The sequence below is a fragment of the Lottia gigantea genome, assembly GCF_000327385.1.
Source record: "Lottia gigantea unplaced genomic scaffold LOTGIsca_5, whole genome shotgun sequence".
NCBI classification, from domain to species: Eukaryota; Metazoa; Mollusca; class Gastropoda; family Lottiidae; genus Lottia; species Lottia gigantea.
Window position 1 is genome coordinate 2,347,898 of NW_008709715.1, and position 60,948 is coordinate 2,408,845.

General features: G+C 32.6%; 8 protein-coding genes across 8 annotated transcripts in view; 4 read left to right on the top strand and 4 right to left on the bottom strand.

The window, feature by feature from the left end:
* Positions 1-994, top strand: part of LOTGIDRAFT_154157 (hypothetical protein) — a gene marked incomplete at both ends in the record, with an annotated part of 1,572 nt that extends 578 nt beyond the window's left edge. Inside the window, 3 exons of the mRNA XM_009061874.1 lie at positions 205-269; positions 551-619; positions 914-994. Coding sequence (XP_009060122.1) covers positions 205-269; positions 551-619; positions 914-994 — 215 coding nt within the window. The remainder of the gene's footprint in view (positions 1-204; positions 270-550; positions 620-913) is intronic.
* A 5,646-nt stretch (positions 995-6,640) lies between these two features.
* LOTGIDRAFT_229007 (hypothetical protein) lies at positions 6,641-10,103 on the bottom strand. Its single transcript, XM_009061875.1, has 4 exons — positions 9,752-10,103; positions 8,081-8,150; positions 7,454-7,870; positions 6,641-6,941 (listed from the first exon to the last, which is right to left on the bottom strand). The coding sequence occupies exons 2-4, from the start codon at positions 8,100-8,102 to the stop codon at positions 6,730-6,732; spliced, it is 651 nt and encodes a 216-aa protein (XP_009060123.1). The 5' UTR covers positions 8,103-8,150; positions 9,752-10,103; the 3' UTR covers positions 6,641-6,729.
* Positions 10,104-14,048: 3,945 nt separating this feature from the next.
* On the bottom strand, positions 14,049-23,294 carry LOTGIDRAFT_229008 (hypothetical protein; the record flags this gene model as incomplete). The annotated part of the gene is made up of 3 exons (XM_009061876.1): positions 14,049-14,629; positions 19,071-19,394; positions 23,132-23,294. 3 exons carry the CDS (start codon positions 23,292-23,294, stop codon positions 14,427-14,429), a joined length of 690 nt encoding a protein of 229 aa, XP_009060124.1. The 3' UTR covers positions 14,049-14,426.
* A 15,371-nt stretch (positions 23,295-38,665) lies between these two features.
* On the top strand, positions 38,666-45,892 carry LOTGIDRAFT_210041 (hypothetical protein; the record flags this gene model as incomplete). Its single annotated transcript, XM_009061877.1, has 15 exons — positions 38,666-38,762; positions 39,042-39,194; positions 39,489-39,735; positions 40,024-40,089; positions 40,346-40,397; positions 41,856-41,927; positions 42,346-42,481; positions 42,819-42,959; positions 43,492-43,621; positions 43,840-43,928; positions 44,230-44,351; positions 44,612-44,679; positions 44,943-45,029; positions 45,356-45,573; positions 45,772-45,892. Exons 2-15 carry the CDS (start codon positions 39,076-39,078, stop codon positions 45,890-45,892), a joined length of 1,668 nt encoding a protein of 555 aa, XP_009060125.1. The 5' UTR covers positions 38,666-38,762; positions 39,042-39,075.
* A 1,995-nt stretch (positions 45,893-47,887) lies between these two features.
* LOTGIDRAFT_229010 (hypothetical protein) lies at positions 47,888-52,874 on the bottom strand (the record flags this gene model as incomplete). The annotated part of the gene is made up of 13 exons (XM_009061878.1): positions 47,888-48,020; positions 48,481-48,610; positions 48,845-48,976; positions 49,310-49,386; positions 49,665-49,811; positions 49,988-50,104; positions 50,383-50,454; positions 50,632-50,679; positions 50,813-50,883; positions 51,015-51,086; positions 51,323-51,511; positions 51,749-51,842; positions 52,791-52,874. The coding sequence occupies 13 exons, from the start codon at positions 52,872-52,874 to the stop codon at positions 47,916-47,918; spliced, it is 1,338 nt and encodes a 445-aa protein (XP_009060126.1). The 3' UTR covers positions 47,888-47,915.
* Positions 52,875-53,227: 353 nt separating this feature from the next.
* On the top strand, positions 53,228-55,307 carry LOTGIDRAFT_210048 (hypothetical protein; the record flags this gene model as incomplete). The annotated part of the gene is made up of 4 exons (XM_009061879.1): positions 53,228-53,282; positions 53,666-53,689; positions 54,164-54,330; positions 54,551-55,307. The coding sequence occupies 4 exons, from the start codon at positions 53,231-53,233 to the stop codon at positions 54,638-54,640; spliced, it is 333 nt and encodes a 110-aa protein (XP_009060127.1). The 3' UTR covers positions 54,641-55,307.
* A 1,289-nt stretch (positions 55,308-56,596) lies between these two features.
* On the bottom strand, positions 56,597-57,097 carry LOTGIDRAFT_57329 (hypothetical protein; the record flags this gene model as incomplete). The annotated part of the gene is made up of 1 exon (XM_009061680.1): positions 56,597-57,097. A coding segment is annotated over one exon (501 nt), but the record flags the coding sequence as incomplete, so codon positions are not given.
* Positions 57,098-59,056: 1,959 nt separating this feature from the next.
* LOTGIDRAFT_106733 (hypothetical protein) lies at positions 59,057-60,007 on the top strand (the record flags this gene model as incomplete). The annotated part of the gene is made up of 2 exons (XM_009061880.1): positions 59,057-59,231; positions 59,763-60,007. The coding sequence occupies 2 exons, from the start codon at positions 59,057-59,059 to the stop codon at positions 60,005-60,007; spliced, it is 420 nt and encodes a 139-aa protein (XP_009060128.1).
* Between the last annotated feature and the right edge of the window lie 941 nt (positions 60,008-60,948).

Below are 60,948 nucleotides of genomic sequence, written 5' to 3' on the forward strand. Positions count from 1 at the left end.
TATTTTGCTCAATTCAAAGAGACAAATTCAAATAGATAGAAAACTGATGATACAAGAAAAATGTAACAAATGTACACACACTGAAGTCATGAGGCTTTTTGTCACCTTTTGTCAGTTGTTCAATCAATGGTTAAATTAGGGAAAGTTGACTCTCATTTTAGTACAATAATATGTATAAATAAAATATGAATATATATTTTTTAGGGTCTGAAACTCATTTTAAGGTAGTGGTAGTGTCTGACAAATTTGAAAATCTTCCTTTAATTAAGGTAGGTGTGATTGGAATGATTGAATAAGATAGATATAAGTTACAATATTTTTAAAGATGGGTTCCCACATTTTTCAAATCAAGCAATTTAGTTGATGAATTTTTTATTCTTATGTATTATCCATTGAATTATTTTTATTTAAAAAAAAACAAAGGTGGATGTAGAAAGACCTTGTGAATTTGCTTCAAGAGGCTTAATTAAATATGTATAATGACTTACATATAAATTATTTAAAAAATGTCATGTAAATTGTCAAACAGAGGTTCCATTTTGACTTCCAGAGGCACAGGTTAGTAAATGAAACATTAAAAGAAGAATTAGATTCTGGAGTTCATGCCTTATCAATGGTGGTCAGTATAATTCTCTTTTTTTGGGGGGTGGGGTGTGTTCTTTTATTCATCTCGACAAAATTACTTCAGATTCAAAATATTTAAGAATCGATGATTTAATGAGATTCATTTCTTTCTGATCGGCTTTGCAAAAAAGAAATACTTTACACTATAGTAAAAAGTGCACATAAATTTATTCAGATTGGTCTTAGGAATACTTATGCTTTGAATACTTATAAGTATTTCATTTGGCATTTTAATGGCCAGTGTGGCAAATCTTAGCTATTAAAGTCAGAATATTATTTGTAATTTCAGACTAAAACATTAAAACAGTGGGAAGATTCTGGACAGAAAGTTGGAAAATCCCCACCTTGTATGGGAGGTGCTGGCTTATAGTTAGCACTCACATATAGCTGAATGATTGTAACTGAAAAAAAATAACTGTTAAAAAGACTGAAAAGTGAAACAAGACTAGGATGGGTATATGTGAGGTTTGAAGGAAGGGGACAGTGACAATTTTTAATTGTGTAGAAAAAAATCATATTTATATTATATCCTTTGTGTTTTTTGTATGCCGTCATGAAAATGCCATCACCCATTTTTTATCCATTCCTCTGATTTTCAATGAAATAGAAACAAACATATCAACACATACAGATAAACATGTACCTACCTTCTTGTTTTGTGTTTGAGCTTTGAGTTTCAATAAATCAATCTACTCCAAAAGAGTACTATCAGACATTACTTTTTACTAATTGTATGTGAGTTACTCTGCTCTGACAAGCATTCTTCATATTTTTAATAATTGATGATTACTTGAAAAAAATCATGGATCATGTCACAGCCTGCCAACTAGTGTTTATGGTAGGATGCCAAGGACTTATTTCAGATCGATATACGTTATGTGGGTTCGTTCTCAAATATGTGGGTCTAATTATATTGTAAAAATACGGTTTTGTGCCCAATATATGGATAAAAGAGACACATACCTAGAGACACATACCAACCACTGGAAGGGTGCTTTCGAGCTGAACTTCTTCTTTCTCTGGATTTCAATGGCTTATTGACATCTTCTGAGCTCATGGGTTTCCTACGAAAAAATTCCTTTCTGTGCCTTCCACGGAAATCATTTGCCCATGTTTCTCCCCATGGTGGTTCTTGACTTCAAGTTCCTGTGACACCATGGCTTGAATTGTTTCAATATCTTCAAAAATAGTAAGTCTTTCTCACTGGTCACCACTGGTGAACTGACCGATTATTGTAGGCACGAGTTGCGCCCCTTACTTCATTATTGCTGAGTGACATGATTGTGACAGAGAAACAATCGTTATTGCTTATTGTTTTTCGAACAAAAAGAAACAGTGTTTTAATGATATTTAAACCCTTTCCCTCGTTGCTGCTAGTTTTAAATATCATAAAAAACCATGCTTTTCCTTTACATGAAGGTCTCCAAAGAAATAAATTTAAGACAACATTACAGACCTGAAACGTCTTTTAAACCTTGATCAGTATATATATTAGCTATGTTAAAACCATGTAAACCATCAATTTTTAGAATTTCTAAATTGGCTAAATTGAAAGGTAAAGCTAAAAAGCAGAAGAATTTCGTTCATTTATCAAATATTATTCTAATACCATAAGCGAAAATATCGTGCTCAGCGAGCTTAAATGGCAATTTTCTGAGGCCAGGATTGTAAACAAATTTGATTGGATAATTTTGTATAACGTTTAATGAAGTATAGTCGATTATGACGTCACAATAACGATGGCATCACTTACAGCTAACTAGTAAATGAAGATAGTCGCAAGGTAAATGTATTACTGAAATTTCCAAAAATTAACAGTTTAAACTTCTAGTAAATAGTAGAACTAAGGTATTGTTCGTTGCCATTAAATCTCGTAATAGTGGTGAAAAAATTTCGACTTTAATTAAAGATTTAATTCGAAATTAGCAAATTTAAAAATTCCTATCTGACTGTTGACAGGAAAGTTACACCGTATGAATTGTGTTTGTTATTGATGTTTATGTGTGAGTTTATTGTTGTTTCTTTGACTCATAAGTAGCCTAAATTAGGAAAGTGTTTTAGTTTTTCGATCAACCTAAAAATAGAAGAGAAACTAAACGGGTTTTTATTTTGGAAACATGCAACTGGAATTTCCAATCCGAAAACCATAGAACGAAAATATAGACAGAATTGAAATACTAACCGAAACCAGAGAGAGAGAAAATATCATAGCAGAAAGGGAAATACGACATCGGAAAACACGAAATGTGGAAGTATAATGGAAATTGTGCTCATGTTCACTAGAATTTGAGAAGGGGAATGCTCAATAATCATGGGGATGGAAATATCGAATGAAGTAATATAAGAATCTCAAAGTCAGTGAGGACATGGAAAAGAATAAATATTGGTTTTAATTCAATAAAAGAAATAAACATTCAAATATTATGAAGATGATACCATCATACCGAGGTGCATAGTGAGGGCATATTGTTGTGAATGACTCCGTAGCTGGTGTCTCTCTGTAAACTCTCTGTATGACACTGAAGGTCTTTTGAGGGATTCCATAGTGACTGAGGATTTGCCAAATTGTTGCCATGTCAAATACTTTTTTGTCCACGAAGTTGGCATAATAGTGGTGACTGCCAATCCAGAGATTGCTCAATAATGATGCGTTACAATCTGTTAGGCCGGGAATCCTGACTGTGTCTCTTAAAGTTTTGATCTTTTCCATAATCACCATGGTAAAAGTTCTGTTGGGTATTGAGAGAAGCTGTACGCAGTTTTGGCAATCGTTGAAATCACTGTTCTTTGGAAACTTCACAATATAGCTTTTTCTCCATTTCTCAAGTGTTTCTTCATTTTCCCATGCTTCCACTCTTCATCTTCTTAATGACCATTTATTATTTCCTCAATGATTATGGGTTCCAGATTAGATCTTCTTCAAAGACTGGTGATTCAAGACCATCATATCGTGGTATGAAAAGAAGAAATCTCCAGACTATTCAGAAAGTTCTTACGATCTTACACAATTATTAAAAATAACTGACTTGATCTAACAATCTGTGTTTGAAATACAATGGTTTTCAATGTTCTGATTGCTAAAACTAATGGATCTATCTGCTTTGTAAAATATACTGACATTTTTCAATCCGTATCTCATAAACTGCAGCCAAAAATTCGCCATCACAAGTTCGTTATGTTTTTTTCTGAATAAGTAATTTGAATTGGCTATCATCGTGTTATTTATTATGATGAATACTCTATTATGACGTCATAATAACGATGGCATCACTTGCAGTTAACTAGTGGAACATGACAGCCGTACATTTTGTACTTAATTTTTCATAATTAACAACTAGATGACTAGTTTATGCTTTTTAGCAGGGATAAGGAGTCTCCTGTTCATAGTGTAGTACCGTAAAATGAATAGTATTTAAAACATAGTACAATTGTATGTAAGAAGAGAATTTCTACTAAGACAAAAATTTGAGATTTGTTACAAAAGAGAAGAATTGTAAAAAGAGAAGAATTATAACAAAAAAAGAGAAGAATTGTAAAAAAAGAGAAGAATTGTAACAAAAGAAAAGAGTTGTAACAAATAAGAATAATTGTAACAAAAGAGAAGAATTCTAAAAAAGACAAGAATTGTAACAAAAAAGAAGAATTGTAACAAATAAGAAGAATTGCAATAAAAGAGAAGAATTGTAACAAAAGAGAAGAATAATTGTGCAAAAGAGAAGAATTGTAATAAATATGAAGAATTGTAACAAACAAGAAGAATTGTAACAAAAGAGAAGAATAATTGTAACAAAAGAGAAGAATTATATCAAATGAGAAGATTTGTAGAAAAAAAAATTGTAACAAAAGATAAGAATTGTAACAAAAGAAAGGAGTTGTAACAAATAAGAATAATTGTAACAAAAGAGAAGAATTCTAAAAAAGACAAGAATTGTAACAAAAAAGAAAAATTGTAACAAATAAGAAGAATTGCAATAAAAGAGAAGAATTGTAACAAAAGAGAAGAATAATTGTGCAAAAGAGAAGAATTGTAATAAATATGAAGAATTGTAACAAATAAGAAGAATTGTAACAAAAGAGAAGAATAATTGTAACAAAAGAGAAAAATTATATCAAATGAGAAGATTTGTAAAAAAAGAAAAAAAATTGTAACAAAAGAGAAGAATTGTAACAAAAGAGAAGAATTGTAACAAAAGAGAAGAATTGTAACAAAAAAGAAGAATTGTTACTAAGAAAAGAATTCGAGAATTGCAACTTCGAGACAAAAGAACTGTAATAAAGAAGATAATTGTAACTAAGAAAAGAATTGTAAGTAAGAAAAAATTGTAATAAAGAAGACAATTGGAACTGGAGCTGATTGTGTGCATGCAAAGGTTTGTGAGCAAGAAATGAATTTTAACTAAACACAGTATATAGCAGCTAGGTAGCCTTGCATCTATTCAAAGAATTGTAAATTAGCAAAGGATTTCAACGCAGTAGAAAATTGTATAATTATTCAATGGATAACATCTTTTAAACGAGAAAAGGATGGCAAATGAGATACCGATCGCAAATAAGCAAAGGACTGCAACTTAGCAAATAATTTCTGCCATGCAAAGGAATGCCACTAAGCATATAATTACTACCAAGCAAAGAATTACAACAAAACAACAAATTGGAGCTGAGAAAGAATGGCGACTAAAATAATGATTGCAAATAGGCAAAGGACTACAACTTATATCTGCAAAAAAAGTACTATGCTTCCAAACAAAGAACAACAACTAAACAAGAATTGCAAAGAATAAAATACTGATTGCAAATAAGTAAATGACATGGCATAGGAATTCAAGTAAAGAATTGGAGCCAAGCAAAGGATTGAAACTGAGATACTGATTAGCAAACAGAGCTGAGAATTGACGCTCAGCAAAGAATGATAGCTCAGATACTGAAAACTTAATGAGCAAAGGACTGTTACTGAGCAAATCTGCCAATCAAAGGAATGCTATTAAGCATATGATTACTACCAAGCAAAGAGTTCGAGCTAAACAAAGGATAGGCTACTAATTGCACATCAGCAAAGGACTGCTACATCAGCAAATGATATTTGCCAAGCAAAGGAATGCTACTAGACAGTTTATTACTATAAAGCAAAGCACGGCAACTGAAATACTGAATGCAAATAAACAAAGGACTCGATTTTGCAAATGATTTCTGCCAAGTAAAGGACCGCTATTAAGAAAATAATAAAAACGAAGCTGCGAATGGACGCTAAGTAATGATCAGATACTGATTACAAAAAGGCAAAGGATTGCAACTTAGCAAATGCTTTCTATTAAGCAAAGGACCACTGCTAAGCAAATAATAACTATCAAGCACAGAATTGGAGCTAAGTAAAGGATAGCAACTAAGATACTGTTTGCGAATAAGCAAAGGAATGCAAATAATTTCTGCCAAGCAAAGGACTGCTACTTAGCAAATAATTTCTGCCAAGCAAAGGAATGTTACTAATCAAATAATTATTATTAAGCAAAGGATGGCAACTGAGATACTGATTGCAAATAGGCAAAGGATTGCAACTTAGCAAATGATTCCTGCCAAGAAAAGGAATGCTACTAAACAAATGTTTGGGCGTATATTTGGAAAGGGGCTTAGCAAAGGAATACAACGGAGAAAATGATTGCAAATAGGCAAATAATTGTAATTGATCCAAAGCATTACAATCAAGCAAAGGATTAGGGCAAAGCAAAGGATGGTAAAAGAGAATATGATTGGCAAATGAGCAAAGGACTGCAAAAGATTCAGATTCCTTTCAGGTTGTCCTTACCATCTGACTATTTGATCAAAGGCAAATAAAAGCTCAAAGACTGGTGAAATGTAAATAAAATATAGATGGTTGGCCTGATAAACGTTTCACAAGATGTTGGAACAAATGCGACCTTTCAATCAACAGACGTCATTTTCGGCTTCGGTTGTCTCGTAAATGACGAGCTTCATACAATTACAACCAATTTTAACTAGTGAAACAAAACAACCTTCTTTTAAAATTAAAAGATCTAAGTTTATTGCATCAAGTAAGAATAGAATCATTTCGTTTATCATTAATAAGACTTCATACAGTTATGTACAAGATTATAAAGTAGAATCGTTTATGACTAGTTTGACAAGCTCTTTCATTTTTCCATATCTTGTCGTGAAGGGTAATTTTTTAGAATCTTCGTATCCTTTTTGTAATGACTCTAAATGATTACTGAATCGAGTAAATTTTGCGTTCAATTCCTGTAATTCAGATCTCTTCTTGTCATTATTTTCTGTCACTTCCTGTTTGGATAATGTGTTCAGATCTGAAATGAAAAAACGCATATCAGTTACTTTACAGTGATACTCAGTCAAAAGTCATTCAACTGATAACCCACCTACTTATTGAAGTTTTTGCACATAATATCCAAAGTTTAAGGACCAGGAATAGTTCCAATGCCTAAAATGTTTTTATAAAACGCTAAACTTTTGTAATATTTAATATTTTACAAATTATTTTTTATAATTTTTATCGCTTACAAAACATGAACTTGAAAGATTGATATTACAGTCATCAAGGGAGAAATGTTATAAGGTTCACAAAGATAAACAGGTTTAATAAGTAAAACAAGGAATTTTGCATTTTTCTTGATTCAAGATGATCATAACATTATATCAACAGCACTATTTCGCTATCTGTTTTTAATCATTTTTGATCACAGATTTTGCAAAATGTGAATGTCTGTTCCAAACATGTTCATCAATGATGCTGTTTTATGTTAGCCAATCCATCAACATTATTCTAAGAATCAAGCTCATTAATTGAAATTCTGCTTACCTCTTTCTTTTTTAGCTTTTAATTCTATATCGTCTGCATCACCGGCGAATTCTTTGCATCTCTGTAATAATCCACCAATGCCATGACCAATCGTTTGAACTTCCGGTTGACCTTCTTTTGCGTGTGCGTGATCTTTTGGTACCAGAGCTTTAGTACCAGACGCTTGTGCTTCTTGGGAATGATCCGCTAAATCGCGCACTTTTTGTATCACTTTTTTATCAATAAGTTTTTTAATCATGTCTTTTAGTTGGTTGTATCGAACCATTGGCACATTAGCTTTTGACTGGACATATTCCCTGTTCAGAGTTTCTACTAGACTGTAGATTTCCTTATATTGGGCTTGACGGGATTTCAGTTCAGATGTTAGTTTAATGTTTTCATTTTTCAAAGCATCCTTGGTTTGAAAGCCCAAAATTCCTGCAAGAACGAATAAATTCAAGATAATATATTATGAAGTACTTGTATTTTCAAATACTATGAGCAGAATCTGAAAGTTGTGGTTGCTAACTACCGAGGGACCAAAACTGAAATTGGAAACAAATACATGTAATATGAAATATAGTTTTTGTACTTCTTTAAATCTATGGGTAACTCTTAACGTAATTAACGGAAATTGAAATAGATTACCTGGCTTTTTATCTTTACCCATTTTATATCATATCATATCATATCATATCATATCATACAACACGAGTTACTACAAGGAAAAAGTAATTATGAGAAGGCAAATTCAGTACTTGAGAAGCAGTTTGGGGTGGGTCAGAATATCTATTCGAAAAGAATCCATGTAGAATTTAATGGGAACAAAGCCAATTTACCCCAGATAACTTCCCTTTTTGTATGTTCGGCCGCAATTAATTGCATTCTGGTTGGAGAAGTCCAGCTCTTGAAGTAAATAAATTCTTCGACCAAACTATAAAGGGTATAAGCTTATATAAGTAATAGGAGGCTATACTTAAACGAAGTATAATTGTTGACAGTTGACATTAATATTATACATTCCTCCCATACCATGTGATTACTATATCTTTTATTATGCCCAAGCTGTTACTGTTAGTATTCTTCATATCGCATATATACATTATATGTTTATGCCAAAATATATATATATATATATTTATATAAACCCATGTTATGCTGTTACATCATTGACATCCCTTCCCTTTTGCATAAACCCAAGTTACATTGGTATCATAAACCTAGGTTATACTGATATATTGTCGACATCTCTTTACTTTTCATAAACCTAGGTTATACTGATATATTGTCGACATACCTTTACTCTTCATAAACCTAGGCTATACTGATATATTGTCGACATCCCTTTACTTTTCATAAACCTAGGTTTTACTGATATATTGTCGACATTCCTTTACTTTTCATAAACCTAGGCTATACTGATATATTGTCGACATCCCTTTACTTTTCATAAACCTAGGTTTTACTGATATATTGTCGACATTCCTTTACTTTTCATAAATCTAAATTACACTGTTGAATTGTCGACATCTCTTTACTTTTCATAAACCTAGATTATACTGATATAATGTCGACATATCCTACTTTTCATAAACCTAGGTTTTACTGGTATATTGTCGACATTCCTTTACTTTTCATAAATCTAAATTACACTGTTGAATTGTCGACATCTTTATACTTTTCATAAACCTAGATTATACTGATATAATGTCGACGTATCCTACTTTTCATAAACCTAGATTGTACTGTTCAATTGTCGACATGCCTTTATTTTTCATAATCCTATATTATACTAACATAATGTCGACATAGCCCTACTTTTCATAAACCTAGATTATACTGTTAAAATGTCGACATACCTTTACTTTTCATTTACCTAGATTATGTTGTTATATTGTCGACATCCTTATACTTTTCATAAACCTATAGGTTATACCGTGAAACAAAACCAAATCCAGATTTTCCCTCCATTAAGTTACCTGATTCCCTTTATTTACTAAACGAATCCGTTAAAGACTGTCAATGCATGGGAGACTATCGCGCCTTTAAGTCTTTAAGACTTTTAAGTCTCTGAAGTTGATAAAATTTGTCAAAGTTTTCCTTATTTAACTGTCCTGTTATCTCTTTGTGTTTATGTCTAGCAACTTCAATATTTTGACTGTTTTAAACATCATGTGTGTAACACTTTATCCATCTGGTATGGTAGATAAGTATATATAATTACACATGGCCTCGGGGTCAGGATGTCCACTTCTAGATAAATGAAGTGTATATTTGTTGTGGTAAAAAATCTACTAAACTACTAATTTCATTACTCACCTTTCCTTTAGTGCAAGAATTTACATCTATTTATAACATCTGCATACAATTCAACTTCCCACTCAAGTTTCTTGCTCTTAACCACTGTATAATATATTATGGACGATTTGACCTAGAGTTCTACAGACTTCTTCAATTCTCTACTACTGCTGACGAAACACCAGCTTATCATCTGACGTATACCTGATATATTTTCATTATCTTGTGTTATGAAGCTTATCCAATAATTAGTCTAACTGTGTTAAAATCTCCTGGTTATCGTTTTAACTACTGAGGTGCAGTACGGGACAAAGCTACAGTAAATACCTCCACTCATATACTAACACCCGGGTTTTACGAATGCTCATCTAGGTGAAACGTTACTATTTTAAGTAACAAAATAATTCGCCAAGCTCTAATAGCCACTGCGTATGAGAGTGACAGCTTTTCATAATGGTTTGAAATGTGATATAATTGACTGAAATTTTCAATCACAGCATCTTAAATTCTTCATAACCTATATTATGTGCAGATTTATCAAAGAATTTATACTCGATTTTATTAGGCATACATTTGCATGTGATCTTTTAAGACAAGGATATAAGTTGTTTGTTTATCTTGGTGTGATAATCTTCAATTTTAGATTATGACACGAGGAAATATTTGGAAAAAAATGTGAGATTATTTCCTTTACTACAAAATCCGAACGGTAAAATTGTATTTTTAGACTATACGTTGATATATGTCATTTTTGTATTCTGTTTAATTCTATATATTGCTGTTGAAATAATCAATAGAAATTTAACAGCTTGCATTTGTAAACAAGTTTTTAAGGCCGTATTCTTAAAAAAAAAACCTGCTATAGTGGGCCATATGTTGAAAACGAACAAAATTGACATTCTATACGTTTCCCGTTTTTCGGGCAGTTTTCTGTAGCCGATCTCTCCACTACCTGACCTTCACCACTGACAGAGAGAAACAGTGTTTTAGTCCTTTCAAAATGATTGCTGAATAAATGTTAGCCATATGAAATGATCAGACAGCACAAGAGAATTAACACGGGGTGAGACAAGGAATTCTCTTATTTATAGTATCGTTAAAACACTCTTTCTGTTTTGGATTCATTCACCGCCACTATACTTTATAGATATTAAGACTTAGTGTCAACCGACAGCATTATAAAATTTTGGTAATTGTTCATCCCAATAGCTACTTCCATACTGTAAGCTTCGGGTCAGGTATAAGCATTTTGTTCTCTTAGAAAATTAGAAGTATTGCATACTGTTAACTTACGAATGACTCCAGACGGCCATATCAAATATTAATTCTAGCTCACTGGTCGGCGTTTGTAGATACGAGTTACACCCCTTTGCCACCTGTCTCTTCTCGGTAAAGTTTTGAACAATAAACAAAAAGGCTACATAGACCATATCGATTAAGAGAACAGTTCATGATGCAAAAAGTATTCGAGCGATGCGTTTTCAGTAACATGTTAAATTGTAAATTAGATTGGATTTAATTGGTTCGAGCCCCATTGTCTACTTCATCATGTGTTGATCCATTAAGGTGCGAATAGACGAGATACGGTGTCCGGTGCGGTATCAACGATACAGAAGAAAAGTTCGTGTCCGCATCAGCATCTTGTGTGTCCAATTGTCTCTTTACGTTTGCATCGGATATTCAGCCGTCATCTAGCGGCTTACCACGTCAGCACAATGTTGTACTGTAATTTAATTATGTACCATGCCATTTCCGTACGAAGTACGCCAAAGTTTCAAATAAGTCTAGCTTACTGGTTGATGAACTTACCGGGTCTTGCCTTTTCTTTTTCCTTGTCTTCTTAGAAGTCAGATAGAACCCTTTCCCTCTTCGGGACAAACCCTTCGTGATTATATTCATCGGAATGCGGTGTTTTTCATGTAATAAAAACCTTCTGCTGTGTTTTATGCTATACCTTCCAAACGTTTGTCGCATGTGAATAAGGGGAAGTAATACTATACCATTGACCATTGCAATCGTCCTTGGAGTAGACATCTTTTGGAAAAATATATAATCCGAGTAAAGAGGTATCTTATGAATCACAACACATTTGACGATTACAATCGGGCATTTCATCAGACCACATTAGTTCCGACGCAAACGACATACAGAAAGGATCCACCAAATTTAGTTTTAAGATTTTTTATATATAATTTTAATATAATCGACATTATTTCTCTCGATTAGTTTCTACCTTCTATTTTCATTTCAGCGAATATGTCTTCATATGCAATGTTTTTAATATTCTTAAAAAGGGACAAGAAAAGCTTACTATTTTATTCTTTCAATTAGGAAGCATTCAATAATACAATTGATATATATTATAAATATAATACAACAGTTACATTGAAAATACAAACATAATACAACTTGATGATTCTATACATGATTTATTGAATAAAAAAAGCACCAGTTATTATATATTAAAACACAAACCATATAATCATATATATTGTAATCAGAAAATACATGATTTTCCCACTCAATTCGTGATAGATTTGAAAATCAATCGAAAGCCGCCACAATTAACCAAATAATAGAAAAAAAATTGAAACTCATAACTGAAAGCATAATATTTCAGCGCCATTTGTTCAATTCTTTATTACCGTGCGTCCTTTATAGTAAAAAGAAAATGGGTGAAATTGAATGAGTTGATATAATCATTTAAAATGTACCTTTCCTCTACCAGCTGAAGTAACCGTTTTCTAAGATATCCATATGACTTTGGAATGAAATTCAGTGAGTTGGCAATAAAGTTTTTGTAAACAAAAGACCCTGGTTCATATACCCCCCTCCCCAGAACCAGAGTTTGATGACTAGAAATGAAGTTTTATTAATTGATTAACCATATTAATATTAAGAAGACTATACTCAAAGTAGATGTTACGCTATCAGATTACAAAGATGGAAATGTTGGTGGGCGAATTATCTCCAACTGGTTAAACGATGACAAAAGCCAAAAGCTAGTAATAAATGACGTATTAATAAACATAACCGCAACACACTCAACATCCTAACGTGGCAGACAGAAAAATAAATATGCTTTCCAGGAAGTGATTGTATGAAATGAAGATCGGATCAGATGAGGATCGCATGTGTTGTATTCTCCAGAGGAAATAGAATTTCCATACTGTCTGACAGTTATAAATCACATACAGTCAAGTAACCTAATTTCGTGGAAACCTATTATTCGTGGATTTTCGGAAATGATTATTAATTTACGTGAGCGACCTTGTTAATAAACATGGGTTTTCTGTACAATATCAGCTAGTAGAATGAATCCAGTAATTTCAAGCAAGGTAAAATGTATTAATGTTTACTTTGACAAATACAAAATGGCGGATTTCACTTATTACCAAACGTCACCATTTTTTATCGGCCGAATTGCATTATAATCCCAAGCGGTAATCGGAATTCCAAGTGTCGTCTGCTAGAATATAATCCAACGAATGAAGTCACGTGATCAACTAGCGGATTCCGTGTCAGCAGAAAATGTCTATGGAACACAAAGTGGACCATATTCTTATGTTGTTTCAGTGACTTTTAGCAATAAATCACGCTACGTATCTTATTTTGTCAGTCAAAATATTTTTTTTTTTAAATCGTGGTTCTTTGAAGGAATTGTCACTAGTTATAATGAATTGATATTGAAGATAAATACTAAGAGAAGTTAATTATACCACCCGGTATCCATACAACTTGTTTTTCTAGACTTATTTATAGATCAAACATTGGACACGAAAATAGGTGACGCATTCTGCCGCCGTTCCCGAGTTGGTTGCTCATGAAATATGGGTCAAAGTGAAGGATTCATGAAGAAAATCGAAATAAACCAATTTCTATTATTTGTAGAATATCTGAGGAAACATCTAAGACATAAATCTTTTTTTCGTTTTTTTAACTTTGACGAAATTCGGTGTTGAATCCTTATATCCACGAACATAGGTTACACCACTGTATAGTTTAATCTTATTACTATCACCTTATATCATTATATTTTTTATATTTACAAATTCTATATTATCTCCAAAACTCACCACAAATTGGACGCTTACACTGAACATAATATCGAGATGAAAGTTAAATGAATGTATTCGGGAAAATAAAGCATCGGAAATTTCTGTATCTTTTATAAACCGTGTAGCTCCGTTTACAGCGCTGGTTACTGGTAGGCATACAAGTACAAAGTGCAAGTGTTGTATAAGTTGCGCGGTTCCGTTGGAATTCCAACACTAAATGGAAGTCAACCTTGATTTGTTTTCTAGAAAGGTGAGGTGGAATGCACATTTATCATACGTATTTCTGTCATTAGAGTCATTATAACAATTTTAGGCAATCTCTAACGATCTTAATTACGCATGTAAAACATAAACAAATCGGAGAAATCTTGAGCGCAGCACAAAACGTGATTACACATTATGTTTGTATCTTGTATTGAATTTTTCCTGCACTTTGACTAAATGCATGTTCTCGAATGCATGCATCTGCCAACAAAATAATGCTGAACAAACTGAAAAAAAAATCAATAACCCTAGCACTCAATACTATACACTATGTGTAACGTCATAATATAGCACAATAAAAGCTCATTTTCACGACTTTCAAGCAAAATCACACAAGCAAGCTTTATGACAATATAATGATATGGATCGTATGATCATATCCATTTATCATGTATCACAGTTTTAATCATAGTTTTCAGCATCCTGTATCTTTGTAATACCACATAACGTTTTGAGGATTCGTATCCCCTTTCTAAATTCTCTACCAATCCTCGTATAATAGAACATTTCCTATTACATTCTTTAATTTGATCACCCATTTTACTATTAGCTATTATAATATCTTCTCTTGATAGTCCTAAAATATAGAAAAATATCATGATAATCACGAATCCACTTCTCATGAATAGTATCTAGATCTAAAATATCTAGATCTGTTAAATATACATCCATTATAGATATTTTAACCATGTATCTATAACATATTATAAATTTTCAATCTAGAACATGGCACTTATTGAGTATTTCAGATATCTATCAAGTTTTACAGATTTTTTCATCTTGAATACGACATTGTTTATATGCAGTCATCGTTCAAATATACTTGTTTTGGATCTAGAACATAATATTGATATTCCAAATATCTATAGACTATGTTGAGCTGGAATCTAAAAAAAGACATTGTATCTCAGACTTCTATATGCTGTATGGCTAAAAGACTTTGAAACTAAAACACGAACATGATTTGATCTCATATCTAAAAATTACATATAGATTTTGACTCTAGAGAACATGGATTGTAGTATTTGTAACTGTTATAGATTCTTATCTAGATTACGATATTGAACCACTGACTTCCATTCACTTTTACAGAGCACGTCATTTTATATCAGTCATTCATGTAGATTTTTAATCCCGAACACAATATTTTACTGTATATAGGAATCTACGTTTGAAACTAGAATATCATTATGTAGCCTATGCCTGATATCTGTAAACTAAAACTAAACAAGAGTTTGAATCTTTATTATCAGATATTTTTGGGTCCAAAAACACATAGTGTTGATCCTTTTCTATAAATTTATATAATTGATGTTTTCCCGTGTATTTGTTTGGTCTGTTTCTCCACAAAGGATGTATATGTATATGTAGGAAGAATAAATATAGTTTACACTCCTGGAGATTTCATCGCATTGCTTTGCTGGTATACGGATGTATAAAATGGAATTAGTTATAACATATTCATGATATTTCCACAATAAATGCCTGTAGTTAAAATGTCGTCTGTACGATTGTATCAGAAGTGATTGGTGCCATAACCTCGATCATTGAATATACATTATGATAGTAATAACCTAAATCCCAACTGAATTTCCTTTTCAATTAATCTAATTATAAAAGTAAGTCTACTAATTATGGCCCTTCCAATTGTGACGCTAGTTTAATGGAAAAGTCTTATGTTAAGTCGTGATCCGATTGGAATCATGTCATCAATCTGTCAAAGAACAATCACCAAAGGAAATTTTTTTCTATCACAGTAATTTCTCTCCAACTGTGTATTGTAATGAAATTTTATATTGAAAAGGTCACTTTCAGATATACCGCTCAAAAACACATGAATGTGCCTTCACATTTCTATCTTCTTGGATGTTTTATGTTAGTTTTGGCATATTTTTACCCTCTTCTTCGTCATATCAAACAATCAATACTTCCTATCTGCCAACTCATCAAAATTTCAATTTGGTCTCATTAGGTAATTACACTTGTAAATTGACTTGAGCTGGAGATAACTTGACATTGAAATAACATAATTATGTAAACAAGTTACGCAAATTCAAATAAAAGTTCATTGTTAGTTTGATTCTCCATTTTCGAAATTAAAAGGCTTTCATACCATAGTTTCTGAAATTACACAACCACTTGGCGTCATTTTAACTTGGCTTTTCCCTAAAGAGGCCATGTGTTGCCATTGTCGGTGGTTGACTGAGAGGGATGGGGGGTCTTGAATATATGTATATAGTGTGTTCAGATTCAAATTTCGATGGTGGGCTCAGGGCTGGGGAAACTAATTAGCTTAGCTCAAACATTTCCGTGTTTGTGACTAAGGTATGATTGGTTAAACGGATGGCGAACCAGTCCCTTTAAGCAATCTTCACACGTTTTCGGAAGATACATGCCAGAGCCAGATTTTGCAAGATTGCATTAATGTAAATTTTAACTCTTGAGAAATCTTGCCTCCAGCAATATTAGTATTAATTATCTGTGCTGTAGTCTATCTGGAATACTAAATCTGCGGATACGTGTATATATTTATGACTGGGATTGAAGATAAGGTTTTCAGTATACAAACAATACTACAAAATAGAATATAATAATGGATACAATCATCCGGTTCTTTGATCCTAATATCTAAAGGTAAAATATTCATTTGATACGGATAGTTCAGGCTTATCAGATGGTTAAGCAAAGAATTATTAAGTCGACTACATCCTTTGGAAGGGTGTCTGCAGTCTCCAGTTAGCAAAACATTTCGGATACGTTTTCGTACTTGTATTCGTTTTAAGTCCCCTTTAACTTAGCTAATGCCTTTCATGGCCATGTAGGTCAAAATTCATAACTAATATAAGTCGAATGTCCTATCACGAAGGTTTTTAACCTATAATTGAAACTAGATTTTGACATGACTTCATTTTTAATAGAAAGGAAATCGAATAAGGTCTCATGAGAGGTGACGCAATCAAACAATGTCTTCTTGAGTGGCATAAATCATTATTCATAGACTTGTCAGGAACCCTTGATAATTCCAGCCAACTAATACTAATTTAATCAACTTCAAGATTTTATAACAAAAGAGAACAGTTTAATCTAACACCTTGTGAAGGAAATAAACAGTTATATTTATACCCGGTCTAATTAGGGCGCAAAGCTCAATAATGAATGCAAATCCAATTACAATACAGCCTTACATACTTTGTTTCGTGAGTTCACGTAATATATGGTGAAGTTAAAATTCAGTGGTATAGTCCATACCACTATGCCAGATGGTGTCTTATGCACAATGCATGTAAGTGTACTACATTTGCTCGGGCATCCACGTGTTTGTTCTTTGAGGAGAGTTGATTAATGAGACTAAATCTCGACTCATAGATGATGGCAACTCAATGGTTAGATAAGAATGTGGATCTCCAAAAACAATGTTTCACAATGGTAAGCTATTACGAACTTATACCTTGACTACAATAGCCGCTATTTTTGTTTCTTGTAATGTTGTTAATCGTATTTCCTTGTCTTTTTTATGTTGGTTGTATGAATGTTTATGTGAGCACAAGAACTTCCCACGTAGTTTTAATGGCTCTGAAAGATATTTTCTTATAGTCCAAGAGCTGTCTACAGTCGATTTCACCCTAAAAAAAACCAGAAGGTTTGATGGTTTCAATGAAACCAGACTATGACAGATATTGAATAAATGTACGTCAGCTGGTACAGACCCGGTTGGTGTGGCCCCAAGGATATTTTCAATGTCTGTCATAGTCTTAATTCAATGAAACCATCAAACCTTCTGGGCTTTTTGGGGGTAAAATCACTCGTAGCTAGTAGCTCTTGGACTATTATGGGAAACTTTCAAAATCACATTATATATAAATTTAGTTCATTTTCAAGCGGGAAACACGACTATTAATTTACTGAGGTGTAACGATAAATTCAAATATTCATTGTAAGAATTTATTTTCTATTATTTATTAACTTAATTTGTTTGGGTCTATATGCATTTCTCTCACGATATAGGTATGCCAACAATAGGTCCATATCTTATAAGGAATTGATAAAACTTATCAAAATGAAGGGTTTGTTGTACACTCGTGAACATTTTTCACAGAGGGAGTATGTCTTCTCTTTCGAAAAACATGTGACCACTCTTGATACAATATAATGATAATGGTACTACACGTCTAAGTATGCTCCAGATTCAAAATATATCAAATTTTATTACAATGATGTATAATCGCTCTTGTATTTTCTTACACAGTGTCCATGTCTTAGGAACCGAATTTGCTAGTAACTATTTTGAAAACGGTTTTATGTTCATCATAACTCAACAGGTGCCTTTGCTAATGAATGGCAATAAACTAAAACGGCAATAAAAATGTAACGTATTATAACTTGTGTGTTTTAACAAAAATAATCTCGAATCTAAAATACTCCGTGAAAGTCTGTTTCCCGACGTTTATTCGTCTGTCAAGGTGCTTTGCTAAATTGACCAGGAGTACTGGTCAGGCTACGGGCCTGTGTACTCGGAATTCCAAGTGACGCCTGCTAAAATATATTCCAGTGAACACGTCACGTGACAATCTAGAGGATTCCATGTCAGCAGAATAATTCTATGGAATACGATGTAGGCCATATTCTAATGTTGTCCTTTGAATTATAGCAATAAATTACTCTTACGTTTTACATATCTTATTTTGAGTCACTATTTTTTGTTCTTTGAAGGAATTGTCATTAGTTATAATGAATTGTATTAAAGATATATACCAAGAAATGATAAGTATACCACTGGATATCCATACAACGTATTTTACTCGACTGAAGAAACATCTAAGACATAAAAAAATTGGACGAAAGTGGTATTGAATCCTTATATGCACGAGTATAGATTACACCACTGTACACCTTCAAGTTTAAATTGTAAGTTAAGACTATTTCACAATCTTTGCCTTGCGATGAACACTCGTGCATAATATAGTATCGTAATATAAATGCGATGCGATTCGATGAAAAAAAATATTGTTAATGCTTACTTGAACAACGCTCTTCCCGCCTTTTGGTACTTTCTAGATGTTGAGCATATTGTTTACAGCCTTGCATCAATCCCACAATACCTTGTGATTGGCTGGCCGACCCTTGTTGATCTGGGTCCAATTTAAAATGAAGAATTGTCCTTTTCACCATATTCTTTAACTTTTCGTATCGCCGAACAGGATCGAATTCTTTAGATTCTTCATATTCTCTTTCTAGTTGATCCACGACCTGTCGTAATTTTTTATAGTTTCTTTGTACAGATTCTAAATCGTTTGACAACTGCTCGTGTTCTCGTCGAATCTCGTCTCGTTCGGAAGTGGAAGCTGTCAAAATAAAAGAGGCAAATCTGAGAAACATTTACAAAGAAGCAACCTGTAGTGAAATTAAAACCATGTCACTGCTCAGCTGGATTAAAAGCATTTCATGTAAAGTTTTAATATTCTATTGTCTCATGGAAATTTAAATTATCGCGTGATCACGTTACTTCCGTTGGAATAAAATAACTAAACACATAAGAAAACAATTGATTAGCAACAAGCTGTAGAACTGTTTCTTCATCTTCAACTATTCAATGGCATGGAAGTTAACTACTGAAATTACTTTCAATAAAATAGATTCACAAAATGTCACACACATTTATACTGTCAATTTGTCTTTAGATTGAGATAGATTAGGATCGTTACAGGCCTTCTTACAATGAAATATGGGGGGCCAAATTGGTATTACTTTTATTTAGCTGAAACACAACCGCCTACAGGGAGACAATTGTATATTTCGCACTACATGGTGATATGTTCACGCCTGGGCTATATAAGACGACTTATTTATATACGCCCACATGAAATTGGGCCGTATATTGCCTTCGCCTATGTCTGTCCGTCCGGCGGTCCGTAAACAATTACTCGTAAACACTCTACAAGACACAATTCTTGACGGATTTTGACAAAACTTGGAATGAGTGTTCGTAATCACCCAAGGATGAACCCTATTGAAAATCAGAAGAATCGAAAAATATTTAGTATGAGTTATTGCCCTTGTTCTTGAAAACGCGTTAAATTTTTAGCTCGTAAACACTCTAGAAGGCACAATTTTTGATGGATTTTGACGAAACTTGGCATGAGTGTTTTTTATCAACCAAGGTTAAACCCTATTGAAAATCAGAAAAATCGAAAAATATTTAGTATGAATTATTCCCATTCCCCTTGAAAACGCGTTCAATTTTTAGTTCGTTATCACTCAAGAAGGCACAATTCTTGACGGATTTTGATGAAACCTGGTGTGAATGTTCGTAATCACTTAAGGATTAACCCTATTGAAAATCAGAGAGTTGAAAAATATTAAGTATGACTTATTGCCCTTGTTCTTGAAAACGCTCTCAAATTTAGCTCTTAAACACTAAAAGGCATGATTATTGTTGGATTTTGACGAAACTTGGTTTTATTATTCAGTCCCGCACTGAAGATTGAATATTTGCCTTCTAGAGTTTTCACGAGCTAAAAATTTAACACGTTTTCAAGAACAAAAGCAATAACTCATACTCAATATTATTCAGTATCGCCCTAAAGAGATCAAAAGAAGTGTATGACTGAAGGTTGAATATTTCATACTGGTGATTGTTACTGTACTGCTAAATATTTTTATTCAAATTAAAGCTGCCAGTGGGCGTATATAACATTGCCTGGCAAGCTATCTTTCTGGAATCCTGTCCTTATTGAAAGTTAATGCCGTAATAAGCAATTAATTTTGTTATTCTTTGTATAATTCAGTTCGATTTCCATGTCCAGTTTTGTTAACTGGAAGAAGAAATTCATTCATTCTATTGAAGTAGGTATTTAACCCATTACATATATTGTTTTAACGAATTCCATAAATAGACGTGGTAATGCTGATCTGGCCAGACAGTCCTGACTGGACTGTGTCATAGATAAGATCTTTTAATCAAGGTTAAGATGGCATTTAACTCATTTGTGACGTGATTTACATTAATTTCGACAGACTTCACATTCGAGTGTTATATACGACTTCTGTTGGTAATTTGTTTCCTTGTCTTTAAGAGGTTTCTCAATACCTTAACGACAATAACGTTTATGACACTTAATCAGGAAGGTATAAATAGTTAACAATTCTACAGATAACAACTACCTAGTTTGCGATATCAGCATCCGCTGGAAGCGAACGTTAACTTGTCATCTACCTACAGATAACAATAAACTTTTAGTCGATCTCTCTTGATTTTATCATTGCTTGTTTTTATTCTCGACAACATTTAATGATTTTGTACCAGAAATAGATTTACTGTCTAGTCGTTTTACATGTCATTACCTACTATATGTCACTCATTATTCAAATAGCCATGCAAATAAACTGTGTTCAATGGCGTCATGTTGTTCGTTTATAATTTATATTAATGAAACGGCAAATATTAAGGTATACAAGCTTTTTCTGAATAAAAATCTGATATTAACCTGTTTTTTGTAGTCGAACATGGATTGTACAATGTTTGAAGAAACAGGTTAGGAATTCGATCGACCAATCGACTAATAAGGCAAGTTTTAGCTGAGCTTATCAGTAATAGTGTTTTCAGCTCACCGTCGAAATTCAAACCTTCAAATTAATGTGTCCCATGGGCGCAGATCGCGGTGGGGACACAGGGACAGGTGGGGGACACGTTATGGTTGGTCCCAAAAATAGATTGTAATAAATGGTTGGTAAAATAGATATCTAATTACTATCGAAATTCTGGCGATCTAGTTTTCTTGATCTCTAAAGAGGAAAAGGAACTACTTTCTGGACAGCTGGTCCCAACCAATTTTATCAATAGATCTGCGCTGGTGTCCATCATTATCTGAGTTCGAAAGTTAAAATGACGACTTATCTTATCTCTATCTTGAGATTCCGTCATATATATAAAAGACATGCTTACATAGAAAAAGAAAGTGAAATTTCTAATTTGAGGTATTTTAAAGGGATAACGCGATTTTTTGCGCAGTTCTAGAACTTCTGGAGACTATTTACATATACATGTATTCAAAACTCTAATCAACAACCGAAAATAGAAAATCGTCATTTAATATTCGTCCAAGGCAGGTCGTAGCTTTATCGGTTTGAGCTTTAAAAAATAATAACGTTATTGGGTTGATATGTCTAAAGCCTTATAAATGCAAAGTTGAAACACTGGTTACATCTGGGAAATTGTGCAAAAGTCTAATGACTTATTTATCATACTCCTGGACTCATCTGTAAATGGGTATGGTCAATTCAAAAGATAACCGTGGAGAGGTTTAGTCAAAGAAATTTATGGAAAAATGCAGTAAACAAATTAAAAATTATAAGCATGCTAGTCATTGTTACGTCTGAAGTAGGCAACATTGCAACCAAAATCAAATATCATTTGTACAACACTTCTACTAATTCAAGGACAAAAAGTCAGAAACCCATTGAAACCGTTATAAAATCCGACCTTCCGAGATCTCATCACCAATTCAAGCTCAGTTAATCAAGTTTATCTTGGTGTACATATACGTTTGTTTGTTTAAAACTGTTTAAATATCATCACAAAATCATCACGAAGCCATAAGTCTCTACTTTGGTTATCATCAAACCCCCTAATCTCTAATCCTGTCCTTATCGAAAAAAAGAAATCTTACCAATCATGGTGCTATGGTCCTATGAAGAATGATTCATGATTGTTGGTTTTATATACTTATGCCACAATGTTACTATAAAGGTGGTAGCTACTGTCTTATTTTAATTATTTAACCCTATTTCAAATCGATAATCAATCAACTTTCTAAATTTATTTTGTCTCAGTCCGTTCAGCTATACAATTGACTGAAGCTGAGAATGAGGAAGGACTATGATGAAAGTTATGGACATTATATACGCCTGACTGTTAGTGTAGGACAGTTGATCACTGGACAAAATGTTCAGTAGACATTTGTTGACCGGACAGTTGCCCACCAAAGAAATGACAAATAAGACATTTGTTCACAAAATATTTTTAAAAATCTAGATATAGATTTTTTGGAACTAAAAGTAAAACTGAAAGAATATTACTTACCAAAACTATTATCCAATTCTTTATTATTACCAGTGGTAGGGGTGGAATCCTGATCATTCCCTTCATTTTGAGTACTGCCAAACTTTTCTAATACACATGCTCGTATATGGCTTATATAACTAAATAAGTCCATTCCAAGTGAAGAAGCTCGTGCAATCGTCATCTGCAATGAATAAAAACTTTTGACTTCCTAAGCATGACTATAATCCTGAAATGTAAAAATTTTTGTAAGAAAAGGAAAAATAAGTGAAAATGATAATATAGCAGAACAGAAAAAAAACATCAAAAGTTTCAATATTTTCTTACCACGATATTCAGAAAGATTTTGATCAAGATTATTATGGTGATTATACATGATTTTGTGTTTGTGTATGTGTTTATGTTCTGATAATGATGTCATTGTATATTGTCATTATGTTAAATAAAAAATGTAAATTATATACCCTAGACAAACATAATGATATATAACATTTATATTTAATATCTGTGTAAGAAAACATCGTAACGTATTCTGTGTTTTTACATTACAGTTTCCGCCTTCAATCGATGATAACAATTTCATAGCAGAATTTTAATGTCAAAAATTATCCTTGGACACATATTTTGAAAACTTTAAAAATGCGAAATTGACCATTTCACAAAGAGGAGACGAATATTTTGTTTTCTAAGCATCGTAAAAGCGACTCGTTTTCATATAATTCCTACACCAGAAGTAACTATAGAACAGATGGAAATACAAACGCACATTTCATTCCCCGTATTGTGCTCTTTGTGAGTATTTTTAAATAACTGAAAAAAGGGAAAGCATCTTTAAAATATTTTTTGCCAATTTTTTTTTCAGCTAAACCGATCAGTAATAGTGTTCACAGCTCACCGTCGAAATTTGAGCCTTCAAATCAATGTATGTCCAGAATTATCCGCGTTTGAATGTATAAAATGACATATAGAAATAGTGAGTTAAATTCATAGTTTGTAAATGTAAGTATTTATAAATATTCAACATTCAAATCAACTCCTCAAAATGGCGCATCGGTCCCTTTAAGTAACAGTTATCTTTTCACCAAATAATGAACATTAGAACTAAACAGAATCAGAATAAATATTTGAATTATAAAGCTGAATAAAATCTAAAAACTACTGTGATAAAAAAATATATTTTTCTCTCTCTCTCCTGCACCGTCTTCATTATGCCTATATGTCATAATATGTGTGTGTTTGTGATAACTGGTGTCATGTTATTCTTTCACTTTCTTGAAACTGTGAAATATTTTTCTGAAATATTCACACACAAATTTTCACCTGACAAAATAACTGTGAAGTAGCATTGCGAACCGAAAACAGTGGCGGAGTCATGGCATATGTCTGTGGTTGCCCGAATTTCTGTCCTAGTTATGAGATTTTTGCCCGGGGCTGCGAGGACGCGCGGTTGCCCCCCCCCCCCCCTCCCTCTTTTGGCGCCGCCACTGAGTACAAACTAACCTTTGTATTAGGTTGACCAATAAATATAGTATAGTATATAGAGTATATAGTTCATACACAGCAACGAAGCTGTGAGATCAGCAGATGACAATACAAGTTCAATGTATCAAACTCGGTATAATAACTCTAGTATAAAACTGTGCTCGCAGATAAAAGTTTAAGGGCCACTGAGTCAGATGAGACACTATACAATTCGGACTAAAAAAAAAGGAGGGGGGGGGGTGTCTTATTTCGAAACATCCAGTAAATAATGCTGAACTTGTGACATCATAGTCCAGCTAACTTCTATATGCGAAAATATTAATATTAAATTATATCTACCATTAATTATACAGACATAGTGTACGGTAACATAGACTAATTTTCGCCATTTTACAGTCCTGACAAGCTAGATCCAAATCAAACAGAATGATTCTTAAACAGCTAAAATACTGATACAATACTTTGAATGAACTCAGGACATCACTTGATATATCCAAGAATATAAAATATTATCCTTCATCTTGACTCAACAAAGATGACTGCGACTTTGATACACGTTCTTTCAGACAACTACAAGAAGTATTCGCAATAGTCTGGTCTAGCTATGAGAAGCTATGAGATACCTTGATATAGAGTCACAGATAGGATTTTATAATTAGTCAAATTATTTTACTAATGATTTATAAATTAGGTAGTCAAATATCGGCCAGTTAAATTTGTTCATTCTCTACACACAATAACTTCAATCACAGCTGTAATTGACAACTCAAGCTTATTTCCGGAAAGAACCTATTTCTTCTTATCATTCTATTCTTCACAATTCATTTCTTCTATAATCAGAAATTATTTTCTAATCTATCATTGTATTCTAATAATACTCCACTAAAACATCAATAAAAAATACTCGTTCTATTCAAGCAAATTATGTTTGCAAAGGACTATTTTCAAAACATTTATACAAGTTGGCATCATTACCTCTACATGTTAAAGCTAACGTAAAGGTATTATTTACATCTGCATGTTAAAGCTAACGTAAAAGTATTTTTTACATCCACATGTTAAAGCTAACTGGAAGGTATCATTTACATCCACACGTTAAAGCTAACGTGAAGGAATTATTTACATTCACATGTTCAAACTAACTCGAAAGTATCATTTACATCCACGTGTTCAAGCTAACATGGAGGTATCATTTACATCCACATGTTAAAGCTAATGTGACTGTAAAAGGATAAAACTGATACCAAAAACCCCCAAAACTACACATAACGGACCAATATAAGTAGGCCTAACATCTCTGATTGCACTATTGATGTCAACATCAATATGGGTATTTTTTCATCTTAAATATTCAGTCTCAAAAAATGCTTTCGGGTTGCTTCTTGTGGGTCACAGCCCAGATGTAAGACCATCATTGAGAGAATGAATAGACACAAGAAAGGAGATGAGATCTTTAAAGATTTCTCATATTAGATCTTCGTTGTTTTAGTAGAAACGAAATTGCTCATTTTATACCTCCATAAACATTGAGAGACTCAGGTTTCTTATCAACTATTCACAGATTCAGACTAACTCAATCTGACATTTTATTGAATAATAAGCTTTACAAGGGTAAATAATTTGATGTAATTGGACGCGTAAAAAGTAATACTTTATGAAATTTCAGCTTGCTACATTTTGTTTCTTTTTATTGTGTAATTGCACACAGATTGGCTAGTCCGAAACATCCATCACTATTCCAGCTTCTGGTAGTTATTTGACAGTTGAAGTAGGGTCAGAAAAACTTGGCCACGTTTTATGGATGTTTTCCTCACCTCCAAAGGTGTGGGAGGTTTAAACCAATTTGAAAAAAAAAAGGAAATACGTTTACTCTTCAGTGATCTAAAAACAGATTTCAAGGGAAGTAACTTGTACAAATATTGAGAAATAATTGTTTATTGCAAATGCAACTCATTATGAAGAACTCTTTGCAGTGACGTTTTTACTCTTTGTAAAATAATATTAAAAATGTTGAAACAAACATTTGTTGCTGCTCATAAAATTTTGGAGGCAAAAGATCAGTAAATCTTATAAGATGCAGGTTGGCTGTATTTGTCAAAGATGCCGACCGTGAACTTCTTTAAAATTAGTCTATCAGTATCAATTTTGTTTGGTTTTTTTTTTGTGACAAACTTATGACAGTTATTATAATCATAAGAGGCTAATGAAAACTCCTGAAAAGTTATTTTAAAACCCGAGTTCATTATTTCTATCTGGTAATACTAAATATGACTTATGAAGTTGTAAATTGTCCACATTTTCACTTATTATAACTAAAACAAGAACCTCTTCTTGACAAAGTATTGTGGAATGGTTAACGGAATCAACATCAGTGATGCCTGTTCTTTATGATGCCCAAGGATTAACTGTGGCAGTTCATTCATGTACAGCTATTATGACATTAAATTCACTGCTCTAGCATGATAGCAAACACCATGAATTAAACTGAGATTTAATCAGACAGAAATTTACAGCTTTTATTAGTATATGGCTATTGAAATGAAAAGCTTGATAATGTCAAACGGCTATAGCTTTAAATTCATTGCCCATAGATAATTCCTAACCTTAGGGTTAAATCTCGATGTTAAAATTCAACATATCTTCACGAATATACATTGTCTCTGATAAATCTGATTAGAATTTTGTATCTTTTTATTCCCCTGGGTTGTCTGGAAGCCTTGTACTTTCTTCATTCGCTTAACAATCTCATTCATGATATTCATTATCATACACAGCTAGTGAATAGGAAATATCAGTTTAATAATAATGGCTTCGGAAGTGGTTATATTGTTCTCAAATGAAAAACCCGAGAACAACAGAGGCCTACCATAGCCATTAAGTCCTTCTATAGCTAGTACAGGCTAACTATAGCCAGTATTGAACTAAAGCCAGTATAGGCTAACTATATGTCGGTCCGTCTGTCCATCTGTCTGTCCGTAAATATATAACTGTCTTAACACAAAGATTTGCCACTTGCTGCCACTTAAAAGATTCAATTCTATATGGATTAAATGATACTTGACATGTTAAATTAATCCCACTTGAATAAAAAAGCTGTAAACAAAACCCATGAAATATGAAATTTCACTCTCAGAAACATTCATTTACTGATAACTCTTGTCAACCTCCCGGACAAATTAGCTGCCATTACAAATGTTAGCGTATTATGATTGCATCGCTAGTTTTTACTAGTAACTGAATCCAACAATATAAATTCCCATCCACTATCGAATTCAGTTTATTCATTTGCTTCATCATTCATAAAATGAACTGTGCCCCATGTGTTTTAAACCTAAACATGTCTAGAGCAAATTAAACTGTTTTAGTCTTATGAATGTTCCAGAAAATTTAAAAATATATAAATAATACTATTTACAATTACCTTAAATATTTTAGAGCAATTTTCAGTAGTATCTTCAAAATCAAACATATTCTCTATCACAAATTACTTTCTACTAAAATGAAGCTCTCTTTCGGTCTGATTGTTCTAAACCATCTGTTGATTCCTTCAGTAAAGGGAACTTTTAATTTGAAACAGTCAAGTTGTGTTCATGAAAATAAAAATATTACTTACGTTGGTTAGTTCAACCTTTAAGACTTTCCATATCCCATTAGATGCATATATACTAATTTTCTCGGTAAAATATAGTTTAATTCACACAAACGTCATTCATTTTCAACACGTTAAACTGATTAACACCATTGAGTGTGTTTTTGATGTTGACCATCCCGTTTCTGTTAATAACAGAACATAGTTGATATCCAAGGATGGACAACAACTGTGTAACTGTGATATATGTTTTCTAGTAGTTGACGTCAACTTCTCATCTACCAACAAACAACCAACAAACTACAGAAAACGCTTTACAGTCACCATTTTCATTGAAACTACCATGATGTAAAAACCTACGTTATTCACTCAACTCTGTATTTCTTTATTGATCTAAAAGATCACTTATACTAGAAAATATTTTCTGTGAAATCATTTCTATCTTTCAGTTACTCGGATTTGAAATATATTTCAGTCTCCTTATCTTTCACATGTATATAAGATTGATAATTTCACTCAAGTTTGAGAATTAACCAGACTAATTCTTAACACTTCAAAGGCAATTCTGTCATTTAATCCCCCTGACTGACACCAAGCAAACTAATCAATTGTAAACATTAAGATATTGATTGGCATTTGTAAATGATAATATAAGCCACAATTTTTATATTTTCTATACAAATTACACATTGTTTCCTATTTTGTATCAGATGACAATTACAGATATCTATTCAATAATACACCTCAATTCACGAGCAAGAAGATCGAAACAATTTATTCACTTGTTCCACACCTTCACAATATGAAGAAACTACAAACTTCGTCTTTTACCTTGACTGCAATAGTCACTATTCTTTTATCAGCGATTTGATTGGATTGTACGTCAGAAAGAATCGAAAGAAAGACTTAAACATTATGGCTTATTGTTTAAAGATTTTCTCTCGAGATCTCTGATTGACTATACATGTATTCGAAAGTTTACAAACTTCCTTGATACAAGAAAGTCAAGGAATAAGACGAGGTCGTAATACCTTGCTATTGTGAAAATGGTAGTTCCATTGTCAAGATCGTTTCTGTTGTGGGAAAATTACCGTCAATCGAAAATTTTCGTGTGGTGGAAAGCACAGTAGATTGTGATCAGATAGTCTGAACAGCTAAATAATGACTTCTTTTAGATATTGCGTAAAAATTGTATGATCTATACAGTTACAAACCAAAATGAACATTAATCACATTTAATAGTGTTAGATGATTATAGGCTACATTCCAGCTTGTACTCCGTTAAAATCCTTCCAAATTATAATTAACAAATCAAGACAGATTTTCGCAATGTAAAGTATAGGCTCGAAAGAAACGTTTATTCTCAAAATATTAACTTAATGTGGATAGATCATGATAGTAAATGTAGCGCAGTTCGTGAGAGAAGATCATACGACTTGTTCGGAACATGATTAAGATACATTAATATACGCGAACGACTTAATAAATTTTGATCTTAATATAGTCCTAGAAAGACACTTATTCGAAACACTCTTATCCATTACCACAATTTGGACTAGAAACACCAATCTGACCTATAGTCACATATTTATAATAGATTCTGTGGATTCTGACACTGTCAGATCTGACCATCCTTAATGGTTTAAAGTGGGTTTTTTTTGCAGTCATCCCCACATTGTTTTTTTTTTAAGTTCCAATGTGTTCTATGTTATACAAATAAAGGGGGTATCGTATTTTAGTAACGTTATCATAATCCGCTGAATTTCAACATTTTGGGAGAACAAAATTGAACTGCAGTCTCATTATTGATACCCACTACACAAACCCAACTAAAAATGGCGGGTAAATGGGCATCGTCACAGAATTGGCATTAAGCTTAATTTACAACCCATTTTTTAATATTTGTTTAGGTAATCTAGCTAATCTGACAAATAGTATGTAATAGCGCATATAACACGTTGAATATAGGATCTAAAGTTCAAAAGAATTTTCAGTTTTCAAACGATTAACAGTATTTTCTATTTGCAGAACGATTTCATGGAATGTGGCGGATATTCGCCAATGACGCTATGTATATTATTTATATAATATAAGGCACGTACTATCACAGTTTGGTAAGAGCGATAGTGGTCTATACGTTATTCCAATAATCGGTGGTTAGGTTACAACTGCTGATGTTGTTCTTAGCAGACCAGACACCTTAAATATATCATACCAAAATATACTTAGCTACAAAACTTTGTATTTTTTTATATGGACCCATTCATTATTGTCAGGAAGATGTCACTGACCAACAAAACCACCACAGCGGTTACGACAGACATGGTTGAAATCACGGAAATGACATGATGGAGTCCCTAACTGGATTTTTGGCAAAGGACATTGAAAGTTCCTAGTCTAACTGCCTCCGCAAATGCTGAGTTATTATCTGTCATAGCGCAAGGACGTTTTTTTATAATCATTATACAATTATAGCTTTTGTACAGTCTTATTGAAACTAGAAGAAACTTTCGTTCCGTAACGAAAACAGGAAAATGTGGGAAAAAAGCAAAAAACTTAGTTATAAAAAAAAACATTTCATAGTACAAACTAAACCTTTAGGATAACAACGGCCAAATAAAAAAATATCAGATTCAAAGACTTTAATGTATTCCAAGTCAAATGCCTCAACATGTGCTATTAACTTCGCCATTACTGACATCCTTTATGAGTCCTGAAGCAATATTCTTTAACAATAAGAGATATTATTCATTGATATTGAACACTTTCATAGCAGCAGCCTTATTTCTATTATCATATAAACATTGACCAATTAGGAAAAGGTATTAGTGCACAAGAAAATATTATAATATTATAGCCCACTCAAATAAGGAAAAGTTAGCCCTATCAGTGCACAATAAATATTGTAGCACACTTAAATCAAAACAAAACTTCATTTAACTGATGTTTGAAAGGTCGGTTTGGGTCCATGTAGATCTTAACACAATGGTTAATTATAATTTGTACTTAAATATATCGAGTCGACGTCGTTTTGTTCAAACAATAGATTATGGTTTAAGTAATTGAATACAAACTAGACTTCTATTATGTCAATTAAAGATTGTTTAATTGAAGGAAATGATGTGATTATATATGCAAACAAAAGCATGTCAGCATTTCCCTTCAAGTTTACAAATTTAATGACGATGCAATCGCTTTCCTTTCATATCGTGATAAACCAAGTCAGACTCTTTAAGTGAATAAGGTTAGTTCTTTTTTATTAAGCCTCCCACGTTGAAATGGATGGTCAATTTGTTATTTCTAATGAAAGATTTTACATACCAAACAAGTCTTAAATTCTTTAATTTGATTATTGTAGTGCTTTTTTGTGTTTTTTAAACTTAATGACGTCTATTTTTTTTAACAAGGGAAATAAAACTAAAACAAAAATTGATCTAATACGAAATCTGTCTGTAGCATATATATCTGTAGGAAGTATTTTAAAATATGACCCAGCCAAATGACGTTGTGTGCCCCGCATAAATAAATGAGGCTTTAAATAATAAAACTTCTGTCAAAATAAACCATTTATTCCTCCAACGTCTCGTGTGTCTAAAACATTCTTCCTTATAGGGGGTCCAAACCAACATCATAGTTTTTTTACAACTGAGATCACCATTAATTATCTTCATATTCAACTATCTTTTTTTATTTGGAATTTCCACCTAAATAAATGTCACAATAACCCAAATTTGAAATCTTTCGGATAGGCCAGGATCTAAAGAGGTTCTCTATGTAATATTTTACATGCCCTTTAGATATTACAATCTATATGCTTTGGTCAGGTATGAAAATGAAATACAATCGAATAGTACATGTATGTATGGACCAAATCATAATACAGGCTAATAATTAATCTCCAATATGATCCAAGTTATTATTTTTGGCTTTCTGTCAAAATTTCAAAGCAAAATCATTATAAAAAAACCTCAACAAATATCGACATTTATGTGTCAGATATGAACAAAATATAGAAGCTTAACCTTATAAAAGAAGTGCGTTATATTACATAATATTGTCTTGTGTTTTGTTATATATATGTGTCAACTGCCATTTTAATTTCTGGATTTTTAACGGTAGCCCAGCTCAAGGACAGTCCCCCAAAAAGTCGAAAATGGGTGAGATTTTTACTCAATGACAATTTTCAATTGCAATAATTACTGATATTACATAAAACATTATCTTACCAGAGAAATCCTGTATCCATAATACCCACAGTCGTATGTTTTTTACTCATATTTTTGGTATTGCTGAAGAATGGTATCATAGTAGATTACCATCTCCTGTACGGTAAGAATGCCACTGGCAATCACTTCCGCAATATCAAGAGAATCAAGTCATAAACCAATAAAGTCGGGTTAATATGAGTCACTGACAAAGATGTAGAAATATAATTACATGTAGAATAAATTATTATTACTTTTATTGTATAGAATAATCTGCTGTAATAAAATAAGTGTTTCATTAAGAACAGGTGTTGAAAGAATTTAAAGTAGGATCAGCTGCAAGTATAACATGTATATTTTGTTCATATACAAAGATGTATGAAAGCCTTGTTTAGTAGCTTCTTTAAGTTGAAGTCTTCTCGCTCAGATTTACAGAATTAACAGGATCAGGTCCCTGCTATACAATCAATTAGATCTTCCTGTCTTGCAGTTGAACCTTCCTGTTTTGCAGTTGAGCCTTCCTATCTGACAGTTGATCCTATACAATTTACATTTGGATCAACTTGAAGATTGAAGTAAGGTTAACTTATTAATGATTGAGATTAAAAACCCACTGTCACAATTTGTTGGATATGTTCAGATTCTAACGCTCTTATCAACTAAGTTACAACTCGACCTAAAAGGAAAGAAAAAGGGGGATTATGGACATTTCCAGTCATTAGTGTTTTAATATTCAGTGTAATCTTGTTTATGTATCATTATATATTTATACTATTATAATTTTTTATCTATCTCATATATAAATATAATAAATCAATAACTAAACAATTATTTTATTATCAAAGTGAATGGCAAATATAAACTTTTTTGACCTCTATATAAACAACTGAGTACTAATTATAATCACAATGTTTGAAACATCTTGAAATGAGGTGTCCTCTGATTTTTATTCGTAGAATATTCAGTCATGTCTTCACCCATAAAGACTTCCTTTTGCGTAGCAAATTGTGGAGTCTGAATTGTTTACCCCATTTCACAATCACCACAGATACAGATGCCCCAGTACTACAATGCTTTTTGTGTGGTTTTACTTCGCTATAACGTAGTCAGCAATACTGATAGAGCTCTAAATTAAGGCAACGTTCAGTAAATAATCCGAATAAAATGTTCAAGAGTAAACATTTGATGTTTTATATCAAAAGAAATTAAAGCTAACTTAATGTCATGAAAACATTGATAAAGTAACTGTATTATTAATGACTTCTTCATTTAATCATTAAAAGACAAAACATCGACAAAATATTGAATACTGGAAGAGTCGCTTATCGATATGTAACAGAAGCCAATAATAACGATTGTGTTTATCTTAAAGGACTTTAGAAAATACTCTGTATGAAATGGACACATCGATGAAAAAAGTTCTAAAAGCGTAAAATTTGTGAAATTAAAGGACACGTTTTCATCAAAAGAACGCCCTTTTCTTCATTAAAAAGACGCTTTTTTCATCAAAAGGACGCTTTTTTCATCAATAAGACGTTTTTCATCAAAAGGGCACTTTTTTCATCAAAAGGGCACATTTTCATCAGAAGAACACACTTTTACCAAAAGGGCACTTCTATTTTTCTGACCAAGGAATTGTAAAAGCAATAAATTTCATATGGCGTTAGTCAATGTCCCGATCCCGAAGATTACCAAGTAAACTAGCACAGAAGAAATACATTTATCATCAGGAGGTTTATTATGACCAAAGATAAAAACAATATCAGATCAGATAAGTGGCAACACAGCCAAAAGATAGCTTGCCAGGCAAGGTAATATACGCCCACTGGCAGATTTGATTTCGAATAAAAATATTTAGCAGTACAGTAACAATCACCAGTATCAAATATTCAACCTTCAGTCATACACTTCTTTTGAACTCTTTTGGACTTTCCTACACCAGATCGGACTAAAAAAAATTGGTGGTGATCGTAGATGTTGTGTACGATGTGACTGGACTTGAGGCATCTCCAACAAGCTATACATTCTAAATAACCCACCCATAGGTTACTCTTGTATAGGTTTAGTTCAGTCTTGGTCTTGCGAAGTTGGGTTTCCCTTTGCAGAAAGTTGCGAACAATTCTTTTCTTTATAAAGTTCATTGTAAAATATCACTCGGGTCTTATGTAGTCATAGTCACGGTTTCAGGTAAAACTATTTGGAACTAGAAACTAAATTCGTTCTCTAATTCCCTCTGAGTAGTACCACCGAGTGTATCTTCAAGTTGGTCGGCGATTAGAAAAAAAAGTGGTTAGAATCTTAAATAAACATTAATTTACAGTGGAAAAGGATGAAAGAAAACTGACCTGACATTGTTGAATATTGAGAAACAAAATATGAATGTTCTGTATTATGTACATATATAGGTGATAATCAATTTTAGACATCGATAAAAGTCATCATAAAACAGCTGCTACCAACTTAAATGTTTTTTACTTCTCTGATTTAAAGAGGAAGTATACGGGGTGTAAGTAGTGAGCCTCAGAGAATAAATTAAATGATATAAAATGTGAAAGGCATTTTATAAGCATTTAATTTTCAACATAATTATTTGGTCAAAGATTCCATCATCCCAAATCACTTGCTATTTTTAAAGAGGCTAAAGGCAGGGCTACTGAAAGCGCCATCGTCACGTTAATGCTTATTTTGACTTAACATCATTGTCTTGTATAATGTAAATATAATTGTATGTCTATAACATGATTTTGCATGTGTATTTTATGATATTTGTAATTGTATATTTTATAATTTGTGTATGTAGTTTATAACTTTTGTATATATACTTTATAATTTTTATATGTGTATATTTTATAATTATTGTATGTGTAGTTTAGGAGGATACCACGGAAGATTTGCCTCTGACAAACTGGTTTTCCTGTCAAATAAAGTATTATTATTAGTAGTAGTATTATAGTTATGATAATAGAATAACAGATTCTATTTCTCGTAAACAGTGGGACAGGTTTCGAAGTTAAGCACCAAAAGCCGACAGAGAGTCTCAATCTATTTCCAAGGATTTAGTGGAGAAGATTTGCAGAACAGAACAGACTTTTGTGCATCCATGAGCTCACAATACCAATTCAACATACTGCACAGGAGTTAATACTTTCCCGACTTTTTGTTACAGGAAGGGATTAAACATTATTTGACTCGCTGCTGTAGATACACTACTCTTTGTCGATGGAAGCTTTTACAATACGGTGAAGTCATATATTGCTTCAGTGGGCTTCATTTGGGTTTGATGTTGCAACCAGGCATTTTTGGTACGGAAAGTGTTTGAAGATAGTGACAAACATGCTGATGGTAGACTTCCCAATACTGCAGACATATTCAGAGAATAATTACTTGTTTGCCTTCTATTTGTAAGAATGGTTATGAAATGTAGTTATTTACAGCTGTTTTTAATCTAGCCCTTTTGGCCTCTTTTGAACGGGGGAATTAGTATGGTCTACGGGTATATCTGTCAAAAACAATTCAATTCAGCATAAAATAAAACCAATCTTTGTCACATATAGCCCTTAACTGCGGCAATGAATTCGTCGTGAATCGTCGATCTTCGATACAGGGACAGGTAGAATAAGGTGAATATTGGAGGATTTTGAACCCAAACGAAACCTTATTGCTGCAGCAGTCTGCATTGCTACTTTCAGTCGTTTCCATTTTGATGATTTTCGTTAATTTCTATATGCACATTCCTCGGGTACATCATGTGTACTTGTTATACACTCACCAACTAGGCCTATATTATGAAAAGGCTCACTGGTGTCACTTTTAATTGATGAAATGTTTTTAATCCTATTACCATTGAAAAGTGAAAAGCTCCAAGACGAAGGTAAAAGATTATGCTTTTTGGACCATGAAAAATATGATTTATTTCTGTTGCTTAGTTACCTTGTCTGGCAAGCCATCCTTAATATTAAATCATTTTGTTCCTTGTATGAACTCAGACCACTAAACATTTTTAAGTAGGCGTGGTATTTTTCGATATCCTATTTTTTACCCCTCCCGTTATTGTTGCATTTTTCGGTCTAGATTTTAATTTTGATGTCTGAAATTGTCATTTATATCAGGTTTTGGGTTATATGAAGATATAAGGTTGCGGCGAAAGTCCTGTACAGACAGATGTTCTTATCCGGCAGTGGATGTTGATAATCAGTAGTGGTCTACTTCCGATTTGCGTAACTAGAAATTTTCGTGGTCATGAGAAAAAGAGTATATTATTTGTCCAGGCTGTTATGGGAAATTGAAAATTTCTGAAGAAATGGCAAATGAATTGGCGGTGCAAGACCGTATGCTATTGACGAGCTTATCTCCCTTAGTATTGTTATAATAAAATTGCAGGATAATTAAGGAATCTTGTTTTTCGAAATATCTCAACGACAATGAAAAAAGTAAACGGGGAAACAAGTTTCTGAAAATCCCAAAAATAAGTCTGGCTCGTCAATGCCCTCCGCCAATCAAATCTGGCTATACGGGCCTGCATTGTTTGCATGAAAAATGTTCCATTTGCAAATGTCATTTAAGGAAGCTAAATATACCCGACGCAATGAAGATCGCATATTCCAAAACTCCTAATCTACAATATTGTCAATAATAAAGCCACGTTTTTTCTGGATCTCACTGGTCAAAACATACATACCATACATCGGATAAGGTTCAGTAGGTTTTGTACCTGTGTTATACATTAGTTGAATATGTCGTTGTCGATTTACATTTTTTAGGACTCGATCATACGAAGCAAATTCGACGTGATGATGCAGATAAATATAGTTGTCCGCCTCTGGTGCAGAACAGTAGGACGTAAAACTCCATTCATTTCATTTCTTTTTGCTCCTATCCAATTACATTTTCATAAATTATTAATCGATCAAAATAGATGCAGGGCACAGTTGAATTCACAATGCTATTGCGAACTTCTTACTTAGACTACAATAGTATACCTTGTTTGTATCATGCAAAGTCATAAAGTATACAGCTGAGAGCCCTGATTACGCTTCCGTGCAAACCATTCCATGATACAAGAAAGGTGACAATTTCAGTCAAGGTATAAGATAAGTAATAGCTAGACTCATCACGGCCATCTACATGTGGCAGTTATTTTCATCTGTTCTAGTTTCAAGTCTTTGGACACAAAAGCATATTTGACAAATGAAAGTCTCTTCTTATGAAATAAATTAACAAATTTATCCTTACTGAATTAAGTTCATAAAATTCTTGAGGACGAAGTTTGTCCTACTTTTTTGCCTTTATTCATTTTTACTGTTTACATTAACCCGACTAATGTGTCAAGAGTAAGAACATACACTGGTCGCTTTACATAGATGAGAATTGGGAGTTATTCATTAGCTAAAAGGCATAGAATGGTACACAACGTCAATATAATACATGGTGTTATGGTTTTCTGAAAATCGTCGCCTAGAGTCTTTAATATTACACCCTCTTTGAGTCCTAATGCTATTGTAACAGTTATTCATTAGCTAAAAGGCATAGAATGGTACACAACGTCAATATAATACATGGTGTTATGGTTTTCTGAAAATCGTCGCTTAGAGTCTTTAATATTACACCCTCTTTGAGTCCTAATGCTATTGTAACAGTTCATCTTATAATGGTAAATTGTTTTTATTATTTTTCTAATAAATGTTGTTGCCATTAACCTATATGCCTCCTATCATGTGACAGATGCCATATATTTTCAATCCCTGAAGATCTTTAAAAAAGAAATAAATCAAACGAAAAAAAATTTGTTTACATGTGTTTTTCAAAGGATGATCTTATAACCATAAGGATAGTGTAACATAAAGCTCATTTCATGCTGCTAAAACGTGTTTTTATATAAGGTCCTCGAGGTTGAACAAGGTTGAAATGGAGGCCATTTTCCCATTATTAGGAATTGTGGAGTACACAAATATGTCGAGTACATAATCCCTATTTTATTTCATAAAAGGTCTATAGAATTTCATTTCATATCATAATATATGTGTATAATACACAGCCCTACAGCCCTATAACCTCATAACTAGGTTAGAAATTCTCAGATATTTCGCTTGTCTCCGTTTCCCCATTCCCCCTTACCTACGGGCTTGTCCATACGTTTTATACTTACAATGTTTTACATGTTCATATATTTAAAATATTTAAATGAACATGCAAACATGATCTATTCATCTGTGTATGACTCGATCAAACTTAGTAAATCTACGCTTTCATGTCGCTAACACTGTAGCTGTACCATGTAAAGTACTCTGCTCTGATTCAATAACATTTTCGTCAGGTTAGTCGATCAAACCATAACAGGCTAAAACAGATCCAGCGCATCAAAAGACACGCCTTAAAGGTAAATTGTATTTATCTAACTTTACTTATGTACATGTACATTGATTGCAGTTTAATTACTACTTGACTTTTTGTATGCTGTTTTCAAATTTAAAAACAATTAATGCTTGACTTAATGCTAGAAAACAACCTCAATCAAAAATGTATCTAAAAATGAACAGTGATGTACCCACCGATAAATTTTATAGTGCGTATAGTAAGCTAGTTTATATATGTTTTGAAAGGTGGGATATATATAGCTTACAACAGTCCTTTGACGGCAACTTAAAAATCATTTCAGTTTGAGATTTAAGATTATAATCTACGAAAGCGACATGGATAGAGATCTAAGTATTTATACTGGTGTAACCAGGAAATTTGGAATCGTGGACTATGTTATGTTTGGTCTTCTACTGGCAGTATCCTCATGTATTGGATTCTTCTTTGCAATTCGGTAAGTTTACCATCATTATAGTTATTTCAGAATTCATTCATAATAAAAGAAAAGCATGCTTCATAAGGCGTATCAATAAAACTTTAACCTATTCTGATCTCAAACCGTTAATGGTTACAATCGAGCATTTGGTTACAATCTTCATTGTTGTTAATATGACCAATGTTGAATCCAAGAATGGGATACAGTGTGGATGAAACGGCAACGTTTGATGGCTTGAGCACTATAAATGTTTTTCCACAGGAAGTAGCTTCTTTCTTTCTCGGATAAAAGTGGTTTACGCTGTATTTACAGAGATAGAAAGAGAGATTCGATTGAAAATTTTGTTCATGGTGGAAAGAAAATGTCAATTTTTCCAGTATCAATGTCATTAATAGTTACATTCCTGTCCGCCTTGTCCTTGCTAGGCAATCCAGTCGAAATGTATAATTATAATACAATGTTTTGGTATTTATGTTTGGCGTTTGTATTTGCCATGGTATTATCAGCTTGGATATTTGTACCATATTTCTACAATCTTGGTTTGATGTGTATATTTGAGGTAAGATAGTTTTTTTTATTGCCAATGCCAACGAGTTGTAATCTTTCGACAGTTATCATTATTTAAAATCAAACTTAAAGATATTGTCTTTCACAAAAATAGTGCTTGGGTGCAGTACACAACAACACAAAATACCTTTATTTCTAATTGACAGACCAGATTGTTTTCTAGACGTTTCCATGATCTGTGTTTTTTATTTATTGCCTTGATGTTGGTTTAAGGGTTTCTTTATTATTTACCCTTGGTTAAGTAAATATATCTATTATATGATATATATTTTAATTTCAGTATCTTGAATTACGCTTCAGTAAATCTATCCGAGTTTTAGCCTCTGTATTATATATCTTTCAAACTGTAAGTATAAATCCAATAGGTGTTAAATTCAGTGTATAATATGTATGTAAAATCAAGATACAAATAACTATACTTTCAATATAGCCTACTGACAAAGTGCTCTGTCTAACACTTCATGACATAAAGCATTTATAAATTCTTTATGCTGTTTTTGTGTGGCTATATTAAGTCAATGGTTGTTTGAACAAAGTTTTCGTATACATGTATATAATTTAGACATTTTGAAATGATTATGGCTTCTCTCTCTCTCTTTCAGTTGATTTACATGTCATTTGTACTGTATGCACCTTCATTAGCTTTAAATGCAGGTAACAAAAATAACTTCTTGATCTAACATTTAAATCATGGTGTTTCATTTGAATTGAATACGAATGTTGAACACTTAGGACAGTTTGTATACTTTCATGTAAATAACCACACAGGTCATATACTGTTATTAGACAGCCACACTAGGTCACATACTGTTATTAGACAGCCACACTGGGTCATATACTGTTATTAGACAGCCACACTAGGTCACATACTGTTATTAGGCAGCCACACTAGGTCATATACTATTATTAGACAGCCACACTAGGTCATATACTGTTATTAGACAGCCACACTAGGTCATATACTATTATTAGACAGCCACACTAGGTCACATACTGTTATTAGACAGCCACACTAGGTCATATACTGTTATTAGACAGCCACACTAGGTCACATACTGTTATTAGACAGCCACACTAGGTCATATACTATTATTAGACAGCCACACTAGGTCATATACTATTATTAGACAGCCACACTAGGTCATATACTGTTATTAGACAGCCACACTAGGTCATATACTGTTATTAGACAGCCACACTGGGTCATATACTGTTATTAGACAGCCACTCTAGGTCACATACTGTTATTCGACAGCCACACTAGGTCATATACTGTTATTAGACAGCCACACTAGGTCATATACTATTATTAGACAGCCACACTAGATGAAATATTGCCATTAGAAAACCACACAAGATGAAATACTATCATTAGACAACCAAACTAGATAATACTGCCATTAGACAACCGCACTAGATGAAATACTTTCATTAGACAACCAAACTAGATAATACTGCCATTAGACAACCACACCAGGTGAAATACTGCCATTAGACAACCACACTAGGTGAAATATTGCCATTAAACAACCACACTAGAAGAAATACTGTCAATATACAGCCATTTAACAATAACAGTAGGCGATACACTGTCATTTAACAACCACACAGACGATATACTTTCATTAAACTTTTATTAAATTTATAAACAAAAATTATTTTGTGACATGCATCCATATAGTTGATAAATTGTCATTACACAACCACATTAGGTACTATACTGTCATTGAACAACCACAATAGATGATGCACTGTCATTCAATGAGCACATTGTGTGATATACCGTCAACAACGAACCACACCAGGTGACATACGGTCAACAACCAACCACACTAGGTAAAATACTGTTCTTGAACAATCACCAGAACAACCACACTAGGTGCTATACTGCCATTAAACAACCACACCAGGCGATATACTGTCATTAAAGAACCAAAATTAGGTTCTAAATGGTATGTCATTACAACTTTAATGAAACATGCCAGATTATATCCTCTGACAAGTTACAGTGTTGTACATTTTGAATCCAATACAGCTGACACAATATGTGTCTTTAGAAAATAATGTCTCTTTAACCAGTTGTCATTGATGTATGATAATCTTCTGTTACAGTCACTGATTTTAATCTTTGGGGATGTATTGTCGGACTGATGTTGGTTGTAACAGCTTATACGGCTTTGGTAAGTGTTTTATAAAGTACGAAGTACTCTACTTTAAAAGGCCAGCCATGGTAAAGGTGGGCCGATGTCTGTAGGCCAAGAGAAGATACATTATTTGGCGAGAACTTCAGCAACTGCTGACAACTATGATTTTTTGGTAAACTCAATCCCAGCAACTGATCATATTCTCCCGGATGCTAATTGTTGCTTGCAGTCGTTTAAAATTTAGTTGCTCTCAGATTTTGGTCTACTTTAATCCCCCTTTTAACAATGACAGTTTGACAATCGAAAAGTTGATATGAAGACCTAACAAGTCATGCCTTAGTGAATGAGTGATAAAAGTTTCGGATGTTATTCGACCATATACCTTGGTAAATTGCCGAAATTGGGTTCTGTCAGATTGAAAAGCAAATAATAAAACGACTTTCTCCCTTTAATTTCAGGGTGGACAGACACATTCCAAGGATTGGTCATCATCGCTGGATTGTTAGCTGTATTGATTCAAGGTTCCAATGTTGCTGGTGGTTTTGCTCAAGCATGGGATATAGCACAAGAAAGAGGAAGGATATTATTTGATGAGTATGACATTAAAATTATCTTTCAAACAAAATAGTTAATTCTACTTATAAGACCACTCATACGAAACAATGTGTCGTTCTTACTTAGAAACAACACAATGTAGGGTGCGTAGTTTCAGGTGATTAACACACTCTTGTGGTGTGGAAACTCACAAACATAAATTAAAATGGAGTGCCAATATCAATATTCCTTTGATGACAAAGATCTTTCATCGATAAATTTGGTCAATATATTAAAACCGTTTGTTACAGGTCAAAAATAAATATAGTCTTTACAGTTATATCATTGTTTTCATTTGCTATAATTTTGAGTTTAAGTTGTTAAGTTCCTATTTCAGTTTCAATCCGGACCCCAAGATTCGCCATTCTTTCTGGTCAGTATCAATAGGAGGTGGACTATTTTGGATGTGTTTATACAGCTTAAATCAGGCTCAGATACAGAGAGTTATGTCTTTACCAACAGTTACAAAGGCACAAATGTAAGATAACAATATTTAATAACATAAAAATCACTTTCTAATTGTCTTACTTACGAGAATTTGGGCTACAAATTCGAATTTAAAAAGTATGGTAAAGACATCGTATCATGCTAAAAACACTACTCAATGAATATATCAATGAAATATTCCTTTAAGAAAAGAAGAAAATGCATGAAATTTGTGATGAATGTCACTAAAAGGACACTTTAATATATTCATGACCCAGAACTTACCTTTGTGGGTTTATTGTTTTCTAGATCAATTGGTAAATGTACTAATGAAAAACACTACCGGGTGCAAACTGCTTTAAAAAGAGTTTCTATTTCAATAAAACAGCAGGCCAAACTCTTTAGGACATTGAGGTTGAAAAGAAATGCACAAGCAGCTCTGATTAAAGCGACATCGTCAATGCCACATATTCCTCATAAGAGGATGTAATTAAATATTTCAAGAATCCATTTGCGTATTGCTACAACGTGCTGTTTTTATTGGTAACAGTGTGTTGAAACTGATGAATTATATTTTGTTTCAGATCACTAATAGTCAACATGATAGGTCTAATATTAATTTGTTCTGTATGTTTTCTGATTGGTATTGTAATGTTTGCTGTTTATGCAGACTGCCATCCTGTGGCTTTCAAACTAATTGCAAAAGGTGATCAGGTAGGATTTCTTGGTTTTTTAGTTCCGGTTTGTTTCAGAAGTGTTCTCTGTAACTTTTCTTGAATAGGAGGTGGACTGGTGTGTGAGTGGTAAAGGGATGGTCAAAGCAAAGGGGGCTGAATGGAAAGAAACGAATATAACTGAATGGGCTTGGGCGCGCTCACAAGACTGAAGATGTATAAGTACAGATTAACTGTGATTATGATTATCTGTTGTAGTTATTACCTCTATTTGTGATGGATATATTAGGAAAGCTACCAGGTATACCTGGTATATTTGTTTCCTGTGTATTTAGTGGGAGTTTGAGGTTTGTATATCGATACTAAGCATTTTTTTAATGCATATTTGCTACCAAAGTTGCTATTAGTCTTGATTACGAAGATAGCTTGCCAGACATGGTAACATGCGCTCACTGGCATGCATACCAAATTTCATCGAAATCGGATAAAAACTGTCCACAGGACGAACGGTGTATGTGGGCTTACGGCAATATACGTCCAAATTTCCATGTGGGCTTCGTGCACCCAGATTTAGCTATAAAAAGAATGAACACAAACTATTCACAAATTAGATTATTTTGAATTGGATGAAGAAAAAATTATTTTCAGTACATTGTCCTCAAGTTTAAATGCTTTGTCTGCTGTTACTTTAGAAGATTTTGTCAAACCATTTTGTTTCAAGAAGAAGAAATTGTCAGATCTCAAAATTACGTTACTTTCGAAGATTTTAGGTATGATTTCAATTCTTTTTTCATCACTTAATCTAAATATGTTTTCTGGAACTGATATTTCTATATTAAATTTCTGTCTACCTATTTTCTTGAACCTCGACAGTTGTTCAACCCCATTATATATTTGAATATTATTCCTACCCCCCATCCCCCCCCCCCCCCCTTCTCCCCCCTCCTTTTCCATCCCACCCCTGCCAGTTTTTCAATTATAAGACCTTGTATATTTTAATTATTATATATATTATCATATTATAATATAGTTATTATTTATGGTCTGGCGGGTTTGGCTTTTGCCTTTGCTGTATCACGTTTAGGAGCAATTTTACAGGTAGGTTACAGTTATAAGTTTTGAAAAGTATTTATACACTGGTATAAAAGTTCTGCCCCATTTAGAACAATTCTGTGCATTTATTAACTTCTTTATGCAATTTGATGTTAAAGTTTTAGACTTTACTCACAAGAACCAAGCACTTTAAATTTATTTTGATGTTTAATTCTCCAGCACTTCCTATTTGGGTCCGGGTTCTAATTTCTATACTCTTTTGAATGATATATTCTTTTGTATTATCTTTTTACAATGACTATTTTCAGGCTACATATAGTATATATTCAATACTCAATGGTCCACTTGCTGGAATTTTCATATTAGGTCTCTTCTTTCCTTGGGCAAATAAATGGGTAAGTAAATTTATAGAGAGATTTACCCAACATAAAAGATCTTTTAATGTTACATGCTATGTTTACAGCTCGGGCTATGTTTATGTTATGTGTTTACAGGTCGCTTCAAGGTGATTGCAATTTTGTTAACAGTCCTTTTCAAATAATATTAAACAATTTCGATTTATGCTATATTTCGTTATGATAACTTTTTTTTTTGTCTTTTTAAGTTCACAGATTATAATGTCATGTTTAAGGGGTTTTTGGTGTACATTGATAAGAATTCTAAATCAATATGATTATGTTTATCTATGTTTACAAGGTTATTTTAACTACTGGTATTACAGGGAGCGGGAGCAGGGTGTATAACATCTCTAACCATGATGCTTTGGATTGGTTTTGGAGCATATGCCAAAAAAATAAGAACTCCCCTCAGTCCAGTATCTGTGGAAGGTTGTAATTGGAATTTAACAACAACAATGATACCAACAACACTTTATATGAATACAACACAAACAATTCTCAACAACACTACACCAACACCACAAATGGATGCAGAATCCAGGTTTCAAATTTAATTTGAAATAATTTGACTAATGCATTTAAACAGCTATTGTATTTTATGTTGTTTTTTTCCATAGTCAGCAATTACAACTGCAGGGAAATATTATGAACATAATGTCAAGGTCAAGTTTTATAAAACATGATATAACAATATATAATTTACAGGGTTATTAACTTGTTTATACCAATTAAATTTCAGTGATCCATTTTATGATATGTATAAACTATCTTATCTGTGGTATACGGGTACAGGCATTTTAATAGTAGTTGTTGTTGGGCTCATTGTTAGTTTCATAACAGGTAATATGGACTTTAAGTAGACACAAATTGGAAATGATTTGAACAGTTTTTTAAGTTCTACTTTTCTAGACCAGATTGGGCTAAATGAAGAGAGCAATGAACTGAAGAAAGTAATTAGGAACATTTTGTCAGGACATAAGCCTACTGTTTTTCATTTCCAACTACATGTAACTGGGTATCTTTCAAAGTGCAAGGCCTTAGTTTACTGTCAAAGAAAGGGCCTAGATCTTTGAAGCATAAGTACATTGTTTATTCAGAACTAAAGTCAGATTTATTAAGATACTGCTTTACCCAAAAACAGTAGCAAAAATGGCCAATGATCATATTTTAGGTCGTACCAAACCAGAAGATTTAGACTCAAGATTAATCTTTCCATTTTTTGATCGAGTATTTTTCTGTTTACCAGAAAGTATTTTAAGTAAATTGAGATGTGGTGTGGATCATGTAAGTTATTATAAAGTTTATGATATTTAGCATTATCTACATGTTAATGGTTCTTTTCTGGGCCAATCTTCATGAAAAGTTAATACCGGTAGAATGCAGTAATGGAGGTAGATAATGCCACAATGAGATAATTTTTGTTATTACAATGACATTAACCCATTTTCAACTTTCTAAAGAATGGATTCAATTCCTTTTTTGCCTTATTCAATTTGTCAGCTTTTAGACTTTATGGTGGTTTATATATATTTGAAAAATGGTTTTAAGTTCGTGGATCCAATGTAGTTCCGCTCTACGCCTTTTCTTGCTAAAAAAAACACAACCCATGTGGACAACGAAACCCATACAAGATTCCCAAAGCCCATGCTGGGACTGACTTCCCCGCCAGCTGGATCGACTTGTTACAGTCACCTACTTTCAAGGATCTGTTTAAAACAGCTAACTCTGCCTGTGAGTGGCAACAATCCTAGTTCGAAGCATCAACTGCCTAAACTAATTCATAAAAGAGTTATTCCCATCGAAACTCGATAACACAAAAAAATTGCGGTTCGACCCTTTCCCATCTCACTGTAGGCCAGTATAGACCAGAATCGCCTCTACAACTGACCTGAGACACCTCCGCATCAGGTCAAAGTTGCCTCTGCAATGCGCCTTCGCATTTTTTTTTTTAGCATAAATAGAGGTGAAGCTTTCACTTGTGTGTAGTTGAAGAGTTCAATCAAAACAAAACCGGTCAGGTTATACCATACCTAAGATAGGGTTATTTGAGGAAGTCATTCCTTCCCTTCTAAGCGGTATATATTTGTATATGGTTCCCCATCGAGAAAATGATGTATTTTGTGTCCTTTCTTTGTAGAAAAAATCTGTAGAACCTTTCCACAAGCCTGTGGATGTATATGACAATATAGATGTTAAAATAATTGTTGGTGAAAAGGGATCAGAAAAGGAAGAAATCAAAAAGTCAGAAACAGCAGAAAAAACTGAGAGTCCCCAAATAGAATTTACAAGATTATAGTTATTTCTAGAACTTTTGTAAATGTTATTACTTAAGGAAAAGATTTCTACTCATATTTAAAATACTCTGTATACATGTATATGTTTTATTTCTTCTCCAACCTGGTCTTAATGCATGGGTTGATATTTGCTCATAGTTCTAGCTATACTATACAATGTTAAATTGTTAAATTTGAGCAAGTTTTCATTTTATAAATGAAAAGTTGAAATCAATATGTCTTTCAACCTGTTCATTGTTAACATAATCTGATTTAAAAGCACATCCATATGCCTTATAATGTTTTGTGTTTTTTTCTGCTGGTTACTTCATTTATCATCCTTAATCTGACAATCTGTCTTTATATCATGAAGTATAACATTGGATTGGTTGATGGCGTAGAAAGCAAGCTGCATAAAAGTTTCATCTGATCATTAATGACAAGTGGAGTCACTGGCAGAAGAAACACCCACTGAAACATCTAGATAGGTATTTATATCAGTCTGATGTAGAAAAAAATGTAGAGGAATTTATATTGTATACTAATACATGTATAGATAATTATTCAACGAATATATTTTTTATAATAAATTTATTCACATATCAAATCATTAACGTTTATTTTTTTTCTTCATTTTTTTCCGAACACCAACTGAATCTTCTGTATCATCATTATCACCTTTAGATTTTCTTTTCTTGCCAAGGTCAGCCATATCCTAAACAGGAAAAGTATATGTATATCAAACTATCTGATAATATGAGTAGTTGTCTACTATTATCAGGTTATTATGTTACATGTTAAGTGAGTGGTAATACTGATAATATCACACATTACATAACAGTGACCTTGACTTAACCAGGCTGTGTAGTTGAAAACCATCTGTAAGGATGTGAATCTTATATTGCCTTTGTTCCTGCACAGCAGATGCTGCATTCTATGAGCTATATTGTATAAAAAGCTATGTTAATGAAGCAAAACATTTGTCTGCAGCAGAACTCTTGTTATACAGTAAAACTATAGATATTATGAATATGTATAACTAATCTAGCCTGATAACTATTTAATTGTAGAAAATTCAGACAAAAGATTTCATTTTCAAAATTGAAAACTAAAATCAGGCTTCTGCAGAATTGATTTTCCTAATTTACATGACCACAATGACTTAATCTACTTACTAATTTAGCTAATCTTTGAGCTTCTGATACTCTTTCCATTAGAACCATTACTTCTTCTTCTTCAGTCTTATATAGTGGTAACTTTTTACTGATTAAATGTTCTATCCTCTGATATAACTCTACATCATATCTAATAATAAAATACACTGTACTTTATATACTTTCTCTAATACCTGGGAGACTACTGTTTACATCTACAGTTATAGTTTCAATTTATAAATTTTCAGCGACACCCTCAATTAAAATCAATGAGGATTTTGGAAAGAACTTCCTTTTAAATAAGGTTCTAAAACTTCCTTATTACAGAAAATTCCATCACAAAGAAAATATTAATCACAAACAAACTAACTTAATATAAACTTACTGTGAAACAAAGGTGATGGCTTTCCCTGATCGTCCTGCTCTAGCTGTTCTACCAACACGATGTATATAATCTTTAGAATGAGTTGGTATATCAAAATTAATCACAACATCTACATGTGGAATATCTAATCCTCTGTAAAATCAAAACTTAATTCAATAACAAGATCATGTTATACCAAAAATTGAGAGATTTTGATATTTTCTGATCTGTTACTTCACTCATTCCAGATCTATCAACATTTTTTTAAGACATGTATTTTAAAACTTCAATCAATTAAAGCTGCTAATATATAAGATATATCACTTTGTGTGTGAAATTCCAGGGTATTGGTAATATAGAATTTGTATGTATTTTAAGGCCACTTTAACAGTCAAATAAACTTGTGACTAATCCTTTCAAGTTTTGTACCAAGTCTGCTGTATATTTGCTAAATTGACCTTGTTTAATACTGTTGAAAAACTTTACCTGCTTGCTACATCTGTTGCCATAATAATAGATCTACTTTTACTTTTAAATTTATTTAGAGCACCTAATCTTTTGGCCTGGAAAATAAGAAAAAATCATTTCTTTATTTTTTCTAAAGTTGTAAATTTTAATGAAAATTTGAAAACAGTTCACAAATCATATTCATGCCATTAGTGCATACATGGCTGAAATTCATGCAACTTCTACCAAAGTTTAACCACCTACCAACCAAAAAAAAAATCTGATTGACACAGTTGTTAACTACAAAGTAATTGCCTAAATAATTCAGAAACAGTATCTTTCTAAAAGCAGTAAACAGGTAGTTTAAACATTTTAAATAAATAATAATAACTACCTGATTCATTTGTCCATTTAAAGGTACAGCTGTAAAACCCAGGTTACGTAGTAATAATGCTATTCTCTGTGTAGTAGCACAGGTACTACAAAATATCATAAAGCTATTTCCTGCTAACTCATTTAAAATATATACCAGATAGACATCCTACAAAACATTAAGATTATCATAGTCTCAAAATTGTGGCATTGATAACACAACAATTAATTTTAATGTAATTTCGAATGGTGTCTGATTGATGCTAAAAAATGTCTCATTTTTGTGTCTAGGACACCATTCTGACTCGATCATTTTCAAGTGTAGTGAAGGCACTAAAAACATACCTTATATTTAACAGGTATAAATAGATAATATTGTTGTAATTTTTCTACTGTTTGATATTTACTGGACACCTGTACTTTGACTGGATCAACTAATGAGGCACGCTGTAACTTGTGTACCTTAAATTATCAAAAACAAAAAAAAAGTTAAAGTTGGACTATATCAGTTTTTTTTTTTTTTTTTTTTAAACAATATTTATTCAAGAATTACAAATATTACAATATACATATAGATAAACATATGGTTTTGGAAACAAGCTTTAAGCTTATATAAATCCATTACTATATCAGTTATATTGATGATCATCTTAAAAGAGACTTTGTGATCATTGTTTATATCAGCTTCTTGTCCTCAATTAAAGCTACCAATTTCGCATAACAAAAAAAGTCAAATTTACCTTCTGTGTCATTGTGGCTGAGTATAAACATGTTCGTCTTTGTCTTGGTATTGATTTCAATATTTTATCAATCTGAAATAATGGAAATAATAAATATTACACACAAAACAATAAACACATGAAAATTTCTTGCCCCTGAATATCTACCTTTGAATTCAATGCATTGAATAACCTACAACAAAAAGTCAAAATCCAGACTCTAATTGCTAATGTTCTGAACTATGTGGTAATATATTGAATAATGCTTACCTCTTTTCCAAAATCCATATTTAAAATTCTATCAGCTTCATCCATAACCTGAGATATAAAATAAATACAGACAATTTCATTGAATTACTAATTTTTCAAAAAAAGGATAATATTATTAATATATTTTTTCATGCATTTTAGCTCTAACTAGCTTTTGAATTTTTAACTTTATCTAACCTACCAGATATTTTAGATTACTTAATGAAAAGCCTTTTGTATTTTCTAAATGATCTAATAATCTTCCAGGTGTGGCTGAAATATGAATAAATATAAAAATTAATGTACTTGTTTCTACAGATTTAAACAAAAATTGACTTTAGACAGAATCTTACTTGATTTGGATCAAAGATCTGGCACAAATCTTATTTATTAACTATACCTACCAACTATTATGTGAGGTTTTTTAGCCAACATCATAGCTTGACTCATACTGTCCATTCCTCCAACTATCACAGCTAAAACGATAAAAAAATCATAATAATAGAGGTACTGTTACAGACCATTTAAAGAATAAAACCCTCAAATCAAGTTCAAAAGAATGCTAGGTCAACGAAAATATGCAAATGTGACATCGAAAAGCTAAGTTATCTTAAGCACATATTCAATCAAGAAATTTAGAACTAATAGCATAACTATGACAACAGACAATGTTATCGCTCAATAAAGCATAATCATGTACTGACAAATGTACCTGTTTTAACCCCAATAGATGTTCCAAGAGCTACAAATTGTTCTGATATCTGAAAAGCCAACTCTCTAGTAGGTGTTAAGATCAAAGCAAATAACTTCTGTGGATTATCTAATAAGGATTGTAATATTGGTAAAGCAAATGCACCAGTTTTTCCAGAACCAGTCTCAGCTAATCCTATAATATCTTTTCCTGCAAATAAGGAGAAAAACAGTGTTATGTAAGCATCATATTGAATGAAGCAAATCTTGAGTCTTATACTCATTACAGTTATAACAGCAATTTTTCAATTAAAATAACTTCATGCAAAGCTGAGAATATCAATGATTTTAAGAATGCTAAATAATGTATACATCAAATGTCAGAAAGTTATGTTTCTGAAACTAGACTATAACTAACATATTGAAAACATTGAAAAGAAACACTTACCTGAGAGGGCAATAGGGATTGCTTCTCTTTGTATCTTGGTTGGTTTCTTCCATTTCAAATTTTCACAAGCTTCACATAAAACATCTACAATACCCTGTAAAAATTATGTGTCTTAAAATTTACGAAACAAATCATGAGCAGAGATCATTGGGACAAAGGCCAGTTGGGGGTCAGAGGGCAAAGCTCCCAGAAGCCAGAGGGTTTTTTACATTTTACATTATAGAAGACATCATTTCAGATGAGAAATATACATTCCAATCAATGGATTAAAAAAATGCGTTAACTTAAACCACACTAATCTCTAAGTTGTAAATATTGCAATTTCAACACAAATCAGCAATTTAAAAACAAGTCAAATTTGAATAGAGTTAGATAAAATGTTATATGTTATCATGTGCCTACCAAAAAACTGCTTATCTCTAATTAAGAATAACAAAGCAATTTATTCCAATGGCTTCCTGATATTGTGTTAATACATCACAATAATTGATAAAGATTACCAGGCATTTTAATTAGTTTATTACAAATTACTTAGGGAAGGAAACCGCTAAGAATAGGGGAGGAAACCACTAAGAATAGGAATGGAAACCACTGGGGGGAAACCACTAGGGAGCAACTTGTAAAGGGGGGAAACCACTACATGCCTTGAGCAGACGATGGTGCCTGTTAATAGGCTAGAGTAGAAATCAGTAGAAAAGAGCAAACTGGAATGTAGTCAACTTTGCTCTTTTGAGGCTGTATTGGAATTTGTCAGGGGCCAAGTTGACTACTCTCTGACCACATTGACCTCTAAATTGAATATTTTCTCTCGTCACAAATATTCAAAATATGATCAGGTTGACCTGGGTGGCAAATATCCTCGGCCATTTCGTTTATTTATTATTAATTATTGTTATTTTATCAATAACCTGCGCTCTCATTCAAGGCCATGCCTTCATTCATATTATTTCAATGATAGCCAAAATGTGATTTAGAACAGAGAGTAAGCAGAAGCTTATAGTTATAACTAGGGCTATCCCAAATTGCCCACAAATATACATACTAAACTTTTGAAAGTAACATCTTTTTCTTCACTATCTGAGTTTTCAATTTCGGGTTCAGAATCTGAATCACTCTTTGTCGTCATCTTATTTCTTGCAACGTTAAAAGTCTGATATTTATATCAAAATCGTTGAATAACGTTTCACGTGTTTATAAAAGTTGTGAACCTGTGTTTACTTCCGGTGAGTTCCCAAAAATAATTCACTCATTCATTCTATTTAGAAACGAATATTTTAAATCTATATGGCCACAATAAAAAATTTTCCACATTAAATACCAAATAATAATCAAATATTACATATTTGACGACATGCTGTTAATAAGTCCATATTAGATTAGCTAGTATTTGAATGATCAAACATTCAAAGAGCCTGTTGTCTTTCGTTCCAGTTTTGCTTTAAAAAATTGTAGAATTCGTCATATGCACAAGTGATTTTCAAAATGGCGAAGCATCATCCCGATTTAATCTTTTGTCGAAAACAACCCGGTGTTGGTATGTATACATAGGAAACAATGCATATTTTATTGAATTCCATGAATATGAATTTCTTTTTTTCATTTTTTGGCGTCCATGAGGTGTAGACCATAATAGTAGTTAATGTGATCGACATGTCCACGGATATGAAGAGGCCGGTTGGTTGTGAAACAATCGGCCAAAATGATCCCTGAATATAGATCTAGTCAAATTTAAAATTAACCCATAGAGGCATGATGGTGCATGCCTTGCTTGAGGTGGTAGAATTGTTTACATTAAATACATAGATGTGAAAGAGAATTGCATCTTGCTCTAAAAAGTAAGTTTTCCTTCATCTAAATGTGTAATAATAAATGAATGAAGTGTAATACGAAACTAATGATGTGGTTTGTTTGTTTTAGCTATTGGAAGATTATGTGAGAAATGTAAGTTTTATGCCTTTAATTCAATTTATCCATATCCAGTGTGAATTTAAATGACTGAAAATATAAAAATCAAACTCAACAAGTCTTCTAATGTTTAACCCTTTGAACCCTGAGTGTAAATGAAATATAACGTCATATACCCTGAACTCCAAGTAACAAAGGTAAAAGCGTATGACGTTAATGTTGTATGATGTCATTTAGTAACGGCCAGTATACTGGCTGCTCGGGTATTGTATAATCCGGCTTCTAGGGTTGAAAGGGTTAACAAAGTATATTTAGATATCAACGGTTCTAGGCTACTTAGAAAGTAAGCTAGAATAAGTTGGAAACTCTGCCACCATTATTGTACAAACTATGACCCAAAACAATGATCGCATTGCATGATATGATAAGGTAAACTAAATCACTTTTGTTTTATAAATAGAGTTCTACAATACATTTTATAATTCTTTATTACGGCGAACTGTTTTCTAGGCGATGGTAAATGTGTTATATGTGATTCATATGTTAGACCATGTACATTAGTAAGAATATGTGATGAATGTAATTATGGTTCATATCAAGGTAGATGTGTTATTTGTGGTGGACCTGGTGTTTCAGATGCTTATTATTGTAAAGAGTGTACAATAATGGAAAAAGATGTAAGTTCTATTTTTAATTAAAAACTTTAATTCTGTTTTATAATGACCAGAACTGAAACTCTGTTTTACTGCAATGAGTAACTTAATTTAGACTTTTATAAGAGTAAATGCAAAAACTATCCTTTATCATGATGGTCTAATCCCAGCTCATGTTCCATCGGATTTAAGACAAAAATAGTGATAATGATTAATTTGAAATGATTTCTTTCTATTCTTTTAGAGAGATGGATGTCCTAAAATTGTAAATCTTGGTAGTGCTAAAACAGATTTGTTTTATGAAAGGAAAAAGTATGGTTTTAAAAAGAGATGATCCAAGACAGCTATGTTTCGGTTTTTATATTGTTGTATATTGAACATTGTGTAATGTGTTATCTACACTGTCAGAGATTTTACAATAACATTAGAATGGATTTAGTCACTCAGACACTGAATATATCAGTAAGGAAATATAATTTGACTCATGTGAGACATTCTGATAACATGTAAACATTTTACAAGCCACAATAGAAAAACTGATGGGAATTAAACTTTTTGTAGCCACTGTTCAACTTTAAATATGGACCAACGTGGTAACTTTTCTGCAAGCCATCCATGATCTGATGACATTAGTTTTGAATCACATTGTCAAGATGTTACTGGGTCAAATGATATTTAACCACTCAAATGATTTGATCAATAATTGCCTTTCTTATAATATGTGGTGACTGGTTTTGTATAACCGCTTTTAACAGTGATTTTGATTAATGAGTTTAAGCTATGACAACCTATTTGGCAAAATTGAAATGAACACTTAGAAGAATCTCATCTGATCATGGATGGCAAGTACAGAACACTGCAGAAAGATATTGATTTCACTCAGATTGACAATTAAATTTTGTATAAGCATTCAGGTTGAACATTTCAAGTTTTTTATCATTATGATGTCATTAATGTATATTATCATTCTTCTGTAAATAAGCTAATAAAGGAAATTAATTAAAATATTGTTATAATGAAAATGTTATTGAGGAATATTTGATGAAACATCTCGTGGGCCAAATGCTTATTTCATTTTATCATTGCAACCTAATGCTCAACATTATGATGACCCCATTGGTAATATTTGCATGCAAGTATGTCAATAGAAACTTAAAAGCCTTGAAACTCTTCCTGTCGTCACTTTCATTTGTAGATAAAAATGGTCATCATACTTCTATTCTGCATGGTACTATGAGTAGTGTGTAGGACAACTCAGACCACTTACTTTTTTTAGAACTGCAACCATTTTTTTGGATTCGGACAACTCAGACCACTTTTTTAAGACTTAGACAACTGTCCAGTTTTTTTTTTAAAAAAAAAAGTGATCTGAGTTGTCTTTGAAAAAAAAAAAGTGGTCCGAGTTGTCTTGTCTTGTCTATGAGTACCTTCCCTAACATTGAAAAAATATTTAGATAGTATTTCTTTAATATGAAGAAATAAACACAAAATTAAATCAAAATGAAAATTGAAAAAAGTCTTTTTCAAAACCGAATGGTAGAAAACTTCTTGTTAACTCATGCACACAACTCTAAACTAATTCACTCTTTGCGGGGGTTGATTTAGATGTTAAATATATGTAAATAGTTCAGAAGTGATAGAAATGTACAAAACTATTACTCAATAGCTAAGTTAAACAATTCCCGTTTCTGATACTAAGGTATCATTAATCAAAGGGATGGTGACCTGTCCCTTAAATAAGGATAATGTAATATTTGCATCACACTCTAATCCTCAATCTCCATTCTAAACAACCACAATAACATTATACATGAGATTAACAAATGATATCTGTCATTTGTCCTTCACAAAATGAAACTTTCTAACTTTATAATAATATATCTTAAATGGACAGATGCAGCATTTTGGGGCTTTGATTTTAGTCTCGAATATAATTACAGTTCAGAAGTAGGGTACTAGAAATGTACGAAAAATCGCATAATTCTTTAAAAAATACTTCAAACTAGGAATTTTACTCACTTGTTCTATATGTCTTTTCTATATATCACAGAGTATCTTAAAATGACGAGTCATCATTTAACATTCAAATGCGGATAATTCTGGTCATATGGATTTGAAGCTGTGAACACTATCACTGAATGCCAAAAATATTCCTATTTCTGAGACTAAAGTAAGATTGGTAAAAGAAAATGGCGCATCTGTCCCTTTAATATCTTATATTTATGAATGTGACCACATGTTATTACAATGCTTCACTATACTACATTAGTGTTGACTCTTTCTAGTTTGATTTTTCTGAAAGTTTTATTATGAAGTCCCATTCTTCTTCACTGACTGGTTGTACTGACAGCCTAGCTTTAGTAAATAAAGCAATATTTTGTAATGGACCACCATTGGCCTTGTGATCTTGATGAATTTCTTTCAATTCATGAAGGGAAATATATCTCTTTAGGTCGTATTCATATTTCACATCTACCATTAACCATCTAGGACTTTTCTCATCTGATTTAGCATCATAGTAGGAACTTTTCTTATCAAATTGGGTATGATCTGGGTAAGCTTCTCTGGAAATGGAACACACTCCAACTATTCCAGGAACTTTGGTATTGCTGTGATAGAAAAACACTTTGTCTCCTACTTTCATTTGATCTCTCATAAAGTTCCGTGCCTGATAGTTTCGAACACCATCCCAGTAAGAAGTTTTATCAGGGCAAGCCTTTAAGTCATCAAACCCAAACTTGACATCAACACCATTTTCCATGCGAGTGTCCGGTTCTGATTTCATCAACCAACAGGTATATCGATCAGGCATGGTGTCTTTCCCTTTGATGACTTTTGAATTCAATTCATTATTCATAATTTCTGATGCTTGCTGTTTGGGTATTTTAGCTTTCACCTTTCTCGTAGACTTTTTCTTACTAACGCCTTTAAACTTCATGGTCTTTTGGATTGCAATTCCTTTACTTTCACTTTCTTTTAAATTGTCACCTGTTTCGGTTAAGATTACATCGGGTTCCTTTGTTTTCTTTCCACGATTTTTTCTGTTTTTATTCGCAACCATACTTCCCAATTGCTTACAAAACAAGTGAGTTAAATTAATTGTCAGGAATTTAATATGTGTATTTTTTTAATACGAAAGACATACACATGTATTTACTTTTTCCCGCAAAATGACGTAGTCACACTGACACCATATATTCTCTATCATCCAGTCTATAATGTACCAACAGCTCTATAGAGAAGTCTGGAAATCAAAGACTAGGGCTTGCTTCGCTTTACATGCTATAGTAGATTCCTTTTTAGAAGAGACACTTTGTTTAATCAAGTATAGTGTAAGTAGGTATGAGGGGTCTTTTCTTTTCTGGTTTTATGTATGTGTAGAATTCGCAAAGGCACCTTCACAATGCCTTATTACAAATTGTGTCTAATACCTTCCCTGCTACTACTAGGCTACTGCCGTAGCCACATTTCCTGTGGGTGCCCCCCCCCCCCCCCTCCGCCAAAAATCTGAAAAATTTCAGGCAAACCAGCCTCTTATTTAACAGGCCTTCGTCTGGAGGCCTACGCCTTAAGCCACAGAGTTATAAATTGTTATTGTATAACTATATGGCTTACGCTCGTACATTATGCAACTGGCCGCTTATTAATTGATCAACTCTTTTTCGTAACTCACACAGTGCCATTATAGTAATTTCTGTCAAGGGTTCCCGATCTCCAATTTCTACCAGACGCGAGCTTTACCAACAGTTAGCGACAGGAGATGAGTTGGGGTTCTGGCTTTGGGAAAAATAATCAAAATGCAGGTGAAACATTTTAATTAATATGTATTTTACGGGCAAATAATATCAATCTACTAACTTCCTTAGGTGACATTTAGTAATTGATGTATGAATATATAAACACAATTTTATGGATAACAATTTTTTTAATAAATAACTTGCGACGTTTCGACGATGATACTTTATCAAGAAATGATGCGTAATGTAATTTATCAGACAGACAATATGAATATGAAAGACCGCAACAAAACCGTATAATTTTTGGGAAAAAAGGTTTGGGGTTGGTGTCTAAAGCAATCATTTCATTCAATATCTAGTTGTCTCCCTTCTACCGTATTCTGAATTTTAACGTCATTTGCAAAATTTTCCCTTACGGGGCCTCATTATAGAACTAGTTTACCTGTATCATGATTGACCTATATTTGAATCATAGTACAGGTAATGAACGTTGGGACAACATGAAGTCACTTTTAGCAGTGGCCGTTGGTGTTATAGCGGTATTTTTCATTTTTGACCAAGGTATGAACATTGATTTATTTTTTATCTGTATGAGACTACTTTGTAAACTTTCGATATACCGGTACTTTTATCAAGTAAGTTTTCAATTCCAACAGACATTTGAATAAGTATCATATTTTAAATTGTTGTCCCAAAAATGGCCGCCATGAATGGACCCTTGAATAATGGAGATCTTTTCATTATTATACATTAGTAGACTATCCTAGGCTACTGGTAAAGTTAAGTTTTATCAGGCCATATTATTTCACTATTAAGGCTTCGGCATACTCTTGAGTATAAATTGCAATTGATTGATCAAGTCAATAAAGATTTGTTTTAAATCAGTAAAGAACCTCGTTTTTATTTTGACACCTTATAGGTGGAGTTTTATTATAATTATATAGGACCAAGACCTACAAAATATTGAAATTGGCATTCCTTTAAAGATATTATGTAAATTGAGTAATAATTAAATGCTGACACCTCATATTTATATTGTATATATTTGTTTTTCAGGTTCAGCTCTGAAATGTTTTGTATGTAATTCCTATCATCAAGCTGATTGTGCTGATTGGTTTGACAATGTTACACAACATTTAACTCAATGTAATGATGATGAACAAATGTGTAGAAAAATTATCCAGGAAGGTATGTCACAGTTGTCATATTTCACATAGTTTGCCTAACTCATGGCTACCCATTTTACAAGTATCTTTCACAATGTGTATGTAACTATAATATAGGACCAATGATTTGATATGACATGATTTGATCAAATGAAGGCCAATTAATTGATCTGAATTAATCAAGTGAAGGCTTATAATTCATTGGTGTGATTTGATCAAGTGACGACCTAGCATTGATTTATGTGATTTGATCAAGCGAAGACATAGCATGGATTTATGTGATTTGATCAAGTGAAGACCTAGCATTGATTTATGTGATTTGATCAAGTGAAGACCTAGCATTGATGTGATTTGATCAAGTGAAGACCTAGCATTGATGTGATTTGATCAAGTGAAGACCTAGCATTGATGTGATTTGATCAAGTGAAGACATAGCATTGATGTGATTTGATTTGATCTGTTTTTGAATGTGGGTTAATTTTCCAACATTTGTTCTTATCAACTAGGAAATACGAAAAAAGTTAATATTTTGTAAAACTGTTTCTTATTTCAGTGTATTATGATGGTGAATGGGATGTAAGATATATAAGACAATGTGCCAAATTAGGAGAGGTTGGTGGTAGACATGGCAGAGAATGTAAAGAACGAGTAGGAACATATGATGTTAAATTGAGATATTGTCATTGTAATAATCAAGATGGCTGTAATGGTGCCCAATCATATAACACAGGATTGACTCTACCCTTATCATTAACAATGCTGTCAGCAGTTGTGTATAATGTTTTAAACAGAGTGTGATTATCATCTTGCCGAATTCATTATTATATTTTCACATTTCGTAAGGATTTTCCCGAGGTTTCCAAAATTGTTGCAATTTATTTTTGACTGCACATCATGGAATTATTAATTAAATCATGTGATACATGACATCATTTATAATAAAAAATTAATATCACGAAAAGAAAAGATTTTACTCTTAAGAAAAGGTTCACATCCTCTATAAAGCTGTAAAAATAAGTTTGGCATTACTTTTCAGTTTCAACATACTTCTCTACCAAGGCTCACCCAACATATTTATTTTATCTGTGAGGCTGCAAAATTAATATTTAACCATCAGTGCTTTTATAGAGATTTTGAGAAATATTAATCATTAAATTTGTACTTACTACCCAAATTTCCTTAAATCGTAGTGCAAGTTCAACACATTTCATGCCAATCTAATTATGTCATATTTCATGTAAAGGGATATTAGAAATTAATGTGATTGTTTCATAATTCACCTCAGAAATATTCCTGTGTATTGGCATGTAAGGGACCATCAGTGCTGTTTTGCACCTTAATTTTGAAGTGTATTAAGCAATTGTCCGCTTAGAACATTCCTAGAACTGTATGTCTGTTGTATGATTGATACATATAACTGTGTGAATGTTTTGTGAAGTGAGAAAGAGATATAGTCGTCTAATTATTCCTTGGACCACTTGAACTGGTACTCCATTGCAGCCATCCTGTACAACTTTTAAGTAGAAAATCTTACATTTGGTTTGTTCTGAATTAGAGTTAACTGAACTTTTTTGATTCATGGCAGTTTTAACAATATTATTCAATCAAAATTTTCCAGATCTTAATTAATAATTTCCTTCAAGTTCAAAATATGAATTTAATTTATCATGTTAACATTTTGGAAGCTGAAAGTGTCAAGTGTGTAAAGTGAATATTTAGATGACTATTTATGTTCGATT

Bases quoted from the DNA above. Each gene is read 5' to 3' on its own strand.
- LOTGIDRAFT_229007 (XM_009061875.1), bottom strand. From the start codon at position 8,102: ATGGGTAAAGATAAAAAGCCAG. The intron at 7,871-8,080 runs GTAATCTATTTC...TCGTTCTTGCAG, and splicing joins GGGTAAAGATAAAAAGCCAG to GAATTTTGGGCTTTCAAACC. The intron at 6,942-7,453 runs GTAAGCAGAATT...TTTTCATTTCAG, and splicing joins AAAAGCTAAAAAAGAAAGAG to ATCTGAACACATTATCCAAA.